We start from the raw sequence: 53967 nt of genomic DNA, 5'->3' as shown, positions 1-53967 counted from the left end.
TTGGTAAGTAGCCATTTTGAACATAGCTTGCTTTCTTAACTCTAAAATTAGGTCAAAGTTAGTCCTCAACTGCTGTTCGTTGGAACCAAAATTTTCAGTAGTTCTGTTAGGCTCTTAGTAGCAGTTGGCTACTTTTTCTTTTACATTCCATAAGTATGAAAAGCTGGAGGACTTTGTATCGGCCATTCTAGTGGTTGAATTTTGTTCGACAGCCCGAGGAATGTTTGCCTTTGTTATGTTATTTCCATTGGTTGAAGTGATTGTTACTACTATGAAGAAACAACGAATCCTAGCTACGGATATATAAGAGCCAAAACTACTAAGGGCATTCCATCCAGCGTAGGCATATGGATAATCTGAAATGTGATGCGGCATACCCGAAAGTCCTAAGAAATGCGTGGGAAAGAGGGTTGGATTCATCCGGAAAAAAGTGATTCAAAAATAGATTTACCTAAAGTTTCAAGATATGTCTGACCAAAGATTTTACCTACCAACAAATAAAGCAAAAATAGCTCCCATAGAAAATACACAATGGAAATGTGCTACCACACAATAAGTATAACGTAGAGTAATGTTTAGTTTAGAATTAGCCGGGACTATTCCCAGGAAGTCCTCCTATGGTGAATAAAAAGATGACCTCTATGGTCAAATAACATGGGTGTTTGATGTTGTATTGAGCCCCCCACCAATGGTAGTGATCCAACTAAAGATTTTTGCGGTGCGGTTTGGTTCGGTTTTTAAGAAAAAAGTCATCCGATCTGATCATTTAATTAAATTGCGGTTCGATTTAGTTCGATTTTTATCAAAACCATCCGGATCAAACCAAACCAATTAAAATCGATTTAGTTTGATTCGGTTTGTTCGATTTTTTTAATCAATTCAAAAAAAATACTACCATACTATTTTACAAAGTCATAACATTGAAATCCACCAACACAAATACACAATAATTAACAAAGTCTTGGTCTAATGAAATTTAACAACAAAAGGAATTCAAATACAATTAAAGAAGTTTAAAAGTTCACAGTTTTCCCTCGGCCTCTACTAGCAAGCTTCCTTGTGTTTCTATGAGGAGCTGGCACAGCAGGCAATGCACTTGGAGATCTGATGCTAGTTGATTCATTTGGCAGAGGAACTGGCGGCAATCCAGTGTCACCCATCTTTTCACTTGAACTGACTCAAACTGCATAAACGAATCAATAACCAGCAATGAATCAATAACCACTTAACCAGCAACAATACCAAGTCAGCAAACAATTTAACAAACAAAACAAAATCAGCCAGTCAGCATCAATAACGTGTGAGGGATGAGGGTCGCGCTCTACTAGGCTGCTACTGCTATGTGCAAGGGTCGTTCAGGTTGTGGCTGGGGCTTCGTGGTGCTCTGTCCGCGAAGAACGTGGTGGCAGACTGGGAGGAACGTGATGCTCTGTGATTCATTTGGAATAGGAACTGGAGGCAATCTGGTGTCGCCCATATTCTCACTTGAACTGACGTCAAATTACATAAACAAATACAATAAATCAAGGACAGAAACCAGCAATAAATTGAACAATAAATCAATAACCAACAATACCAAATTATCAACAATAAACTGAGCAATAAACTGACCAGCAATAAACTGAAGGAATAAGTGTGATTTTGGTCCCTAGCATAAAGGCCAAAAATCAATTTTGTCCCCGGTCTTTTTTTCGCTCCAAAATGGTCCATAAGGTTTTAGTTTGTTTTAAAATCGTCCTTCGAACGAAAATACCCTTTTCCCTTCACCCCAAAATCAACTAAAATTAACCACAAGCCCAAGCTGAACAAGAACCCACCACCACCCCCACCTCAGAAAATCAGAACTAAAAAAATCAGAACCATCAACAAAATTCAAAACTAAAATTTTCGCTCCTTTATTCTTGCTCTGCTTCTTCGTCTTCTTTTAAAGAAATTCAAGCAACATGCACTCTAAACAATAATCAACAAATTCAGCAACAACAATATTCCAAATTCAAGCCAAATCACAAAATTAAATTATAGATATTTCACAACAAATTTCACAAAAAAATTAAGAAATTCTACAAAAAAATATAGTTCACAAAAGAAGAAGAAGAAGCGGCGGGCGATGAGGGCGAAGAGGAGGAGGAGTGGCGGATCACAGGTGGTGGTGTAGCGGTAAGAAGAAGAAGAACAAGAAGCGGCGGGCGAGCAGTGGTGGGATCACAGACGGTAGAGCGACGGTGTGGTGGTGCGGCGGTATGGCGGTCCCCCTTCTCTCCCCCCTCCCCCTCCCCCTTTCTCGCGCCCCCCCGGTTCTTTCTCTCCCTACCCACCCGCTTCTCTTTCTCTGTATCCCTTTCTTTCCTTTTTTTATTTTATATTTATTTTAGTTTATAATTTTCTAATGAGGGATAATTTGGTAATAAAAAAAATTGGTAAAAATGACGGTTTTAAAACAGACTGAAACCTTGGGGACCATTTTGTAGCGAAAAAAAGGCCGAGGACGAAATAAATTTTTGGCCTCTACGTTGGGGACCAAAATTATACTTATCCCTAAACTGAACAATAAATCAATAGTCAGCAATACCAAATTATCAACAATGAACTGAACAAAAACCTGAACAATAAACTGATAACCTTAAACTGAACAATAAACAGCAACCAGCAATAATACCAACAATGCATCAGTAAACAGCAAATAGTAAACAACTAAACATTACCTGAATAGATGGCTCAGACTCCATATTCACTTGAATCGGTGGCTGGGTGGGAGACTGGGAGGTGCTGTGTTGATCGTGGGTGGCCAAAACCCAGAAACGCTGCTGGGTGGAGGTGGCGAGGTGCTGTGTTGATCGTGGGTGCTGTTTGCTGTGCTGCCCTGTTGGGTCAGTCGGTGGTGGTGATGTGCTGTGTTGATCTGGGTCTTCGCGTTCATGGTGCACCGGCGGTGGGGGATCTCTACTCTGTTCGGCGGTAGGATTCAGAGAAAGGCTTCGAGGTGGTGGGACTTGGGAGGAACGTTGGTGCCGCCGGCCTCGAACTCAAGGACGTGGGTGGCTGCTGGCTAGCTCCGTGGCTGGGTGCGCACTGTGCAGAGGACGAGATATGGTGCGTTGCGTGGTTAGGTTTCGATTGGGAATTTGGAGGTTAGGTTTCGATTGGGGATTTGGGGGTTAGGGACGCAGTCGCGCAGCAGTAGCACCACACTAGGTCTCGTTTGGGGGGATGGGGGTCTGGGGGGTGGGGTTGGTAGTTTTTAGGGTTTTTGGTCGAACCGGTTCGGTTCGGTTAGAATTTTCATGATAAGAACCGAAAACCAAACCGAGTCACAAAAAAAAAACAAAACAAGTTTTTTTCAATTTTTGATTTGTTCGGTTCTCAGTTTTTTCGGTTCGGTTTGTCGATTTAGTTCGGTCCGGATCGATTTTGAACACCCTAGATATGATCATGATAGCTGCAATGAAGTAGGCATGTGTATCAAAGTCTAAGCCCACAGTAAATGTATGATGAGCCCAAACAAGAAATCTGAAAACTCCTATACGGATCATGGCATAAACCATGCCTAGATATCCAAAGACCGGTTTTTAAAGAGTAGAAACGACATGACTTATGATACCGGATCCAGGAGAATGGGACCGAAGAACAGAAAGAGATGCTGGTATAATATGGAGTCCCTCCTCCTGCGGAATCAGAAAAGGTTGTATTAAAGTTTCTATCCGTTAATAACATTGTAATATCCCCTGCTAGTACTGAAAGTGGTAACGACAGTGGAAATGTTGTTACTGGAACGGACCACACAAATAAGGCTGATCTATGCATAGTCATTCCAGGTCCACACATGTTATAAAATTTATAGAACCTAAAATGAATGAAACGCCAGATAGATGAAACTTAGAAATTGTTAAATCAAACGCTCCTCTAAAATGGATCAACCGCTCCTCTAAATTGGCTGGTAATACCACTTAAAGGCGGATAGATTGTCCATCCGGTGCTGCTACTCATTTCTACTAAGGCCGACCTTAATAGGAGCAAGAGACTTGGTGGCAACAACTAGAATGAAATATTGTTTAACCTTGAAAATGCCATGTCATGTGCACCTATAAAAATCAAAACAGACCAATTACAGAGTTACTAGATTCATTTATCATTGCCGGCATAACCATAAAAAAAAAATCATTATAAAAGCGTGAGCCGTTATTGAAACACTATAAAGTTGATGATTCCCACCAAGAATTTGATTGCCAGGTTGTGCTAATTGCATAATAATCAATATTGAGAAGCATGTGTCCATCACTTCAGCAATGGCATCGAAGATGAGATATAAAGTCCCTATATCCTTGTGAATGGTGGAGAACAACCATCAGATCGGATTGTCATAAAATAGAGAATTTTTTGTTCCTTATCAGAGAGGGCCCCTTCTTAGGGAGCGGACTTTTTTCTTGAAAAAGGGGGAGTGAGAGGATAAGGATAGAGGAGTGGGATTTGGATTTCCTTTTCCTCTCAACCCCTCCCCCCAGGTTTAGGAGAGGGTTAATGCAACAATCTTACTTTGAAGCAGTCTCTGGAATTTTCCCTTATCCGAACGGGTCTTGCAAGAAAGATGATTTTATATTGACCTCAAAATATACGCTATTGGAATAAGATGGTTGCTACTAGCATTTGAAGAAGAGGCGCAGTGGTGCGAGAAGGAAGGGAGGCAGAGGTTATTGATGGAGCTCGGTGTCGCTTCCGGACGTGGCGGCGGCGTGGATGGAGAGGAGAAGCAGAACGGAGTGTTTCATGTTGAGGGGATTCCGGCGGGGCTGCCGCGACTGCAGACTCTCCGCGAAGGTATGGCTACTACGATGGAACTTCTGAATGGTCATTATTATGTGATGATTTTGGTGAGCTTTATTGACGCTGGTTGTTGATTGAGCAGTGACTCAGTGAGTTGACCTATATTGTGGTAAATTATTTGGTGTTCAATTGATAATGTTGCAGTGTGCCAGTGTGTAGACCAATTTTGAAGGTTCAAAATGGCTTGTGTTTATTATGTATTATTTACAGAAAGTTCACACGATGTCAGGAAAACAATACGAGACAGTATTCTGAAAGCTGGAATAGTTTTAGGTGAATGGATGAAAGTTTCGGTATATTTTCTGTTTGTAGACAGGTCTCCATAAATAAACAGTTCAATTCTACACTTAATAACTGTTCACTGAAATTTAGGAACAATTTTGTTCAGCAGGTTCCAATAAATAAAACTAAGAAATCACATAACTTCAGAAAGGAAAGAAAGAGAAAGGGAAGTAAGATGAAGTATCAGTATCCCACCTTGGAATTCTGGGGACACGCAAAGGTATATCAGTAGGAAATACATTTGCGTTTCCTTAGGGAAACTTTCTACTGATGATCGACTCCAAATTCATTTAACAAAGGAACCATTGGTTGAAGAGTACAGGGTTAAATCCTAAACCCTAAATCATAAACCCTAAACCCTTAAACCATGTACTCTTCAACCAATGGTTCCTTTGTTAAATGAATTTGGAGCGGATCATCAGTAGAAAGTGAAACATTCAAACCTCGTAAGAACATTGGAAAAGGGTTCCTGTGGTAATCTAAGAATAGGGAGTTATTGCTCAGGGGAGACATTGCCAGTCCAATCTGATAAAAAAAATTCCAATAAAATCTAGTCAGTACAAATATCTCAAGTTCACAACTAAGTAACCAGTTGAAGGGCAATACCTGGGCTAAATAATACAAATATTAACAAAAAAAAGATACTCGTTGTAAAAATGGATCTATGCTCTAATAATAAGAGTGCTACCTAAGCACCAAAAATTGATACTAAAACCTACAGACTACAGTTGTGGATAAAAACTATATACCTTGTTTAAGGTGTAAAGATTAGCATAACAGTAATCCGCATAGTATGAAAATACTGGGTTGAATACATTAGTCCATTGGGCAGGTGTGGCCATGTGTTTTGTTGGCTGTCTTTCAGGTTTCCTTTCATCATCCACCAAATCCAACCAACCACCTATACATGTAAATAAATAAATAACCAAATGATTAATATATAGTACCAGAGCAAAGATGACTGAGGTCAACTTGTACAATGCATGGTTCTAAACATCCACATTCCCTTTGATATTTAATTAGCGAACAGGTAACAAAATACAGACCTAAATCAGCAGGAAATAAGTATAATCTTAAGGGAATTGAACAGCCATTGTATGAAAGGCAGAATTAACACCGATTTTGGTCTTCTGAAAATATAAGTAGCATAAAATTGGTCCAATGACAAGTACTGGTCACTCAAAGCAACCAATTTAATGTTTAAAATGACATGAAGAACTATTTTGAAATTAGAGGATCAAATCAAACTAATGACACTTGTGCCCTTGGAGGAGCAATAGATGTTTACTCCAAAAGTCAATTGAAAGTGTAGATGAGAAACAAACCTGTTTTAAGAAAACATGAAGCTGAGATGTGAATCAGGATCAACAGTAACCTCAAAGGAGGAATAAAGATATTGTTAAGCATGTTCTGGAATGAGGTAACAATTCCCATTTCCTTGTACACATTGTACAACCTTGGATGCTGCAAGACAGATTTTATAACAAATATATCAATAGACAAATGACAACATTAAAATCAGTGTGAAAATTAAGCCAGAAAATATTTTACTCAAACTCATAATCTGAATTAGAAAACAGTAAAAAAACATGAAAAAAAATTATGATATGGAGCTGAAAGCTATGATATTGAAAACGAGCAAATCAGACGGTATGAATTAATGCATGAAAACTAAGTGAAACTAAAAACAAATCCTCATTATAAATTGTGATAATAAAACTGATCTGTGATTTAAGCAAATAAAAAAGCTAGAAAATACCTGAATTAACCAAATAACATTCTCACTGTACAGATCATTATTCACTATCCAACTAGCTAATTGGTCCCATTCACTTTGCTTCCTACCATATATTGATATTCTATATGCAGCCATCTGCAAATAAATCAGGTAAGGAAAGACATACGTTAACAAGCATCTAGGAGGGAATAAGCCTAACGAAACAATGATAAAGAAATGGAAAATAAATATCAACAAAAAAAAAACTCATCCCGCTACATGGGAAAATGGGAAATCATCATAAAACCAAAAAATACAAAATTCTATTTTTTAAATAAATAAGAATAAGAAAGGATGCTTCATCCAGCTGCTGCTAGTTCACAAAAATTAAGAGTCTGAATTATAATTTGAAAAGAAAAATGTCATGAATAAAAATGCTAAAGACTTAATTTAAACAGATTGGCCAATAATAATAGAAAAAATAAATTTAAGTAGACCTTTCCTTAATATAAAATAATCAAAGTTGTATTTAAAAAATATTAGGACACTGGACACACATTGGAAAAAAGCAGGAAAAAAAAAAAACCAACTATGCTCAGTTGGTCACCTGCCTTTTCATGGAAAGAATTGAAAAAAACAAACCTACATGCTTATAGCAAAGCCAAGTTTACAAAAACTATATACAAAATAGCATAGTAAGAAACTTGTCCATGTTGAATTTAATACCTGAGGAAAAGCACCTAGGAAACCAATACCTAAAAGAGTTTAAATTAAATTAATTCAAAATTAAATAAATAAATGAAGTGTTCTACTTGAATTTTAGAATTTTATATGTTGTTTTAGGTTGTAACATGACAGGATATGGGAAAGCACCTGATATTTACTGGCAGCGAGATCAAAAAACACTTGCTTTGTCAGCTCTCCAAGGAAACAACCTATTTAATGCAAGACAATAGTTTGGGCGCTTGTAAGTAAAGATAAAACTGAATCAATCAACACAGAGCATAATAATAAACTCCAGCATGAATGCCGAAACATTTTGTCAATAGCCCCATGATTACTTTGCAAGACATTCTTATTTCCTTCTTGAACTAATTCTTAATCCATAGGTAGGAGTTGCTTTTGACAACAATCTAAAACTGCAAGTAGATATAGCTCTTATAAAACCAACATAATAGGTTCAACAACCAAAATAAAGCAAATTAATATAGATCAAGTAGGCTTGAAAATATATTCTTGAAACTCATTCAACTAGCACCTAACCAACTTTTTTTACCCAATTTTGTATGGATATGGCTTGGTGAAATTAGACAGCTACTAACAAGTTTCAATGTTTCGCAGCACATGAGGGTTTTTTTCCTTTTCTGTACAGCAACTGTTGTCAGATGAACTTTATTGAATTTTAGCATGTTATATAAAATCCTTATTTGAAGTAGAATGTAACAAGCAAAGAGACTCCAAAAAGCCAATAGGTTTTCTGCCATTGTGACTAGTTATAAGTAAATAAATAAGTGAATTACACATGACTTCAAAATGTATAATACTGAACCCTAAACACTAAAATAAATGTATAATTCTGAAAGGATGTTACCTTGAATGAGATTATCCTGCTTTAGGAATATCTCGTTGAGCGTACTTTGACCACAAGGATTCTATTTAAGATTGAACTTGTCAAAACGATGAAATGTACTGTTGTCTGCGTGAACGTCCAAAAGGTCAACATTGAGGTCATATCTGTAAAACATATGTTCAAAAATCAGATTAACTTACTGAAGCTTAATGCTACCAACTTCAGTAATAAATTATGATAATAATAGAAACTACAGAATAAGATCTTACCCAGTCTAATCCAAACTCTCAAAAACTTCTTTTAAGGTCAGATATGTCCCATCTCTAAATATTACAACCTGGACAAGTTAAGATTATTCACAGTCATAATCTTTCTAAAAAACAATTCACAAGATATTAATAATCAAAATGGTGTAATAAAAGGCATTTGGTATTGCACAACCTCCGACACATGGTTTAAGCAATGAGGGATGCGAAGAAGTTGGTGGGCAAGGAATTGAAATTGAAGATGCTTGTCAAGAGGTGGAGGAATTTAAAGAAGAGCACAAGGGAGAAGACCTTGGATTGTCCAAGTGTGGGGATGTCCTCCTTCCTCAATCACCATCATCCTTTACACCATTCAAGTGGGTCAATCTTTTATCTTTAAGCTTTGTCACTCCACTTGAATATGGGTTGCATGAAACAGATGGTCAACTTAGAGCTCTTTGTGGATTGAGGAGTAAAAGAAGGTTGGGTAGTGGTTGGCAAAATGATGTTAAGCTCATTAAGGTCGAACCTTCAAGGCTTAGGCCCCAAGGGTGGAGGAGGAGTAATAGATAGAATGGGTCTAGGAAGATGTTTTGGTATTCACTTGAGAATTCAGATCACTTGCCACCTGTATGGAATTGTCTTCATCAACTTGAAGATGGGTGTAGAAACAAGATATGGGATCCAGGTATATATGAAGATCAATTTTGGGAGCCCTTAGCTTATATGGAACTTCATCAAAGTTTGGTGCCATGGATTTTGAATTTTGGAGCTTACTTGAAGTCCAAGCATTGGTGGAAGTTTCAAAATGAGTTCAAGCATAAACCGCCATGACAAGGAGCCTCCCAAATGTCCAACTTAAGGACTTAAAATAAAAGTGCTAGGTAGGAGACACCACACCATGGTAATCTCTTCCCATTCTCTTGTAAATATAATCAATGAATGATTTGAGTTGCCATTGTAGGTAGTTTCTCTTCTTTGAATATTCTTGTTTTAATGCCCAAGTTGTTAGTTTGTTTAAATTGCACCTTTTTCTTGAATTATATGTTGCTTGTGTTACAAGTTTGGTTAGATTTGTATTTGGAAAATATTTGGAAAAACCAAAAGATTTGTTGTTAATTTTCATTTTGGTTGGTTTTGAGTTGTAGAGTGTTCGGAGAGTTTTAAGCTCTGTCTTGGTGTTGTTGAAAAAAAAAAAAAAAAGGGGCAGGCACGCGTACGCGTCGATGCGCTGACATGCCCCCATACATTTTCTAGAGACTTGTGCTAGATTGGTGCCAAAACTGTGCCTTTGGCACAACTCCTCCCACGTGTGTACGCGTACCTTGCGCGTACGTGTCGACTTGCACTGCCTCCTTTCACGCGTTTGCGCCAAAGACGCTTCCGCGTCGATGCCTACCTGGTCCACCCACGCGCACGCGTTCTAAACGCGTACGCGTGGATTCAAAATCGATGACACCCCTACGCGCAAGCCCTAATCCAGTCGCGTCCCTTTACCCCTTCAACTTCAACGTTCCATTTTCTCCTTCTTCTCCCTCCAATTACCTAGAACCTCCATCGCCACCCTCTCAACCTCTGCAACACCATCCCGGCGACACCCACCGCCGCCGACTAACCTCACTTCTCCCTTCTCTCTTTCCTCTTCGCCCCTTTTCGCCCTTCTTCTTTCCCCCTTTCTCCTCCTCTCAGTTAGTCTCCTTCTCTGTCACCACCAGAACCGCCGCGGCTACGCCCATTGCCGCCAGCGAACTCCCTTTCACCATCACCAAATCCTTCCTTCTCTCTCGGCCGTTTCCTTTCCCGTCGCTGCACCCAGGGCAGAATCGGGTGCCCTACTCTGGACTGCTACCCTACTCTGCGCTGCGCCACCACTGGGCCAGTGGCGCCTCAGTCCCCTTCAGTAGCTATGCATTCCAATTTAACTTTCTGCTTCGTCCATGTTTTCCCATGTCTTCCCCTGTCAATAACTGCTTTGTTTTTAATTTTTCTTTTAGTTCATTTTCAAGTTTTATCAGTAGATTGATTAATCTCCGTTTGATTAGGTTAGATAGAATCGCATATGGTTAGGTAGCTAAGATGTGGTTAGAGGATTTAGGTCTGACTTTTTGTTGTTGTTGTTGCTATCTGAATGGTTATTTGCAAACTGCTTGTTGAGTGATGATGATTTTGGTGCTCCATGCTTTCACATGCTGCTATTTGATACTGTTATTGATCAATGCTGATGCTTTAATGTTATATGTTCACAATTTGTTGCTCATTGCAACTCTGTGTACTGGCCATGCATTGATTCTCAATACACTGTTGATTATGCCTGATGCTGTTTAATTCCAATTTCCACTCAATCACTTGATTCAGGATGTTTAATTGTCTGAATTCATGTTGAATACTTGTGATTGGTTGTCAAATTCAAAGAAATGGGTGCTGCCATGCTGATTTAAACTGTTTTGTTTTGCTTAATGCTGCCAGATCATATGAAATCACTGTTTGTATACATGTTTGATATTTTGGATTCATGAGACTGTTTTGCTGCTATTTTCCATCTGGAAACATCCAATTTACTGCCAGAATGCTGCCAAAATTTTTGGAAATTTCCTTATTGCTAACTTGCAACTTAGGGATTGAACTTGGCACCCTGTGAATTAAGACTCATTTGGCTTATACCAAGTTCAACTCATGAGTTAATTTGGTCAGCATTTCCGTTTTGTATCTTGGTTCCCTCTTTCATGTGCACTGATGGAATCATGGGACTAGTTGTTAGAATTCTGTGACAATTAGGACCTTGATTGACCAAATCATTTCTGAACCTCTTGAGTGTTTTAAATCATGCAAGATAGGTCCAATTTCCATTCTTCATGGTCGTTTTCATTCGTACCTTTCTCATTGACCATTGAAGTGCTTTCTAAACTCTCAAGTGGCCTAGTCTTGTACTTTTTGAATGAGGTTCTGTTGAGTTGTGATCATTGGTGTAATTTCACTCATGTAGCCATCTTCATTACCCAATTTACCTTAGGTACATGAGTACACTCTTAAACTTTCAACACCAATTTTTACAAGCTTAGTGACCATAAACATTGATGATGATGTGCATTCCTTTTTCTATGCTTTTATGCATTCCATATTTCATCATCAATGTCTTACATCATCCTCATGAATGTGAGTATGCTTGTTCTCTATACTTTTTGAACTTATCTTGGTTAAGTTCCATAATTGTCGTGCCACTGATTTCTAACCTAGTTTTCTAACCTTGACCTAGTTGACTCTCTAACTCTTCTTTTTAGTTTTCACATTAACTCTTTTATATTCTTTTGGGCATGATGATTATTGTTGCTTAACGAACAAGCATTTTCCTATTATTGCATGAATTCTTGGATTGTATTTTGATTGATGTATGAATTATGTTTGCTTGCATTCGAAGAGTTCATTCCTATGACTCACTTCATGAGAGTTCTCAGTTTCTTTCTGTTGTCTATTTTCTGTCCGTGCTTATTTCCTTGTCTTTCCTTTCCTCTGCTTTGCTTAATATGTTGTATCCTGTGATTTCTATTTTCCAGGATGTCTGACAGAGGCAAGGGGAAAGCAAAGGTTACCTCCAGGAAGAGGAAGAAGTCTCAGTCTTCCACTGATTCTGCGACCTCCAGTTATGCTAAAATATCCCTCTCTGACAAGGATAAGGAGGATCAGCTCCTACCTTCTACCAACGCAGAGAAATTTCCCAATCTGTACTATGAGCTTCGGTTTCTGACTTTCCAGAAGCGGAAGCTCAACCTGGAGAAAAAGCTAGATATCCCTTCAGATTTGAGACAGTCCATTGAGCTTCGGATTGAGGGGTTGGACCTGTCCTTCGTGGATAGGGAGCGAGCTAAGGGTTGGGCCTGTCTTTCGGGCATGATGATTATTGTTGCTTAACGAACAAGCATTTTCCTATTATTGCATGAATTCTTGGATTGTATTTTGATTGATGTATGAATTATGTTTGCTTGCATTCCAAGAGTTCATTCCTATGACTCACTTCATGAGAGTTCTCAATTTCTTTCTGTTGTCTATTTTCTGTCCGTGCTTATTTCCTTGTCTTTCCTTTCCTCTGCTTTGCTTAATATGTTGTATCCTGTGATTTCTATTTTCCAGGATGTCTGACAGAGGCAAGGGAAAAGCAAAGGTTACCTCCAGGAAGAGGAAGAAGTCTCAGTCTTCCACTGATTCTGCGACCTCCAGTTATGCTAAAATATCCCTCTCTGACAAGGATAAGGAGGATCAGCTCCTACCTTCTACCAACGCAGAGAAATTTCCCAATCTGTACTGTGAGCTCCGGTTTCTGACTTTCCAGAAGCGGAAGCTCAACCTGGAGAAGAAGCTAGATATCCCTTCAGATTTGAGACAGTCCATTGAGCTTCGGATTGAGGGGTTGGGCCTGTCCTTCGTGGATAGGGAGCTAGCTAGGGTGAACGAGTCATGGGTGCGTGAATTTTATTGCAACTTCTATACACCGACCCTTAACTCGATTCACCTGAGAGGCGGGCAGATCCTGGTTACAGAAGCTGACATTGAGGTTCCACTCGATGCTTTTATGCAGGCTGAGGTGGAGATGCACTGTCTGACCTATGACTATGATGCACTGAGGAGTATAGTTGTCGAACCGGACTCCCCTTGGCAGCTGGATGCCAATAAAACGAAACCCAAGGGGATGATGTTCGATTATCTGACTCGGGAGGCGAAGGTATGTCAGTAGATTCTTGCCCATTATGTTATGCTTACCACGCACTTCACGGAGATTCCGGTAGACATGCTCGTTCTGATCAGGTGCATTATGGAGGGGAAGGAGTTGTACTTTCTCCGCCTGATCAGAAAGTACATGTGGCGAGCACATGTCAGAGGCACACTCCCATTTCCTGCTTTAGTCACCGAGATGGCCCAGCGGGCTGGCGTACCTTGGTTGCCAGATGATGAGTCGCCACCCCCGATCCACAGGAAGGAGAGACTTATCCCGTGGGGGATCTGGGTGGACGACAGACCAGCCTCGCGTAGATCCAGAGCCCGCTCAGCAGCAGCAGCATCTGGGCCACCATCTTCTTCAGTAGCAGCAGCATCTAGGCCATCATCTTCTTCAGCTGCAGCCGGACTCGCTGCACCATCCACAGCTATCAGTTGCCAGTCAGCCACCACCACCATCAACACCTCAGCCGACCTACAGACTAGTTCAACATCTTATCGAGCGCATGGATCGGAGCGAACGTCGCAACGAGCGATGCTTTCGGCGCGTGATTCAGATGTTGGCATCGCTGGGAGCCGTCATACCCCCTGATTCTAACATTTCCGATCATTCTGAGGAGGAGGCTAGGCAGGCAGAGGCACCTCCAGAGATTCAGGCTTCTACACAGCCACAGCCGCAGCCACAGCTGGATGCAGATGTCGACCCTTCCACCTAGTCTCACTTGTAGCATCGGGGACGATGCTTCATTCTAAGTGTGGGGAGGTCCACGTCGTCGGCGGGAATGTTATTTTGGGTGACAATTTCATACTTCAGCTTAGTTGCTTTATTTTGTCTTATTTTAGTATTCGCACTTTCATTTACTGCACTTTGGATTACTTTTGGATTACTGTATATATCAGCTATCTTGGATACTTTGTTTTACATTGGTCATTTTGCATTTTTGGTTTGTACGTATATTTTGAAATTTTTAGTTTGATTTACCTCTTTAGTTAATAGCATATATATGTAGTATCTTAGTTTATCAGTTTAGTTGTGATTGGAAAAAATATGGAACATTGAGCTTAGTTTACCCTTTTTGCATATGAGATTTGTTTTGACTAAAAAAAGGATTAAACTAAGCTCAATGTTCCATATTTTTTCCAATCACAACTAAACTGATAAACTAAGATACTACATATATATGCTATCAACTAAAGAGGTAAATCAAACTAAAAATATCAAAATATACTTACAAACCAAAGATGCAAAATGCACAATGTAAAACAAAGTATCCAAGATGGCTGATATATATAGTAATACAAAGTGCGGATACTAAAATAAGACAAAATAAAGCAACTAAGCTGAAGTCTGAAATTGTCACCCAAAATAACATTCCCACCAACGACGTCGACCTCTCCACACTTAGAATGAAGCATTGTTCCCGATGCTACAAGTGAGTCTGGCTGTGGCTGTGTAGAAGCCTGAATCTCTGGAGGTGCCTCTGCCTGCCTAGCCTCCTCCCCATGATCCGCCTCCTCCTCGGAATGATCGGAAGTGTCGGAATCAGGGGGTATGACGGCTCCCAGCGATGCCAACATCTGAATCACGCGCCGAAAGCATCGCTCGTTGCGACGTTCGCTCCGATCCATGCGCTCGATAAGATGCTGAACTAGTCTGTAGGTCGGCTGAGGTGCTGATGATGGTGGTAGTGGTGGCTGACTGGCAGCTGTGGATGGTGCAGTGGGTCCAGCTGCAGCTGAAGAAGATGATGGCCCAGATGCTGTTGCTGAAGAAGATGGTGGCCCAGATGCTGCTGCTGCTGAGCGGGCTCTGGATCTACGCAGGGCTAGTCTATCGTACACCCAGGTCCCCCACGGGAGAAGTCTCTCCTTCCCGTGGATCGGGGGTGGCAACTCATCATCTGGCAACCAAGGTACGCTAGCCCGCTGAGCCATCTCGATGATCAAAGCAGGAAATGGGAGTGTGCCTTTGACATGTGCTCGCCACATGTACTTTCTAATCAGGCAGGGAAAGTACAACTCCTTCCCCTCCATAATGCACCTGAGCAGAACGAGCATGTCCACCGAAATCTCCGTGAAGTGCGTGGTAGGCATAACATAATGGGCAAGAATCTGCTGCCATACCCTCGCCTCCCGAGTCAGATATTCAAACATCATCCCCTTGGGTTTCGTTTTATTAGCATCCAGCTCCCAAGGAGAGTCCGGTTCGGCAACTATACTCCTCAGTGCATCATAGTCATAGGTCAGACAGTGCATCTCCACCTCAGTCTGCATAAAAGCATCTGTATCACTGGCCTTGGGCTGACAGTGGAGTGCATCCTCAATGTCAGCTTCTGTAACCAGGATCTGCCCGCCTCTCAGGTGAATCGAGTTAAGGGTCGGTGTGTAGAAGTTGCAATAAAATTCACGCACCCATGACTCGTTCACCTTAGCTAGCTCCCTATCCACGAAGGACAGGCCCAACCCCTCAATTCGAAGCTCAATGGACTGTCTCAAATCTGAAGGGATATCTAGCTTCTTCTCCTGGTTGAGCTTCCGCTTTAGGAAAGTCGGAAAGCGGAACTCACAGTACAGATTGGGAAATTTCTCTACGTTGGTAGAAGGTAGGAGCTGATCCTCCTTATCCTTGTCAGAGAGGGATATTTTAGCATAACTGGAGGTCGCAGAATCAGTGGAAGACTGAGACTTCTTCCTCTTCCTGGAGGTAACCTTTGCTTTTCCCTTGCCTCTGTCAGACATCCTGGAAAATAGAAATCACAGGATACAACATATTAAGCAAAGCAGAGGAAAGGAAAGACAAGGAAATAAGCACGGACAGAAAATAGACAACAGAAAGAAATTGAGAACTCTCATGAAGTGAGTCATAGGAATGAACTCTTGGAATGCAAGCAAACACAATTCATACATCAATCAAAATACAATCCAAGAATTCATGCAATAATAGGAAAATGCTTGTTCGTTAAGCAACAATAATCATCATGCCCGAAAGAATATAAAAGAGTTAATGTGAAAACTAAAAAGAAGAGTTAGAGAGTCAACTAGGTCAAGGTTAGAAAACTAGGTTAGAAATCAGTGGCACGACAATTATGGAACTTAACCAAGATAAGTTCAAAAAGTATAGAGAACAAGCATACTCACATTCATGAGGATGATGCAAGACATTGATGATGAAATATGGAATGCATAAAAGCATAGAAAAAGGAATGCACATCATCATCAATGTTTATGGTCACTAAGCTTGTAAAAATTGGTGTTGAAAGTTTAAGAGTGTACTCATGTACCTAAAGTAAATTGGGTAATGAAGATGGCTACATGAGTGAAATTACACCAATGATCACAACTCAACAGAACCTCATTCAAAAAGTACAAGACTAGGCCACTTGAGAGTTTAGAAAGCACTTCAATGGTCAATGAGAAAGGTACGAATGAAAACGACCATGAAGAATGGAAATTGGACCTATCTTGCATGATTTAAAACACTCAAGAGGTTCAGAAATGATTTGGTCAATCAAGGTCCTAATTGTCACAGAATTCCAACAATTAGTCCCGTGATTCCGTCAGTGCACATGAAAGAGGGAACCAAGATACAAAACGGAAATGCTGACCAAATTAACTCATGAATTGAACTTGGTATAAGCCAAATGAGTCTTAATTCACAGGGTGCCAAGTTCAATCCCTAAGTTGCAAGTTAGCAATAGGGAAATTTCCAAAAATTTTGGCAGCATTCTGGCAGTAAATTGGATGTTTCCAGATGGAAAATAGCAGCAAAACAGTCTCATATGAATCCAAAATATCAAACATGTTTACAAACAGTGATTTCATATGATCTGGCAGCATTAAGCAAAACAAAACAGTTTAAATCAGCATGGCAGCACCCATTTCTTTGAATTTGACAACCAATCACAAGTATTCAACATGAATTCAGACAATTAAACATCCTGAATCAAGTGATTGAGTGGAAATTGGAATTAAACAGCATCAGGCATAATCAACAGTGTATTGAGAATCAATGCATGGCCAGTACACAGAGTTGCAATGAGCAACAAATTGTGAACATATAACATTAAAGCATCAGCATTGATCAATAACAGTATCAAATAGCAGCATGTGAAAGCATGGAGCACCAAAATCATCATCACTCAACAAGCAGTTTGCAAATAACCATTCAGATAGCAACAACAACAAAAAGTCAGAGCTAAATCCTCTAACCACATCCTAGCTACCTAACCACATGCAATTCTATCTAACCTAATCAAAGAGAGATTAATCAATCTACTGATAAAACTTGAAAAATGAACTAAAAGAAAAATTAAAAACAAAGCAGTAATTGACAGGGGAAGACATGGGAAAACCTGGACGAAGCAGAAAGCTGAAATGGAATGCATAGCTACTGAAGGGGACTGAGGCGCCACTGGCCCAGTGGTGGCGCAGCGCAGAGTAGGGTAGCAGTGCAGAGTAGGGCACCCGATTCTGCCCTGGGTGCAGCGACGGGAAAGGAAACGGCCGAGAGAGAAGGAAGGGTTTGGTGATGGTGAAAGGGAGTTCGCCGGCGGCAATGGGCGTAGCCGCGGCGGTTCTGGTGGTGACAGAGAAGGAGACTGACTGAGAGGAGGAGAAAGGGGGAAAGAAGAAGGGCGAAAAGGGGCGAAGAGGAAAGAGAGAAGGGTGAAGTGAGGTTAGTCGGCGGTGGTGGGTGTCGCCGGGATGGTGTTGCAGAGGTTGAGAGGGTGGCGATGGAGGTTCTGGGTAATTCGAGGGAGAAGAAGGAGAAAATGGAACGTTGAAGTTGAAGGGGTAAAGGGACGCGACTGGATTAGGGCTTGCGCGTAGGGGTGTCATCGATTTTGAATCCACGCGTACACGTTCAGAACGCGTGCGCGTGGGTGGACCAGGTAGGCATCGACGCGGAAGCGTCTTTGGCGCAAACGCGTGAAAGGAGGCAGTGCAAGTCGACACGTACGCGCAAGGTACGCGTACGCGTGGCATGGAGTTGTGCCAAAGGCACATTTTTGGCACCAATCTGGCACAAGTCTCTGGTAAAATCATTTTTTTTTAAAAAAAAATTACATAAAAGAAAGTTACTCTCCTTAGCTACTTACCGTCTCTATCAGGATATACATGAATAACCCCATCTTGCATTTCAAAGTAATGCTATAGGACAAGAGATAATGCTCATTTAATCAGAGGATATAAACTAGGATATCAAGTTTCACATGTGGAAATCTAGAAAATAATAAAAATGGAAAGAACTCACGTCAGACTTTCCTTCAGGGGTGTAAAAGAATGGATCTGGGTTAGATATAACTTCTTTCTCCCATGGAGCAATAGCTTCCTTAAAAACATATCTTTTTCTCATTTCAAGGCATTCTTGAAGAACCACATAGGCTGATGGAGACTCTAAACAGCAATAAAAAATCATTATAATTTGCTATATGGTTATATACATTCCATAAGAAAACCCACTTAAAGTAATTTATCACACTCAAGATAATAAGCAATATTTCATACCAAGAGGAGTGATTTCAGTCGAGCAAAAACTTCTTGCTCTGATTCCTTCCTCAGGATGTCAGCTGCTATTGGATTAGGCTGCACACCATGCAGATCACCAGAAACGCTATGTGATCTGATCATACTTGAAGCTGCAATTGCCATTTGCTCTCCATTGGCATTAACATGATCAGGTAAAGACTCATGGGTTTTTACCTTCTGGCCCCTGCATACATTTTAACATCCAAACGCTTTACTTTAGCAGACATTGAACATTACATCATCTGAGAATTGAAGTCTAGTTAAAGAGTAACACGAAAAAAAAAAAAGGCAATTCCAACCCAAGGGAGAAGCAAAAATATGTAGTAATTGTCCTACATCACGTGGGGTAATATGGGACAAGAGTTCTTATCCTATAAACAGAAAACTTTCTTCTTATAAAAATCATCATCATCTGATCCGTCTCTGCTTTCAAAAGTGCTAGCACTTAGAACAGGAGATTTGGAAGAAGTTGGTCTTAAAAGACTTCTCTTAAAGGAACCAGACTGTGCTGATTTTCCTGTAAGGAAATATCTTAGTCAGTAAAAAGAAAAAAGAACAAAAAAATGAAAAAAAAAAGGGGGGGACAACCCTTTTCTGTGACAGGTGGTATAGAGCATCAGAAGTACAGTATACAGTATAAAGCCAACACACTGGCAACAAAAGATGAATGCTCCTCACTCCAGACCTCTACACCTTCAACACCATATATTGATGCTAAAGGTTTATCCTACAAAATTTGCAGGGCAAAACACAACAAACAATTATAAGTAAATCTCAATTCTGGGGACACGCAAAGGTATATCAGTAGGAAATACATTTGCGTTTCCTTAGGGAAACAGTGATCTTTGAAAAACTGTCTAGCTGACAAAGCTCTGCCATTCTCTGTTGTGGACGCATATCAACAATCGAATGTTGCACCTGAAGTGAAGTAACGCTGAGAATCGCGCACCATCAAACTATTAGAATAAACGAGAAAAATAAACAAAAATGCACTTGGATTTACCTGATTGCTTACAACAGGAATTTCATTTTCTAGAATAATTTGTAATCTCTCTGTATTAAAATTTGTCAAAGCCACTGTCTTGATCTTACCTTTACAGAGCTAACTGAAGTAGTTTGATCAAATCATGTGATATGAACTTACTAAAGGACCATTAACCGCGGCTCAGAAACAAAACTAACCTTCATCTTTCAAATCTGTGAGGTGTTTTAGTGCATCAAGGTAGCCAGGATTTGAATAGTCCCACCTAAAGACAATAGAGATAGAATAATACATTTAGATAATAAGAATGAATTACTCATTTCAACAACAGAATATAGAGATAGATAGATGACCCTTCATGTCAGAAAATGTTGATGGCTGAGTCTGCCTCAATTTAAGAATTGTAAAATGAACAATCTAGCACACTGAGTGGTAGTCAGAACTCAGAAAGTCAAATAATGACACTTGAGAAAAGATTAAATACCAATGAAACTGAAGCATGTCCAAGGAATCCACATCCATTCTCTTCCTAGAAACATTAATGCTGTCACTGACAAAGCTTCTTGTCATCTTAACTGGTGGCGGTACCCATTTGGTGAGACTGCAATAAGTGATAAAATGACTAAGACGATGATACCTTCGCTTATTAAATCGCCAATATACCATTGTATAGTAGGATGCATATAATGAAACATAATACACTAGCCAAATACAAAACTCAACTTGTGCTTTCTTCAAGCCAAAAAGGACTTGAGAGTAGAATATCAAGTCACATAGCAAACTTACCCTCTGACCTTCTCCAAGAATTCTGGTGGACGCTCATGACGAACTCGGTTAATGAAAATGCCGTATAGATCTTCAGCAGGTTCATCTGCAAAATCCAAAGAACACCAACATGAGAAAAAAAAAAGAGTCCTCATCAGAAAAAGCACCAGATGTTTGGAGAATTCACATCCATATCATCTATAATGATCGATTGAACAAAACCCAAATTAACATGATCAACCAATCAACAGCACCGAGTTGCATACATATATCAGCCATATCAAAAGTGGTTAACCCAGAATCAGCATATCTAAGCATAGCATCAACAGCACCATCCCTCTCAATTCTTCCCCACCCGCCACTCGTCTGCCACATCCCATTAACAACGCGACATATATCCAACGCATCCTTCCCATTCTTGACAACAATCCTTTGCTTATCCTCTGTTAGCACACACTGGCATGAACTCACATGCTTGTATCTCCTAGCCGTTGCTGTTCCATTCCCAGTGAAAGTAAATTTGCTCAAAGAAAGCCGCATCAATAACTCGGACATTTCCAGATTGCTTCAGTGACTATAGCAGTATCCTTAGGCTTCAGCACTCAGCAGGAATATGAAATAGGTAAGTTCCTTTTAAGTAACTTGACTTCTAACAACTAAGCACAAATATAGCCACAGGATATAGAACAGTTTCAAAGCGTTACCATATCAGCATGCATATCACTTATTTTATGTGGCTCCAAATTTTTTATGACTATCACCTTTTCTTTTTTAATAATATTAATATATTCATAGTTTCATACTATGATTTATTTTAAACTATCCAATACATTAATCACATATATTTTTAAAAATTCTGCTATGCATTGCATAGATCAAAATTCAGCCATAACTAAAGTACATATTTTATCCATTGATTAATTAATTAATTGTAATTCATAATCAGATTCAGATGGAAATCTACACGTCAGAGAGAGAGAGAGAGAGAGAGAGAGTATAACTTACAGTGATCGGCCATGTCGAAGGTGGAGAGACCGGCGTCGGCGTAGCGGAGCATGGCGTGGACGGCGTGGTCTCGGTCGATACGGCCCCAGCCTCCGCTGGTCCGCCACAGTCCATTGAGGACTCTGCATATGTCGAGGGAATCGTGGCCGTTGCTCAATTTACGCGCTGATTCTCGGTCGGGTATAATTAAAATTTAACAAAAAAAAAATTAAAACCTAAAATAACACTTTTCTTTTTCATTAACTAAAAGCCCGGATTTGGGTCGGGTATATGTATCCATTTTATAGGGGAACAGAAAAAAAGGATAAGACGCTTATCGGCTATGCTTCCGTAACCCAACCAGGCGTCTGAGTGTCTCTCGTAAAGCGAAGTGAAGTTCAGATGTCAATAATGTCGATTTGTTCAGCGATATCAGGGTGTTACTGGCGGAGCCCAGATTTGTTCAGCAATCGGGAGTCGAAGTCGTTTCTGAAACTGAAAGCGGGGAGCAGCAGGAGGCCGAGAAGAGCGGTGGTGACGATGAGCATGGAGGCTGGAGTTGGAGTGATGGGCACGAAGCTGGGCATGATGAGCTACTTCCAGGCCGACGGAGAGGTGGTCCCTGTGACGGTGGTGGGCTTCAAGGAAGGCAATATCGTGACGCAGGTGAAGACGGAAGCAACTGACGGATACAGTGCAGTCCAGGTCGGGTACCAAAGGGTGAGGGACAGAAAATTGACTAAACCCGAAATGGGTCATCTCCAGAAGGCTGGTGCCATCGCCATGCGCCATCTTCAGGAGTTTCGCCTTCTCTCCATCGACGCTTTTCAGCCCAACCAGCGTCTCGTCTTCGACCAAATCTTCCAGGAGGGCGATCTTGTTGACGTCTCCGGCACCACCATCGGCAAGGGTTTCCAAGGTTCATTTCACTTCTTTACTTTTCTTGCTATTTGCTTTTGCTCATTCTCTTAGAGAATCATGCTTTCAAATTCTCATACTTAATCCGAATCACAGGCAAAACACTGAATGAAATGCAAGTAAACATAAATGTATATTCTTTTATCCAACGTCTTTAGAAGACTCATAAAATTAATGCAAATTCATATTATCACTCGAGCAGATCATCATTATTCAAATTACAAATAATGTGAGTCTGCAATTTGAGCCCAATTAGTTTTGATATTATGTCAATTTTGAACTTGAAATCTAGAAAATCCAAACCATATTATATCTCATAAGACATTGGCTCTCTGCATAAGAATTAATCGCAAGTAAGATTGGTTCTTTAATAATTTACATGTAGTTTTCCATTGAATTTTGCATTATATTTGCTTGGATTTGACTTGAATTTGGAACTCTCATTTTTCCTTATTAAGATGTTGGCCCTTAACATTCTCCTCTTGAAAAACTTTATGCAAGAGAAATTCAATATTTCTCAAAGCATTACTTTATTCCCACCAAATCCTCAAATTTAAAATCTATCTTTTGCACTCATCTATTCTGTCTCTATCAATATCTTTGGTGAGTCCTCTCTTTTTTGAATATCGACATTGAGCTGAGAGGAATGGACAGGGAAAAGGGAAAGGCTACTTTGACCTAAATGGTTTATCCAGAATTAGGCCATATAGCAGCATCATTCACATGAACATTCAATTATTGTTGATGTGAGTGCTTATTGTCGTCTGTGAATAGTGAGAGGTGCGACGGGAGAGTTCTGGGGTGGCAGTGAAGGGGTCCAGGAGGGGTGGGGGGTTGGCAGTGAGTTTGCGGAGCAAATTCGTCTAAAGGTTAATTATTTTTAATGGAACGACCATTTGAAAATTTTAATGGATGTTATGAATTTTTTAAAAATGTTGGAGATGATTTTGATTTTTGGCAAACACTTTGAGAACCAAAACAATACTTCACTCATTTGAAAATTTTTAGCGTCAAGTGTTTATTTAAAACCATTAGAACACAATCCTTTTTATTTTATTGAGTGTTAGACAATAGAGAATTCTTCCCTTGATTTTAACAACTTTTGCCATGACCATTCACATTTCACTCTTTTCTTTCAACCATCCATGAGAATTCGATGGGTATTGTGCGAGTTTCATAAAGGAAATATCATTTTTGTATTGCTTTCTTATTTTAAATTCTCGTCAACAAAACAGTGAAAATTAGAAAATAGGAAGCCTTGAGAATAAAAAATCCAGTGACAACAATGCGACATCTTTTAATATCATACACATTAAGATATTTTCTCTATTAAACTCTAATCAATAACCACTTAGACTTCCTGCTCATAACATATTTTAGTTGATAGCCTGATAGATGGGTATGCATGATAGTAGCATTCAACACTCAGCCAGAGGTGAACATTACTTAAGTATTTTGCAGGTGGAATCAAGCGTCACAACTTCAAGAGGGGTCTAATGACCCATGGTTCTAAGAGTCACAGACAACTAGGCTCAATCGGTGCTGGAACTACACCTGGCCGTGTATACAAGGGAAAGAAGATGCCTGGTAGGATGGGAGGAACCAAGAGGAAGATTAGAAAGCTTAAGATTGTCAAAATTGATAAGGATCTTAATGTGGTTATGATCAAAGGTGCTGTCCCTGGTAAGCCAGGGAATCTTCTGCGAATAACTCCAGCCAAGATTGTTGGGAAGAACATTCCAAAAAATTAATGTGTGTCGTGGTTTTTTTGTTTTTTATCGTTTTTCTTACATTCCTGTTTATTATCTTCTTAGCGTTAGTGTTGGCCTTGATTAATTGTCTGTTACCCTGTGCCCTTATTGTTTATTACTCCTGCATCATAAAGTTGATACTCGCCCTTATCATCCCATTATATTGATCTAACTACTCCAGATCACCCTAAGAGTATAAAATATCTTGATGAGAAATTCTTAGCAAATTTCGCAGATAATTAATCTGCACCAAAATTCGCAGATAATCGTTGCAGCAAACTCAGCAATAAAATCCACAACAAAAATCGCAGCTAACTTGCATAGCAAATTTTACAAATAATTCGTAGCAAAGTTCGCAATAAATATAAATAATTCGTGACAAATACAAATTGTAAAAATTTAAAAGTATCAATGATTAATAGTCAACTAAATAAATGACAAACAATGTAAGAATCATTTTGACAATAAACTCAAACTAACCTATGTAATTCCAAATTTCTAATGGTAAGTATCAAAATCTCAAGCATCATTTAAAGCTTGTTTGGGTAAACTTCTAAGAAAAAAATCTTTTTTTGAGTTATCTTTTTTTAAAAGATCTTATAGAGAAGTAAAAGTAATTTTATGTTTGGATATCTCATACAAAAAGATCTTTTTATCTATCAATTATGTTTGGGTATAACAATATAAAAGTACTTTTTTGTTTATTTATTACATGAAAAATATCTTTTTTTTATTTTACTAGTGCTTTTACTTTTACTACTAGAAATTTGCCAAACACGCTAAAAAATAAAAAAAAAGATCTTTTTTCATTTAACAAAATAATGGCGTCCAAACATGCACTTAATTAGATGGACACTATACTAAATAGACAATATACTATTCAACAAAACATTATATAGTTCAATTTACTCTGTCTCATCCAATTCTTTCTTCATTTCTTCTTTCTCCTTTCTCTCTTCTTCCAGTTGAGCTTGTAAAGAACTCGTTATTACGTGATGGATCTTCAATCTGTTTGGAGCTACTGCCACCTTGACTTTTGCGGGGAGATTTCCTTGATAAATCTTTCCATTTTGATTCAAACGCACAAGCTACAATGATGAAAGAACACAGTACAAAATATATTAACTGGAAAGTCATGAGAAAAACTAATGCTGCAAATCTTTAGCAGCTTAAACATAACAAGATGAGACAATTATAGATGCTGGATGATAACAATCTGCATAGAATGTCCAAGGAAAAGAGAGACACTAGTCACAGAATAACACTAAAGTGCAAATGAGAAATGCAAAATATAACATTTGCATCTTATTTGCCAGCACTTAGCTAGAACAAATCACTTCAACAACAATGAAAACAACAAAGCACGATCCTACTAAGTAGGGTATGTTGGCTATATGGATCAAACGATGACATTGCACCTTGTCTTGGATCATGTTTGTGCTCATCCCATTTATACTCAAATCTCCTTTTAAATTTCTTTATAATCTAGGACAGATTACTACATCTGGGAAAACATTCCCTTTAGCAATAAAAACACATTATTTGTATTTGCCAAAATCAATACATCAAACCACCATATCAAATCGAATCACATTACACCATTGTAACTTGTAAGAACAGATGAGCAAAAATAGACCAATTTGCTCCCTCTTTACAGTTTCTACTCTCTAGAATTCCTACTGGAAGTAATATTGAATAGTGGCAGAAACTTGTAACATCTTTCAACAATTTATTAATTAGCTTAATCCAGAAATATGTTGAGCTTAAAGTTATGGCCATTAAAAAACAATCATGCAGTGTCTTGGCAACTGGTATAAACAAAAGCACACAAAAAGTCATATGTATACCTTCACTCCGGTCTGCGAAACCACAAATGAGACATGCACAAATCCATGGCCTTCCAGCACGGGATGCTTTTGCACCAGCCTTAAGGTCACCGTTATGCTGCTTCAAGCTACACCAATTAAGATAAGCACAAATTAAATATCTACTCCCTCAACTCCATGGCAAGTTGCAGACAAAAGCATTACAAAATTAAGGGCAATAACAGAAACAACTTCATGGAAAGAACAAAATTTGAAAAAGGAGCACAAAGTCCCTTTGAATTTTAGGTCCTTTAATGTCATCAACATTAAGATAGAATATTCCAAAGATGAATGATGCTATTGAATTTTCTGTTTACAGTCAGAGAGATCAAGTCAAGGTCACAGTTTATCAGACTATCAGAATTTCAAGCACATTAAAGCATCATTCCAAATGCAAGTTACCTATCCAAATCAAACAGGAACCAGTGCAGAACCAACAACACTAATTTGCATACCAACATTACAATACATTGAAACAGAAATCAATCAAAACTAAAAGTAGTACCAAAAACTAAATAAATAGATCTTCATAACAGCAGAGTATGTTTTTTAAATATCCAGAAGATCATCATAAAAATTTTGAACCATAAAATATAAAATGAAGAATAGTTGCTCATTCCATTATTTAATCACTTGTGTCTTGACTCACACTCTCTTTCTCTCTACTTTCTCTGATGCTTCTCTTAGAACCAAAAGTAAGATGCTGGTGAACAGCAATGACCCTTTGAAGCTGGTGTTTTTCTATTGGTGCTAGGGATGAACCTTCTAGGATAATTAAAAGATTGGTTATGAGCTTCTTGGGTTCTGCCCTCGAGTTGAATTAAGGTCTTTCTTTGAAAGTCTGCATTCTATTTCTTAACCTTTTGTATGGATGGTTATTAATTTAGTGCTGGAATTTTTTTTTGTATTCCCTCTTCGAGGCTTGTTTGGTTATTCAGACTTAGAAAGCTCTCTCGTCTATTGTATTATGCTTTTAAAAACTGAATCAGTAAAATAGACATTTTTGAATTAAGTTATTCAATAGTGTGTGCTTAATCTTACATCAATACCAACATTTTTCACTGACACAAACAATGAAATGATAATTGCAACTTCAGTTTCAGGAAGACACAATGCAAAAACATGGTAACTTGAGACAATATGAACATCTAATTGGAAGTTAGTATATATACTAGGGCTATAAAAGAATGAACCTTGTCTGGTGGACAGCTTCAAGAAACTGCATGGCCAAATGTAGAAACTCGCACTTTGGCATGCATGTAGAGCAAGCAAGTCCTCATTACTTTTCTGAATGGCAGAGAGATATGAGAAATTATTCAGGAATAAATGCAGTAATGACCAAAACTTAGTTAATAATATTGGAAGACTAACCTTAAACCTTCACCTTCTCCTCCTACCGAGTTTTGTCATGGACTCGCACTGTTATGGTTTCGCTACTGCAAATCAAGGTGATAAACTGTTTTACACTTTAGATACTGGCCTCATTAAGAATATGTAATTCAAATAGAAACAAAACAATATAACGAATTACTCAAAATCCTATGAATGATAAAGAGGGATTAAACTTCAATTACCCGAACAAATTCAAATTTATACAAAAGATACAACGATAAAGAGGGATTGAACTTCAATTACCCGAACAAATTCCAATTCATACAAAAGATACAAAGAAGGGAATCACCTTAAACCAAAGTAATAGCAGCAATTAGTATCAACTCACCATGAAGATTCAAAAATGACATCTCGATCTTAGTAAATAGTATAGTTATCAGATCGAACCGGTAATCAACCCGGTCATATAACCGGGTCAATGGTTCAACCGGTGGATCACTGATTCACCCGATTGACCCGGTCATAATTAAAAAAATATAAAATTATATAAATAAAATTAAATCATGTGTTATAACTTAAAATGCAAGTCTTTACAAACATATTAATAATAATCAAATATCAATTCTTAGACATAACTAATGATGCAAAAAGAGATAATAAACTAGTCTCTAGTACAAAATACTTTTTTCAATTTAAATGAACAAGAGCAATGATAATCAGCAACAAATTCAAGGTTCAGTGATGATAATCAGCAACAAATTATATTTTACTCATACTGAACACATTTTCTCGCTACCAAAACAAAACTCAACAATAATGGCAGCATATGAGTTCCTCACTACGAAATCTAGTACTTCTTCACAATGGCAGAGTTGATGATGTCAATGAATTCCGGCTAATGACATACAAGTTTAAAACAAAGTTAGTTGCCTAAATACAAAGCAAGAAATGAATAAACCAACCACAACCAAAATAATGTGGTGAAAAATTACCTTCAAAGAAGCACCACCAAACAAAAATCCATCAACATCAGGCTGTGCTGCCAATTCTTTGTGGTTTACACCAGAACCTGCAGTTAACAAGTGGCATTTAAATAAGACTCACAACATGCAAAATAAAACATTCAAGGTGCATTAGGGAGTACCTCCATAGATGATTCATACGGATGAAGCAACTTCAGCACTGACACATTGCTATATGAAGTCATTTCCGCAAATTAGCAACTATTAGTACTGTATTCAAAGCAAAGACATCATAAATAGATTTACATATGGGTAAACAAATTAAAAAAATAGCAGCAGTGAACACAGAACAAAAAATTAAAATCAAGAACAAATCCCTAGTATTCAGCTTCGACAATTCAAAAAAATCACATACAAGTTACAACAACAACAACCACCACCATAAAATTCTAATTTCACTATGAAACCCTAAGATACACCGAAATTGACACTGAAAGTCTGAAATAACAGGGTCGAAGGGAGCTCACCTGGGACCGACGGTGAAGGAAGCTGACCAACTGAACTAACGGCCGAAATAAGACGACGACCACCACCATCACCCGAGGCATCAGATGCCGGTTCCGTCTGCTTCAGCCGCCGCGAAGCGAGCGCAGGGCAGGGAGAGCTTGAGCTGACGAGACTTGACAGACCGGAGACGAGAGGTGAGAGACCGGAGATGAGACGAGCTGACGAGAGCTTCAGCTCGTGGGAGAGAGTGACCAGAAACTGAGAAAGAGAGTCGAGAGAGTTAAGGGCTTCAGAGCGGAAAAGTGGGAAAGAGAGAAAAAAGGGGGGGGGGGGCGGCGGCGGGACGGGAAATATGGAACGACGCCGTTCCTTTTTAAAAAAAAAATTACATGACCCATAACCTGGTCCGGTCATATAAATGGTCGGGTCAGCAGTTTTGCTGAAAACCGGTCGGACCAACCCGGATTTTAGCAGATCTGATACATGACCGGTTTAACGAATGACTCGGTCTATTTAGATAATCGATTGATCGAGTTTACAGCCGGGTCAACAATGGTAACTAGTTCAAGCAGCATAAAATAGGGTTTCAGGCGTGAATGCGTGATAGAGAGGTTTCACATTACTGGATTCGATGGTTTTAGAACGTTTAGACCATTAAATGATTCTATAATGAAATATATTTTTTAAATTTTTTAATAATTACTAAATAGTCTTTATTTAATTTTAATTATAAATTAATTTTTTATATATTATTTAATTATAAAATTTATTTTTTATTTTATAAATTATTATTTTATCATTCATCTATCATGTTTATTAATAATAAAAAATAAAAACAATAACGAATTAGATCTTTCATTAATCATAATAAATGTTATTTCAGTTTATTAACTATTTTAAACCTCATTTTACTATAATTAATATTTTGTTAATTAGGATTTAAAAATTAAAAAAATCGACTGAATCAAACCGTTTTTAATTTGATTCAGTTCAATTCGGTTGTTGCAAAAATAACAAACTGATTGATTGATGCTGTAAGAGAATCAAACATATCGGTTTTGTTGATTTTTAATTTGGTCTAAAATCGATAACACCCTTATTGCAGGGCTGCACACGGATCGGATCAGATTGGGTATAGTCTAAAATTCTATCCGATCCGCACTGCACTCATCGGATCGGATCGGATATGATATCCGCAATTTTCAGGCCGGATCCGATCCGATCCGCAATAATTAAAAAAAATGTTTTCAAATTCCATTTGGCTGTTTTTACAAAAAAAATTTATTTTTCACCTATTTAAGCATATTTAATTCTAAAATATTATCAATTAAAGTTCTCTTGAATAATTAAAAAAAAAACACAAGATTTAAGTTTAATTATTCTAAGTCGGAGTACAATATAAAAAATAAAAAATAAGATATCATAAAATTCATAAAACAACACACTAAAATTCATATCACATTGGGGTTTATTTTCTTAAACTATACTATTCATATGTGATGTGCGGATATGTGGATTTGTGGATCGGATCTGCGGATATCACTGCCAAATCCGCAATTCGATCCTACCATAGTATGGATCGGATAATATCCGCAAAATTCGAATCGGATGCGAATAATTATCGCGGATATGCAGATATTATCTAATTCATGTGCAGCCCTACCTTATTGTCTTTTATATCACATGGAGGGTGGCTATATCTTAAGTGCATCTCAGAAGACTCCATAATAGTTCTTAAATGGTGTTAAATTAACTAATAAAATTTAATAAATTTTTTAAAATTGCTAATTATTTTGTTTTAAATTCATAAATTTGATAAAATACAACTTTTATTGAATTTAAATTAAAGCACAAAATTTAGATTCTTATTCTTATTAATTTATTTTTTATATTGTATTTAAATCTAAATAAAAGTATTTTTTATTGATATTTATATTTTAAAGTTTATGAAAATAAAATAAATAAATAATTTAAACTAACAAATTTCAATATGATTAAAAACTTTTTTATACTGATGTTGCATGCATAGCCAGTAAAAAAGAAGTTGATTTCTTAATTTTGTAGTTAGTGTTTGTAAAATATATATTTTTTATTTTGTAGCATATATTTAAGGTTATTTGCGAAAATAATACTATTAACAAAGTTAACAAATAATACATCTAAAAGTGAATTAGTTGTTTCTAACACCAATTAGAAATTAACATTTTTATTTAGATAAAAAATTTTAATTTAAATAATATTATGAAAGAATAAAAATATAACACCCTAATATTCAAATCCTTATACTTGAGTCATAAGTCAATGAACGAAAGTATTAACGAGAAGCCTGAAAAGAATAAAATAAAATCGCGAATCGGAATGCTCACGTATCGCTAAAACATAAAATAAAACGTATTCAGATAGCAAATCAAGATAAGGTATAATGATAAGGAAGAATAGAGTAAGGACAAAATACATACATACATATATATATATATATATATATATATATATATATATATATATATATATATATATATATATATATATATATATATATATATATATATATATATATATAGACATAAGTATAATAGCCACTAGTCACGACCTGCGAAGTTTAGTCTGACTAGGATACAGAAATAAAATCAGTTGACAATAGTAGTTTTTTAACTCTCCCAAAATATACATCAAGACCTCTATAGGCAAGTTTTCAAAAAGATTAAATAGATACATAGCATAAGTTTTTCAAAATGAGTATGGAGAGAAATCTAAACAAAATAAGCAGAGAATCCAATGATCATTGCTATCTTTCAGATAAACCACAGCTTACTGCTAAGCACCTGGACTTAAATCTGGAAAAAAATATATATACGAAATAAGAACTCCCAACCCATAAGTTTTCAGTGCCAAATAAATACAATGCACTATAATAAAAACTCACTAAGCATCCTAATCTCCCTTTCATCAATTATTCACCCTAGATTCTCAATAATCCATAACTTAGGCAACTGTCCTGGGAGATACTAAGTCTACTTTAATTTCACATCTTTTCCAACTATCCAAACTTTCCAGCTTCCACTTTAGAATAGAATCATAACCAGAACCAACACCAGCTAGTCGTTTCAGTAATTATATATCAATACCTCAAATCTTTACCTGAAGCAAGTGAACTTACTTCACTGCGTCTACCTAGGGAGCTCAAATCATTTCATCTCATTTCAACAAGGACAACTCTCAGCGTCAACCAACACCAACATGAGGGACCTCTCAGTTGTACAAACACAAACAATGCAAACAAGTAATAGACAAGTAAGGCATGTAATGCAAGTAGCATTTAGTCATATAAGGTATACAATTAGGTAAACGATACAATTAAGCAAACCCAATCAAATCAAACATATGCAAATGATGTATGCCTGCCACATGGCCAATGAGTTCATCTGTCAGTTATACAGCCAATCCGACACACCCGGTAGCTAACTCGGATATCGTCTCTCAACACGAAGGAATCTTCAACCTTCAAGGTGGGAATCCTCAACCTCCTATTCAGAGAGAGACTGTGATGTAATGATAGGAAATTCTCAACCTAACTCATTCATACCACACCAGGAATCGAATCAAATGGAATCCTCAACATTTTTCATTTAATTTCCCGATGTAATAAGAGAGGAAAGCCCCAATCTCGCTTGCCCACCGCCAACAAGAGAGGAAATCCTCAACCTTATCTTATCCATTACAGCAAGAGAGAAAATCATCTATCTCAGCTTGCCTATTAGTGAGTGGAATCCAACCACCGTCCTCACCATTTCAATTCGAACTCATTTTCAATTCAACACAAGCAAACATACCCGCAATTCGAATTAATCATTACAGAATTAATCTGAAAGGAATCCTCAACCTTCTATTCAACTCTCTAGTGCGACAAGTGAGAAAATTCTCAACCTCAAGCTCGTCTACCACAACAAGAGAGAGAATCCTCGACCTCAACTTGTGTATCATAGCAAGTGAGAGAATCCTCAATCTCAACTTACCTACTGAGAATCCTCAATCTCAACTTGTCCATTCATGAGCGGGACAAAGCCATTGTCCTCACCACATCAATCCAAAACTCATTTCAATTCAAATCATCAAACATAACCAGAATTCAAATTAATAATCACAAGATTTAATCTGAAGGGAATCCTCGACCTTCTGTCCAACCCTCTGGTGCAACAAGTGAGGGAGTCCTCAACCTCAAGTTTGTCCACCACAACAAGAGACGGAATCCTCGACCTCAACTTGTTTATTATAGCAAGTGAGAGAATTTTCAATCTCAAATTGCCTTTACGTGATCGGGATAACACCACCGTCCTCACTATACAATTTTTATTGTCTCTTTAATCATAATCACAACACGAGAGAGGAAATCGTCTACCTCAACTCGACTATTCACTCCAGGTAATAGTGCCCGTCACACTTCTCAATCACAATCTCATCAAGATCTTCACTCACGTATATAATGTATAACTCATAGGGAATCCTAAACCTCCCAAATCCATCATCATTCCCCAATTATCAATAACTTAGACTCATCATTCATTTCGCTCATTTTCATCATCATTCTCATTATACTCAATCGTAATCCATATCTGTCATTTTTCTTTGTCATAACCCTTCTCGTCATACTTAATCTCAACCAATTCATCGTCCTTTCTCATTATCAACATCATTCTCATTATTTAATATCAAATCAATCCTCATAACTTATCTCTCATTATCATACTCATTCACCGTATTAATGTCATCTTGCATTATCTCACATTTTACTCATTTTCCTTTGATTCACTAACTCAACTCATCAAGTATCATTCTTTAACTTCTCTATCCTCGAATACATCGGCTCTAGACTCTTATCGGGCTTTATAAAGGTTTAAAAGGCTAAAGGAATGGTTAAAAAGCTTAATTAAACTTTTACAAAATCTGGAGGTCACGCGTACACATGCATGGTCTCGCGTACGCATGAGGTGAAAATTTAGTAAGTCATGTACGCATGCAGTGTTCGCATACGTAGAGGCCAATGCCCGCGTACGCATGTCAAAGGCCACGTACGCATCCATATCAAAAAACAGAAAATCTGATATGTTGCAGAAATCGGTTTTTTAATTCAATTTTCAAAATCTCATAACTTTTTTCACAAATTCCTTTTTCAACTATTCTTGAATCGTTGGAAAGATCGATGGTGCACGAATTTGGCTCCGCACGTTTCGCACAGATAGACCAGCAAGTATACCGGGTCGTCCAAGTAATACTTCAGGTGAGTGAGGGTCGATTCCATGAAAATTATTGGTTTGAGCAAGCAAGCAATGGTTGCCTTGCAAATCTTAGTTAGGCAGATAGAAATTATAGTTTGTCACGAAAAATGTATAAAACAGAATAAATAAATAAAACGTTACTAAATATGTGGAAAATAAATGGTATGAGAACGGTTGAGACTTCGGAGATGCTTTGTCTTTCCGGATTAACTTTTCTTACTGTCTACTTTAATAACTTTCTGATTCATTCAATGGCAGCCATAAGTGACTAACTCATATCCTCTCATCAAGTTAACCTCCTCCACTGCAGCAATCCACCATGTTGCAAGTGACTCATGTCCTCTTATCAAGCCACCTCTAGGTTTCTCACTGTAGCAGAAGATGAAGCTCTAAGCAATCCACTTCCCTTCATGATCCTACTAAAGGTGCCACAGACAAGGCAGATCTTCCGAATCAGGGAACGCTGCTTCTCAGACTCTAGCCTTAGCACCACAGAGACCTCACTTACCCACGGTCAACAAAATTTCATGTCACGTATCCAAAGTTACCCAGGTACTCTATTGGAATTCGCAATGCAATCTCTAGCTTTGGTTCAATGCTATCCGGGTCAGGACTTGCACGAAACCCATGTAGAACAAGGGTGATTGTCACGGGTCACCCTCAATTCATAAGATGAAGAACGAAAATGAATAAGAGAATAGAATCAGAAATAGTGAATTAGAATAGTAATATTATTAATCCATGAAACTCAACAGAGCTCCTAACCTTAACCTTAGGAGGTTAGTGATTCATGCTTACAGAAAAGTAATGAAAAACGTGTAAAGCAGGCAAGAGTCCTTAACAAGGGTGAACTTGTAACACCCAACCACACTAAGCTTTACGCTTAAGCCGTAAAACAGAGGTGGTGTAGTATTACGACCTCTAAAATAAAATGAGTACATATAATAGCAGAAGAATTATAATATGCTAGGAGCCTTGAAGAAAGAGGAAACAAAAATCACAAAATAAAAGTGTAACGCTCAAGGTACGAGTTAACTTACGTGCTAAGAAAATCATAATTATTAAACATAAGATAACAGAAGTAGGAATAGAGTGCCAAAGAAACAAAATAACAAGCTCCTAACTCAGCCTGCGAAGTCAAGATTGGCCAGAGAATATTTACACATATATACACACATCCCAAAACCCAAAAGTACATATACACAATCCTGCCTCTCCATAAACCTCTAGGAGGATCAAAAGAACAAGTTATGCGGAGAGAAAACTAAGTACATATATACACATCATAGCATAACAAAATAACCCTGTAACCACTCCGCTTCAAGGGTCTAGACGCCTAACGAGATGCCTCCCGACCTGCATCTGAAAAACAACAACATAGTATGGAATGAGAACCGGAGGTTCTCAGTATGGTAAAGGTGCCACACACATAATATATAAGGTCCTGGGAATGCCAGAGGTAAATCCTAGAATGCTGACACTCAGATTATAGAGCTTAAAGTATTAAACAGAAGCCATAAAAGGTGGTTTACTAAGGATATTTAAACCTAACTTAACTTAACCTTAAATCTAAATCCCATTCTGCCATTCCTCCATACCTCCAACTCCATCATGCATTTTCACAGACAACTAAACAGACAAAGGCAAGCACAAGAAGGTTACAAGTACTGCAGGTAACAAATATACATTTAACCAGTTAATACACAAGCAAGTAATTCAAGTAATATGCACATGATGCATGCCTGTCCTATGGCTGATGAGGCTCAACTGTCGGTTATCCAGCCAACCCGACAAGTCTGAATTGTCCTTAGACTGTCCCCCGATGTGCATCCCCAAGAGTTTATGCATAGCTTTTTCTCAAATAATCAATATTGCTCAATGGGGGTAACATTCCCGGGAATTTATATAGTGCCCGGTCACACTTACGTCGTAGGGTCAACAGAGTATCGAGTTTTCAACCTGGTACACGTGGTGGCAAGCCATGGCACTTGATCCAGGGAATCTCGTATATCAGATTATTCAAATTCATAAGCCATATAAATAATTCAATTATAATTCATCAACCATGTTCATAAACTATAACATTCAACCATAATTCTCTCCAAATTAACATAACAACATTCACCATCCAAAATTAATAACTAATTATCCAATAAACTGCAACCAAATATATTCATCGACAAATTACTAAACATTAAATATACACCTGCATTCCAACTTATCCTATGGTCATCTAGCCTAAGTTTTCACAGAACATTCTATATTAAATGCAAGAAACCTAAACTATACCTTGGCCGATTTTCACGTAACAACCAAAGCTATTTATTCAAAACCAAGGCAGCCCCTCAAAACTCAACTAATCCGCTTCCTCCAAGTTCCAGTATTCACAATTTCAAGCTCCAATTATTTATTCACAACCTAATACACATTCATAACACATATATATCCAATTTAATAATCAAAGCTCAAATTCAATAAAAATAAAATAGAATTATCGTATCCTCACCTTACCCAAGCTTCACATAAGTAAGAGTAAGCGTTTTCCTCAAGCTAATTGGATCCTAAAACATCAAAAAGCAAAAAAATTCAATATCTCCACTTAATTTAGTAAAAATTGGGAGAAAGGAGTGTCTGGGGGTGTTTAGTAGCTTACCAATGAAATTGTTCTAGTAGAAATGTAGAGCTCGAACGGAGGAGTTACGGGATTTTGAAATTCACCGTAAAGGTTCGGGAAACTTTCGTCGCTCTTCTCCCCTGGAAGCCTTCTGCTTCGTTTTCTGCTGAAATGACGGAGAGAAGGGCTTGGGTTTATTTAATATATTGGTCCGGTTGGACCCACGGCCCGGTTTGGTCCCGGTTCAACTGGTTCGGCCCGTTTGGTCCAATCTTGAACTGTTTTCTTCGAAATTGGTGTCAAAATTCTCGTTTCGATGAGTTCTATCCTAATTTGATATAATATTTGCATTTCTAATCCTCTTTATTAAAAACTAATTTATTGACTAATTATCTACTAATTTAACCGGGGTTTACATCCTACCCACCTAATAAAAAATTTTGCCCTCAAAATTCAAATTCAGTTACCTGAAAAGAGATGTGGGTAGTCCTTTCGCATATCTGATTCGAGTTCCCAAGTATGTTTCTCGATACTAACTCGACTCCAAGCTACTTTTACTAATGATACTTCCCTTTCATGTATTCGTTTAACACTGGTGTCATCAATTCTTGCCGGAATTACTGAAAGTGTTAGATATTCTTTCACTTGGATTGGTTCTGGTTCTAGAACATGACTTGCATCAGGAGTATACTTTCGAAGCTGTGATACATGAAATACATCGTGCAAATTCGAAAGGTATGGCGGTAAGACACTTCTATAAGCCACTAGTCCAATTCTCTTCAGAATCTCAAACGGTCCAATATAACGAGGATTCAGTTTCTTAGTCTTAATAGCTCTTCCCACTCCAGTGGTTGGTGTAACTTTCAAAAAAACATGCTCTCCTTCCTCAAATTCTAAAGGCTTTCGCCTCTGGTCAGCATAACTTTTTTGGCGACTCTGGACTATAAGCATTTGACTACGAATCTTTTTTATCTGTTCAGTAGTTTCAGCTTTCATCTCAGGCCCTAACAAACTCCTTTCTCCAGTTTCATGCCAACATAGTGGAGACTGACATTTTCTGCCATACAGAGCTTCATATGGAGCCATTTCAATACTCGCATGATAACTATTATTATAAGCAAACTGTATTAATGGCATATACCGATCCCAGCTCGCCAGCTGGTCCAAAACATAGGCCCTTAGCATATCTTCCAAGGTCTGAATAGTTCTCTCTGACTGGCCATCTGTCTGAGGGTGATATGCAGTACTCAAACTCAACTGAGTCCCAAATGCACGCTGAAAAGCTCCCCAGAACCTTAATGTGAAACGAGGATCTCTGTCAGATATAATGGTAGAAGGCACACCATGCAACCTGACAATCTCTTTGATATACATTCGAGCCAATTCTTCCATTGTGCAACTTATTCGGATAGGAAGAAAATGAGCTGATTTTGTCAGTCGATCCACAACCACCCAAATAGCGTCACAACCAGACTGGGTTCTAGGCAAACCTATCACAAAATTTGTTGCAATACTCTCCCATTTCCATTGTGGAATCTCCAAAGACTGAAGGGTCCCTGATGGTCTCTGATGCTCAATCTTAACCTTCTGACACGTTAAACATTTAGATACATACAATGCCACATCATTCTTCATGCCTGGCCACCAAAACATCGCTTTCAGATCCTGATACATTTTAGTGCTCCCTGGGTGAATTGAAAACCCGCTCTTATGAGCTTCCTTCAAGATTCTCTGTCGCAGGTCTCCAATATCTGGCACAACAATCCGGTTCTTGAACCTCCACAAACCATCCTGTCCTTCTGACACTCTCCACTGTTTTCCCTGTTCAATTGCTGGTAATACCTTACATAACGCTTCACTGGCTCGATGAGCCTTCAGAAGTTTTGATTTAAAATCACTTGAAATCTGCAACTGACTCAAACATAAAATTCTAGATTCTTCTCTAATTCCCAAATTCAAACCTTGAAATGCCTTCAGTAATTCTTCTTCCTGTAGCATCATCCAAGCTGCATATAAAGATTTCCGACTCAAAGCATCCGCCACAACGTTTGCTTTTCCTGGATGATAATTCAATTCAAAATCATAATCTTTCAGAAGCTTCATCCACCTCCTCTGACGCATATTCAACTCTTTCTGCTCAAAAAGATACTTCAAACTCTTATGGTCTGAGAAAACAAGAAACTTAACGCCATAGAGGTAGTGCCTCCAAATCTTTAAAGCAAACACAACAGCAGCAAGTTCCAAATCATGTGTCGGGTAGTTCATATCATGCGGCCTTAACTACCGTGAGGCGTATGTGATGAGCGGATAATTTATACGCTTTTTGGCATTGTTTTTAGTATGTTTTAGTTAGTTTTTATTATGTTTTTATTAGTTTTTATTTAAAAATCATATTTCTGGACTTTACTATGAGTTTGTGTATTTTTCTGTGATTTCAGGTATTTTCTGGCTGAAATTGAGAGACCTGAGCAAAAATCTGATTCAGAGGCTGAAAAAGGACTACAGATGCTGTTGGATTCTGACCTCCCTGCACTCGAAGTAGATTTTCTGGAGCTACAGAAGCCCAATTGGCATGCTCTCAATTGAGTTGGAAAGTAGACATCTTGGACTTTCAAGAAATATATAATAGTTCATACTTTGCCTAAGATTTGATGGCCGAAACCGGCGTTCCAAATCAGCTTAAGAATTCTGGCATCAAGACGCCAGAACTGGCATAAAAGCTGGAGTTAAACGCCCAAACTGGCACAAAAGCTGGCGTTTAACTCCAAGAAAAGTCTCTACATGTGAAAGCTTCAATGCTCAGCCCAAGCACATACCAAGTGGGCCCGGAAGAATATTTCTGCATTAATTACTTATTTCTGTAAACCCTAGGCTACTAGTTTTCTATAAATAGGACCTTTTACTATTGTATTTTCATCTTGGTTCTTCGGATTCCCTCTCTGGGACCGAAGCCAATGACCACCATTATCACTTTTGTATTTTCAACGGTGGAGTTTCTACACACCATAGATTAAGGTGTGGAGCTCTACTGTTCTTCATGAATTAATGCAAAGTACTACTGTTTTTCTATTCAATTCACGCCTACTTCTTCTCTAAGATATTCATTCGGACACAAGAACATGATGAATGTGATGATTATGTGACACTCATCACCATTCTCACCTATGAATGTGTGCCTGACAACCACTTCCGTTCTACAAGCAAACAAGCTTGAATGTGTATCGCTTGGGTTTCTGATCTAAGATTAGAACCTTCGTGGTATAGGCTAGAATTATTGGCGGCCATTCCTGAGATCCGAAATGTCTAAACCTTGTCTGTGGTATTCTGAGTAGGATCTGGGAAGGGATGACTGTGACGAGCTTCAAACTTGCGAGTGTTGGGCGTGTGATAAATGCAAAAGGATCAATGGATCCTATTCCAACATGATTGAGAATCGACAGATGATTAGTCGTGCGGTGACAGCGTGCGTAGAACATTTTCACTGAGAGGACAGAAAGTAGCCATTGACAACGGTGATGCCCAACATAAAGCTTGCCATGGAAAGGAGTATGAATGATTGGAAGAAGGCAATAGGAAAGCAGAGGTTCAGGAGGAACAAAGCATCTTCATACGCTTATCTGAAATTCCTACCAATGAATTACATAAGTATCTCTATCTCTATCTTTATTTTATGTTTTATTCATCTTTTAATTATCAATCCTCCATAACCATTTGAATTCGCCTGACTGAGATTTACAAGATGACCATAGCTTGCTTCAAGCCGACAGTCTCCGTGGGATCGACCCTTACTCACGTAAGGTATTACTTGGATGACCCAGTGCACTTGCTGGTTAGTTGTGCAGAATTGTGACAAAGTGTGATTCACGTTGAGAGCTCCAAGTCTTTGGCGCCATTGTTGATGATCACAATTTCGTGCACCAAGTTTTTGGCGCCGTTGCCGGGGATTGTTCGAGTTTGGACAACTGACGGTTTATCTTGTTGCTTAGATTAGGTAATTTTACTTTTTATTTTTGAAAATTTATTTTAATACAATTTTTTTTATTTTGTTCCTCAGAGTTTTTAAGAATAAATTCTAGAGTTTCATGATGATCTGTTGAAGTCTGGCTGGCTGTAAAGCCATGTCTAATCTTATTAGACCGAGGTTTCAACTTATCATCACAAGAGTTTGTTGATTTCTAACAATTTTGCTATTGTTAGCAATGATCTGCTAAAGCTTGGCTGGCCATTGGCCATGTCTAGTATTTTGGACCGGAGCTTTCATTGAAAGCTTGGCTGGCTAGTAAGCCATGTCTAATTCCTGGACCGGAGTCTTAGACTAGCATTGCAATGATTCCTGGAACTCTTATTAAAAATTTTGAACCCCTTTATTTTCTTTTCCACTCAATTTTCGAAAAATCACAAAAAAATTTATAAAACCATAAAAATAAAAAATATTTTATGTTTCTTGTTTGAGTCTAATATCAATTTTTAAGTTTGGTGTCAATTGCATGTCTTTATTCTTCTTGCATTTTTTGAATATATGCATTATGTTCTTGATTGATCTCCAAGTTGTTCTTGATGATTTCAGTGCTCTGATCTTTAATTTCTCTTATTCTGTGTCTTTTGTTGTTTCTTACATGCATTTTCAAATTGTTATAGTCATTAGTATACAAACTTCTAAGTTTAGTGTCTTGCATGCATTGTTTATTTGATCTTAGTTGCATTTCTATTGTTTCTCATCATTAAAAATTCAAAAAAAAATTTCAAAATTGTGTCTTTTCAAGTCAATAACACAGAAAATTGAAGATTCAGAACATTCAGCAGAGGAATTACACAGAAAAAGCTGGGCTTTCAAAACGCCCAGTGAAGAAGGAAAACTGGCGTTTAAACACCAGCCAGGGTACCTGGCTGGGCGTTTAACGCCCAAAAAGGTAGCATTTTGGGCGTTAAACGCCAGAATGGATGCCATTCTGGGCGTTTAACGCCAGCATGACATAAGAGGGAAGATTTTGTTTTTAATTCAAATTTTTTTTTTAAGTTTTCATAATTCTTCAAAATCAAATCTTTTTCAAATCATATCTTTTCAATCATATCTTTTCAAAATCAAATTCTTTTCAATTTTTTTTATTTATTACTATTTTCGAAAATCCTTGCTACAATTAATAACTCAATTCAAAATTTTCTAGTTGTTACTTGCCTATTAAGAAAGGATCAAAAATTTTAATTCTAGAATCATATCTTCTAATTTCTTGTTAGTCAAGTAATCAACTTTAATTTTAAAACTTTCTCTTTTTAATTTGATTTTCAATCATATCTTCTCAATCATATCTTTTCAATCACATCTTTTTCAAAATTTATTTTCAATCATATCTTTTTTATTTCTAATTTTAAAATCTTTTTCAAAAATCACTTAATTTCTTTTCCAATCTTAATTTTCGAAAATCTTTTACCAAATTTTCAAAATTTCTTTTAATTATTTCAAAATCTTTTACTTTAATTTCAAAAATTCTTCCCCTCTTCTCACATCCTTCTATTTAAGGACTAACACTCCTCCACTATCAACAATTCGAACTCTATCCCTCTTGATAAGTTCGAATTCTTCTCTTTCTACCTCCTCCGTCTATTTTTCTTTTCCTCTGACACCTCAAGGAATCTCTATACTGTGACATAGAGGATTCCATACTTTCTTCTTCTCTCTTTCATATGAGCAGGAGTAAGGACAAAGACATTCTGGTTGAGGCTGATCCTGAACCCGAAAGGACCTTGAAGAGAAAGCTGAGAGAAGCTAAAGTACAACTCTCTGTAGAGGATCTAACAGAGCTTTTCAAACAAGAAGAAGCCATGGCAGCCGAAAACACCAACAATGCAAGGAAGGTGCTTGGTGACTTTACTGCACCTACTCCTGACTTCTATGGGAGAAGCATCTCTATCCCTGCCATTGGAGCAAACAATTTTGAGCTTAAGCCTCAATTAGTTTCTCTAATGCAACAGAATTGCAAGTTTCATGGACTTCCATTGGAAGATCCTCATCAGTTCTTAGCTGAATTCTTGCAAATCTGTGACACTGCCAAGACCAATAGGGTTGATCCTGAGGTCTACAGACTTATGCTCTTCCCTTTTGCTGTAAGAGACAGAGCTAGGATATGGTTGGACTCACAACCTAAAGAAAGTCTGAACTCTTGGGAAAAGCTAGTTAATGCCTTCTAGGCAAAGTTCTTTCCACCTCAAAAATTGAGCAAGCTTAGAGTGAAAGTCCAAACCTTCAGACAAAAGGAAGGTGAATCCCTCTATGAAGCTTGGGAAAGATACAAGCAATTGATCAGAAGTTGTCCTTCTGACATGCTTTCAGAATGAAGCATCATAGGTATCTTCTATGATGGTCTGTCTGAACTATCCAAAATGTTATTGGATAGTTCTGCTGGAGGATCTCTTCATTTGAAGAAGACGCCTGCAGAAGCTTAGAAACTCATTGAAATGGTTGCAAATAACCAATTCATGTACACCTCTGAAAAGAATCCTGTGAATAATAGGACAAATCAGAAGAAAGGAGTTTTTAAGTTTGATACTCTGAATGCCATATTGGCTCAGAACAAAATATTGACTAAGCAAGTCAATATGATTTCTCAGAGTCTGTCTGGAATACAAGCTGCATCAGTCAGTACTAAGGAAGCTTCCTCTGAAGAAGAAGCTTATGACCCTGAGAACCCTGCAATGGAAGAGGTGAATTACATGGGAGAATCCTATGGAAACACCTATAATCCTTCATGGAGAAATCATCCAAATCTTTCATGGAAGGATCAACAGAGACCTCAACAAGGCTTCAACAACAGTAATGGTGGAAGAAACAAGTTTAGCAATAGCAAGTCTTTTCCATCATCTTCTCAGCAACAGACAGAGGATTCTAAGCAGAGCCACTCTGACTTAGCAACTGTAGTCTCTGATCTAATTAAAACCACTCAAAGTTTTATGATTGAAACAAGGTCCTCCATTAGAAATTTGGAGGCATAAGTAGGTCAGCTGAGTAAGAAAGTTACTGAACTCCCTCCTAGTACTCTTCCAAGCAATACAGAAGAGAATCCAAAAGGAGAGTGCAAGGCCATCAACATGACCCACACGGCCGAACTTGGAGAGGAGGAAGAGGCAGTGATCTCCACTAAGGAAGACCTCACTGGACGTCCACTGGCCTCTAAGGAGTTCCCTCATGAGGAACCATGGAAATTTGAGGCTCACACTGAGAGAATGAAGATGATGTATTCTTCTGCCATTCATGAGCTCTGATGAGTATTCTTCCTCTGAAGAGGATGAAGATCTTACTGAAGAGCAAGTTGCTAAGTACCTTGGAGCAATCATGAAACTAAATGCCAAGTTATTCGGTAATGAGACTTGGGAGGATGAACCCCCCTTGCTCACCAAAGAACTGGATGACTTGACTAGGCAGAAATTACCTCTGAAGAGACAAGATCTTGGAAAGTTCTCAATACCTTGTACCATAGGCACCATGACCTTTGAGAAGGCTCTGTGTGACCTAGGGTCAAGCATAAACCTCATGCCTCTCTCTGTAATGGAGAAGCTAGGGATCATTGAGGTACAAGCTGCAAGAATCTCACTAGAGATGGCAGACAATTCAAGAAAACAGGCTTATGGATTTGTAGAGGATGTCTTGGTAAAGGTTGAAGGCCACTACATCGCTGCTGATTTCATAATCCTAGAGACTGGAAAGTGTATGGATGAATCCATCATCCTTGGCAGACCCTTCCTAGCCACAGCAAAAGCTGTAATTGATGTTGACAGAAGAGAATTGATCATTCAAGTGAATGAAGACTCCCTTGTGTTTAAAGCTCAAGGATATCCCTCTGTAACCATGGAGAGGAAGCATGAAGAGCTTCTCTCAATACAGAGTCAAACAGAGCCCCCACAGTCAAACTCTAAAGTTTGGTGTTGGGAGGTTCCAACATTACTCTAAACATCTGTGAGGCTCCATGAGAGCCCACTGTCAAGCTATTGACATTAAAGAAGCGCTTGTTGGGAGGCAACCCAATCTTTAATTATCTATGTTAAATTTCTATTTTCTTTTGTTATTTTACGTTTTCTGTAGGTTGATGATCATGTGAAGTAAAAAAAAAACAATTGAAAAAAGCAAAAATAGAAGAAAAAACAGTATTAAAAATAGAACACCCTGGAGGAGAAACTTACTGGCATTTAAACGCCAGTAAGGGTAGCAGAATGGGCGTTAAACGCCCAGTCTGGCACCATTCTGGGCGTTTAACGCCAGAAATGGGCACCAGACTGGCGTTTAACGCCAGAAATGGGTAAGAAGCTGGCGTTAAACGCCAGAAATGGGCAGCAGCCTGGCGTTTAACGCCAGGATTGGCAGAAAGGGGCATTTTTGCATGCCACTTGGTGCAGGGATGAGATATCCTTGACACCTCAGGATCTGTGGACTCCACAGGATCCCCACCTACCCTATCTCTCTCTCTCTTCTTCACCCATTCACCAATCACCTCAATACCTCTTCCCCAAAACCCCCTCACCTATCAAATCCCACTATTCTCTTCACCACTCACATCCATCCTTCATAAAACCCCACCTACCTCACCATTCAAATTCAAACCACTTTCCCACCCAAACCCACCTATAATGGCCGAACCATACCCCCCTCTCCACTCCAATATAAACCAATCTTCACTCCTTCATTTTCATACAACATACACACTACTTCTCCCCCTTGGCCGAAACACTAAGCCCCATTCATCTCCTCTATTTCTTCTTCTTCTACTCTCTTCCTTCTTCTTTTACTCGAGGACGAGCAAACCTTCTAAGTTTGGTGTGGTAAAAGCATTGCTTTTTATTTTTCCATAACCATTTATGGCACCTAAGGCCAGAGAAACCTCTAGAAAGAGGAAAGGGAAGGCAAAAGCTTCCACCTCCGAGTCATGAGAGATGGAGAGATTCATCTCAAGGGTGCATCAAGACCACTTCTATAAAGTTGTGGCCAAGAAGAAGGTGATCCCCGAGGTCCCTTTTAAGCTAAAAAAGAATGAATATCCGGAGATCCGACATGAGATTCGAAGAAGAAGTTGGGAAGTTCTCACCAACCCCATTCAACAAGTCGGAATCTTAATGGTTCAAGAGTTCTATGCCAATGCATGGATCACCAAGAACCATAATCAAAGTGTGAACCCGGACCCAAAGAATTGGCTTACAATGGCTCGGGGGAAATGCTTAGATTTTAGTCCGGAGAATGTAAGGTTGGCATTCAACTTGCCCATGATGCAAGGAGATGCACACCCCTACACTAGAAGGGTCAACTTTGATCAAAGGTTGGACCAAGTCCTCATAGACATTTGTGAAGAGGGTGCTCAATGGAAGAGAGATTTGATGACAAGTCTTCTTAGCCTAGTTTCACTAGTCTTTTTCCTTTGTTCTCATTTAGTTTTATGCACTTTCTTGGGTCACAAGTAAGCCAATTAGGTGGAATATCATGTTTCCTTAGATTCAATCAACTATGGATGAATTGATGCATTTTCATGAGTTTTATGCCATAATTGCTTATATGACAAGAAAAAGAATAACTCTCATGATTAGAGCATAGCTTTGATGCAATTGTTGGTTGATGATAGGTGGAATAAAGCTTGGAAGAAGGTTGCAAGAATGGGCTTGAAAAGAGGGATTCACGTTTGAGCTAACGTTTGCCTCAAACGTTAACTCAAACGTGAGAAGCAGATGAAGAACACCCTGGAGAAGAGCCAATGTTTGCGCCAACGTTTGCCTCAAACGTTGAGGCAAACGTTGGCTGAAGAAGGAGCAAGGGAAGGCAACGTTTGCGCCAACGTTTGCTTCAAACGTGAGGTCAAACGTTGGCGCCAAAAAGAAGAGAAAGAGCACTCCTGGGCATGGCAACATTTGAGCCAACGTTTGCCTTAAACGTGAGGTCAAACGTTGGCCACATATTAGCAAGGAGAAGCACCCCTGGAGCAAACCAACGTTTGCGCCAACGTTTGCCTCAAACGTGAGGTCAAATGTTGGCGCCATAAAAGCAAAGAAGAGCACCTCTGTTTGATGCATTGAGTGAGCCACGTTTGCGCCAACGTTTGCCTCAAACGTTGGGCCAAACGTTGGCCAAAGGAGTAGCATGGGGGAACCACGTTTGAGCTCACGTTTGACCTCAAACGTTGGCTCAAACGTGGAAGACAGCAACTTGGCCGAGCTGCATAATGTCACACAAGGGACGTTTGAGTCAACGTTTGCCTCAAACGTTGACTCAAACGTGAATGGTTCATGGCCCGGTTCACTATTGGATTTCTTCCCAACACCAAGAGCAATCAACGGAGGCTACTATCAACCCAATTCCATCAAGGCTAAAGGCCCAATTCAAGGCTTAATGATCATTTGAAGAAAGTGTATAAATAGCTTAGGATTTGAAGTTTTAGGGAGATTTTCTTTTTAGAGTTTTCTTTAAGAATTTTCATAGTATTCACAGTAGAGAGCTTTTGGGTTTTGAGCTATTTGGAGATTTTGAGTCTTGGGTGTTGAAGAATTGAGGAAATTCTGTCTCAATCTCACCTTGAGATCTCTCTGTTTTCTTTACTACACTTTTTGAGAAATCAATATTTGAGTTCCTTTCTTCTACTGCTGGATCTTTACTTTTCTTACAATTGAATTCTAAATTTGGATCTAAGAAGGTATTGAGATCTAGACTTGGTTATCTAGTCTCTTGGGTCCTGAGATCTATTGGTTTTCATTTCAATTTCCTTGTTTCGTTGCTACACCAAGTTTATTTTCATTTTCATTTGAGATCCGGTTTAGTTGAATCCATCTGTTACATTTCTGTTTGTTGAATTTTACTTTTCCTTGTTTAATTTTTGCAAATCCACTTCCCAATTCCCTTTATAATTCAAGCAATTTACATTTCTTGCACTTTAAGATTCTGCAATTTATATTTCTTGCGTTATAAGTTTCTGCCATTTTAATTTCTTGTTCTTTAAGATTCCGCTCTTTTTCTTTTTGTTCCCTTTAATTTCCTGCAAATCACCCACTCCCCTTTACATTCTATGCAATTTAATTCTTGTTGAACACAAATTCACTCAAATCAACTTCTGTTTGCTTGACTAAATCAACCACTAAACTAAAATTGCTCAATCCTTCAATCCTTGTGGGATCGACCTCACTCACGTGAGTTATTATTACTTGATGCGACCCGGTACACTTGCCGGTTAGTTTTGTGTCGGATCGTTTTCCGCACATCAAGTTTTTGGCGCCGTTGCCGGGGATTGAATAGATTGACAATGATTAAGTGAGGTGGTAGTTTAGATCAAGCACTTTTTCTTTAATTTTGACTAACCTACTAACTGTTTGAATTTTTGCTTAAGCTAACTAAAACTTCATTCTAGCAATAGATTGAAGTATCACTGGTTGTGTGTTTCATTTTTTGTTTGTATGTCAGGTACAGGGAGAGCTACTCCTATCTTATCCGAAGCTGACCAGAGAACTCTCAGGAGATTAAGAAGAGCTGAGAGAGGGAAAGGTATTGTTGGAGAGGAAGAATCTGAGGAAGAATATCACGAGATGGAAGGAGATCCATCTAATCCCAATCCACCACAGAGGAGAGTGTTGGCCTCCTACACTTTTGCAAATCCCAGACACTGTGGAAGCAGCATCTTAACTCCCAATGTCAATACAAACAATTTCGAGCTAAAACCACAACTCATTACACTTGTCCAGAACAATTGTTCCTATGGAGGCAGCCCATTGGAAGATCCCAACCAGTATCTATCTACATTCTTAAGGATTTGTGACACTGTCAAATCCAATGGAGTGAATCCTGAAACTTACAAGCTTCTGCTGTTTCTGTTCTCACTAAGGGACAAGGCCGTACAATGGCTTGAAACTTTTCCCCAAGGAAGTATCACTAGTTGGGATGATTTGGTGACTAAATTTCTAGCCAAATTCTATCCACCTCAAAGGGTCATCAGGCTGAAAACCGAGGTGCATACATTCATACAATTAGATGCCGAATCCTTGTATGAAGCATGGGAGAGGTACAAAGCCTTAATCAGAAAGTGTCCTCCAGAGATGTTCAATGAATGGGACGTGCTGCAAAATTTCTATGAAGGCCTGACATTGAAATCTCAAGAGGCATTAGACCATTCTGCTGGAGGTTCACTACAACTGATGAAAACTGCTGAGGAAGCCCAGAATCTTGTGGACATGGTGGCCAACAATCAATATTTCTTTGCTCATCAAAGAAACCGCCAACCATCACAGAGAAAGGGGGTATTAGAACTGGAGGGAGTAGACTCCATTTTGGCTCAAAATAAGATGATGCAACAACAAATTCAACAACAGTTTGAACAAATGGCAAAAAGGATTGACAGCCTTCAAGTAGCAGCTGTGAACTAAGCCACCCATCAACTGTATGTGTGCAGAATGAAGAAAGCTAAGAAGAGCAACAACAGGAGCAAGTGCAGTACATGTATAACCAAAACTCTGGACAGAATGAAGTTTATGGTGATACCTACAATCCATCCTGGAAGAACCACCCAAACCTCAGATGGGGAGACAATCACAACCAGAACCAACAACCATGGCAGAGGAACTCAAACCAAAACACTTCAAGAAACAACCAAAACCACAACCAGCAGCAAACTAACTAAAACCCTTACAGAAAACCTCAAAACAACTACCCCAACCCCAACCATTATCAATCCAATAACCAACCCACCAACCAAAATGCCTACCATCCACTATCCACACCTCACAACCCACCACAAGCATCACCAGAATCTCAAAGAATCACTAACTTGGAAACCTTGATAGACAAAATGTGGAAATACCAAAAAATGACAACCAAGAACCATGAAGCCTCCATGAAGAGCCTAGAGAGGCAGATTGGGCAAATCTCCAAGCAGATTTCTGTTGAGAGATCACCAAGTTCCCTACCAAGTGACACAATCCCAAATCCTAAGGAAGAGTGCAAGGCAATACAGTTAAGAAGTGGGAGAACATTGATGAACAACAATAACACTACAAGGAAACAAGTGGAGAGCAGCAAAAAACCAACAGATACAGAGGAAGCCAATGATCAAGATATGGTGCCAAACAAGAGCACAGAGAACCCCAAAAGAAAAGAAGACCAGCCAATCAAAATACATGAGAGAGAGGAAGAAGCACAGAAAAAGGAGAAAGCCTTCATTCCTCCGCTGCCATACCCACAGAGGTTCAACAAAGAGACCAAGGATCAACACTTCCGCAAATTCCTGGAGACTTTCAAGAAGCTGGAAATCAACATTCCCATGGCCGAAGCATTGGAACAGATGCCCTTATATGCCAAGTTCTTGAAAGAACTCATTAACAAGAAAAGAAGCTGGCTGGAGAAGGAGACTATACTTCTCACTGAAGAATGCAGTGCACTCATCAGAAAAGGACTCCCTCCTAAGTTGGAAGATCCAGGAAGTTTTTTCCTACCTTGCACCATTGAAAGTCTATTTATCAACAAGGGGATGTACGATTTAGGAGCAAGCATAAATCTAATTCCATCCTCTTTAGTGAAAAAGCTTGGCATAGAGAAGGTGAAACCAATACAGATGTCATTGGAATTGGTGGACCAGTCAGTAGTACATCCCAAAGGAGTGATCGAAAACCTTTTAGTTAAGGTTGACAAGTTCATTTATCCTACAGATTTTGTAATCTTGGAAACAAAAGAAGAAGAAAACAATTCGATTATCTTGGGAAGGCCATTTTTAGCTACCGCCAGAGCCATCATAGATGTAGAGCAAGGAGAACTAACTCTCAGGATGCATGAGGAAAGCATTACTCTGAAGTGTTTCCAGAACAACAAAATTCTGAAGAAAGAAGCCAAGTAATCAATGACTGTTTTCCAAGGCAAGCAATCAACAATTCAGTAAAGCAGAAGAATGAACATATGCAAGGAAAAGAAGGTACTCAAAAAGAAATTTGGAAGATAAACAAGAAGGAAAGTACCACAACTAAAGCTACTGTCAAGGAAGAAAGGTTAACAAGAAAAAGGAAGAAAAACAAGAAGAATGCTCACAAAGGGTGGAAGAATAAAAAAATCCCAACTGAAGGATTCTCCAAAGGCGACAAGGTGCAATTAGTATATCAACAGCTGGGAACTGAGGATCACTACACTGTTAACCAAGTACTCTCTCTCGAGCACATTGAAATTAAGCATCAAGGCACACAAAGAAGGCTTACAGTGAGGGGGGACAAGTTGAGGCACTACAATCATCAACCACCATAAAAGAAAAGCTCCAATGTCAAGCTAGTGACAATAAAAGAGCGCTCCATGGGAGGCAACCCATGATTTAAGATTTCTGTCGTTTTTAATTCAATAAGCTATGATCACCCTAGCATGATTTTTTTTTATGAACGTACTTAATGAATGCATGCACTATTTTGAAACATATGCCAAGAATTCTAAGTTTGGTGTACCTTCAAGTACACCAAATCAGTTTTTCAAACACTCTTAGACTATATACTTAGTCATCCTGATGAAGTATATGACCAAACATTAAGTTTGGTGTCTGCATATGTAGATGTTTTCGGAAGATCATTTCTTATTCATAAAATTAAAAATCATGCACCGATGATCATACTTTGTTACCTTCTAGGGCCTTATAATTAAAAAGGAATTATATTCTGTGATGAAGGCATCAATTGTGATCAACTGTTGGCATTTTGCATTTACCCCTTAACAAGAGATAAGTTTGGTGTTCATCAAACCTTGATGCACCAATTAAGGGACACAATTGATTCCTCATGAAAAAAAAAAATTTTAAGCATTTCTTATAAATATTTAACCAAGAGTGACATTGAGATTTCAAGAACACTAGTTGGAGGGAGAAACACTTTAGACGATATGACCAAACATTAAGTTTGGTGTCCTCCAAGAAAAAAGAGAGAAGAGTCATGGTTAAAATAGATATAAGAAATGAGGGTTCACATAGTTGTTTAATAAGCCTTCTTGCCACAATCTGATAATGTTTAACTTTGTTGTCTTGTTGTGATGGTTAGGTGGTCAAAGAATAATCAATGAAAGAGACAAGACAAGGGGGAGCTTAGCATGAGGACAAAATCCCATCACATGTGAATCTGCACACTCTTTGGAATAAGCACGTTGAAGACCATTGAAGAAGCAAGTTTTGTCCTCATCCAACCTTACATGCACACCTTTGATTTGCAAAGTATCCAATTGCATCCCAACCCTCCATTGTTCAATTAAATGATTATAAAACACCACCTTCAAGCCATGCACATAAACGAAAAAGTTGCACACTCCCTGCACTCCAACCATTCAAACTCCAATTCCTCCATCATTCTTCATCATATAAGCTCAGCCTCAAATATTTCTTTGTCGAAAACACATCAAAATCTCCAACTTTTTTCACACTCCCTCTAACCTCAAAAAGATCAGCCAATCAAGCAATCATGGCCTCTTCCTCAAGAACCAAACGAAGGAGAGGAAAGGAGCCCATGGTTGAAGAAAGCACCCCTGAATTTGACCAGTGGAAATTTAGATCTTGGTACCATCAACTACAACTTGAATGGATGAGTCAGAAGAAGATATATCCAGAGGTTCCACTTCTATTGTCGGACGATGAGTGCCAAGAAATGAAAGCCAAGATTAGGAAGAGGAGGTGGGAGGAGCTCATTTCACCAATTACCAGGATCAATGCGAACATTATATGGGAATTTTATGCTAATACCCCAAGGACCAAAATGAATCAAGCTCCAACTTATAAGAGTTATGTGCGGGGAACTGAAGTATATTTTAGCCCAAATACTATCATGAAAGTATTGAAACTGAGGGCAGCCCATTTTGATAAGCCAGGATACCATCAAAGGTTAAATGAAGAGCAAGACTATGATGAGATTGCCAGTGAGATTAGTGTAGTCAACACGGAGTGGGTAGAAACTACTAAAAACAAGTACAAGTACTTGAGAAGAGGAGATCTCACTCCTGAAGCAAAATGTTGGTATGAGCTAATGAAGAGATCAATCTTAGGCACAGTAAACAACTCGGAGGTCAATAAGAAGAGAGCTATCATGTTATATTGCATAATAACAGGAGGAGAAGTGAAAGTCCATGAGATCATTACAAATGACATTCAAAGGATAGCAGAGAAAAATTCGGCCGAAGGGTGGCTACACTACCCGAGCACTATTATGTGTTTATGCATGAAAGCCAAGGTGCCAATGGAGGAGGCAAATCCAACATGGTTGAACCCGGGCATGCCTATAACCATTGAAAGAATGATGATTGTTACTGAAGCACAGCAGAGCCGAAGACTACTGGTGCACGAAATTGTGATCACATTAATGTAGTACTCTTTGTTATTGTATGGAATCATTATTATGGCTCTTTACTATGTGTGGACACAACTCCGTTCAACTAACCAGCAAGTGTACTGGGTCGTCCAAGTAATAAACCTTACGTGAGTAAGGGTCGATCCCACAGAGATTGTTGGCTTGAAGCAAGCTATGGTCACCTTGCAAATCTCAGTCAGGCGGATTTAAACATGATACTTTATTAGATTAAAATAAACAATAAAAGGGATAGAGATACTTATGTAGATTCATTGGCAGGAATTTCAGATAAGCGAATGGAGATGCTTTTCGTTCCTCTGAACCTCTGCTTTCCTGCTATCTTCATCCAATCAGTCTTACTCCTTTCCATAGCTGGCTTTATGTGATACATCACCACCGTCAATGGCTACTTTCGGTCATCTCTCGGGAAAATGATCCAATGCCCTGTCACGGCACGGCTAATCGTCTGGAGGCATCACCCTTGTCAATGGCTTCATCTTATCCTCTCAGTGAATAATATGCTCACGCACCCTGTCACGGCACGGCTATTCATCTGTCGGTTCTCGATCATGCTGGAATAGGATTTACTATCCTTTTGCATCTGTCACTAACGCCCTGCAATCGCGAGTTCGGAGCTCGTCACAGTCATTCAGTCATTGAATCCTACTCGGAATACCACAGACAAGGTTTAGACCTTCCGGATTCTCTTGAATGCCGCCATCATTCTAGCTTACGCCACGAAGATTCTGGTTAGGAGATCTAAGAGATACTCATTCTAGCTTAATTCATGTAGAACGGAAGTGTTTGTCAGGCACGCGTTCATAAGGGAGAAGGATGATGA

General features: G+C 38.6%; 4 protein-coding genes and 1 non-coding gene across 18 annotated transcripts; 1 reads left to right on the top strand and 4 right to left on the bottom strand.

The window, feature by feature from the left end:
• Positions 1-5141: 5141 nt before the first annotated feature.
• LOC107623832 (AMP deaminase-like) lies at positions 5142-18988 on the bottom strand. 8 transcript variants are annotated; one of them, XM_088508900.1, is made up of 9 exons: positions 18594-18731; positions 8657-8724; positions 8409-8551; positions 7691-7752; positions 7544-7572; positions 6860-6973; positions 6426-6564; positions 5850-6001; positions 5142-5625 (listed from the first exon to the last, which is right to left on the bottom strand). In XM_088508900.1, the coding sequence occupies exons 6-9, from the start codon at positions 6971-6973 to the stop codon at positions 5461-5463; spliced, it is 570 nt and encodes a 189-aa protein (XP_088365026.1). In that variant the 5' UTR covers positions 7544-7572; positions 7691-7752; positions 8409-8551; positions 8657-8724; positions 18594-18731; the 3' UTR covers positions 5142-5460. The 8 variants fall into 8 exon arrangements, with proteins under 8 accessions (XP_088365026.1, XP_088365033.1, XP_088365030.1 ...); XM_088508907.1 differs by lacking the exon at positions 7544-7572 and adding an exon at positions 18439-18490 and having other exon boundaries at positions 18594-18719; XM_088508904.1 differs by lacking the exon at positions 7544-7572 and adding an exon at positions 12642-12713 and having other exon boundaries at positions 18594-18693.
• Positions 18989-19766: 778 nt separating this feature from the next.
• On the bottom strand, positions 19767-21318 carry LOC148581043 (putative oxidoreductase At1g06690, chloroplastic). The gene is made up of 5 exons (XM_088508940.1): positions 20882-21318; positions 20637-20721; positions 20335-20451; positions 20051-20115; positions 19767-19960 (listed from the first exon to the last, which is right to left on the bottom strand). Exons 1-5 carry the CDS (start codon positions 21168-21170, stop codon positions 19767-19769), a joined length of 750 nt encoding a protein of 249 aa, XP_088365066.1. The 5' UTR covers positions 21171-21318.
• A 221-nt stretch (positions 21319-21539) lies between these two features.
• Positions 21540-24484, top strand: LOC107623718 (large ribosomal subunit protein uL3c). Of its 2 annotated transcripts, XM_088508925.1 has the most exons (3): positions 21540-21800; positions 21908-22518; positions 23979-24484. In XM_088508925.1, the coding sequence occupies exons 2-3, from the start codon at positions 22002-22004 to the stop codon at positions 24266-24268; spliced, it is 807 nt and encodes a 268-aa protein (XP_088365051.1). In that variant the 5' UTR covers positions 21540-21800; positions 21908-22001; the 3' UTR covers positions 24269-24484. The 2 variants fall into 2 exon arrangements, with proteins under 2 accessions (XP_088365051.1, XP_016181552.2); XM_016326066.3 differs by lacking the exon at positions 21540-21800 and having other exon boundaries at positions 21902-22518.
• A 571-nt stretch (positions 24485-25055) lies between these two features.
• LOC107624309 (uncharacterized) lies at positions 25056-29279 on the bottom strand. Of its 6 annotated transcripts, XM_088508871.1 has the most exons (8): positions 28955-29256; positions 28610-28697; positions 28458-28534; positions 27769-27814; positions 27505-27569; positions 27327-27420; positions 26116-26222; positions 25056-25356 (listed from the first exon to the last, which is right to left on the bottom strand). In XM_088508871.1, exons 6-8 carry the CDS (start codon positions 27386-27388, stop codon positions 25184-25186), a joined length of 342 nt encoding a protein of 113 aa, XP_088364997.1. In that variant the 5' UTR covers positions 27389-27420; positions 27505-27569; positions 27769-27814; positions 28458-28534; positions 28610-28697; positions 28955-29256; the 3' UTR covers positions 25056-25183. The 6 variants fall into 6 exon arrangements, with proteins under 6 accessions (XP_088364997.1, XP_088365003.1, XP_088364988.1 ...); XM_088508877.1 differs by lacking the exon at positions 27769-27814 and having other exon boundaries at positions 27505-27589; positions 28955-29279; XM_088508862.1 differs by having other exon boundaries at positions 27769-28534.
• Positions 29280-43037: 13758 nt separating this feature from the next.
• On the bottom strand, positions 43038-43145 carry LOC148581042 (small nucleolar RNA R71). The gene has a single exon (XR_015899077.1). It is a non-coding gene; the product is annotated as a small nucleolar RNA R71 (small nucleolar RNA).
• Between the last annotated feature and the right edge of the window lie 10822 nt (positions 43146-53967).

This window comes from Arachis ipaensis, chromosome B10, assembly GCF_059453495.1.
Source record: "Arachis ipaensis isolate K30076 ecotype BB chromosome B10, ASM5945349v1, whole genome shotgun sequence".
In the NCBI taxonomy this organism is placed as follows: domain Eukaryota; kingdom Viridiplantae; phylum Streptophyta; class Magnoliopsida; order Fabales; family Fabaceae; genus Arachis; species Arachis ipaensis.
Note: the sequence above shows the minus strand (reverse complement) of the source record. Positions and strands in the feature narration are given on the sequence as shown.

Excerpts from the sequence above, each read along its gene's own strand:
- LOC148581043 (XM_088508940.1), bottom strand. The coding sequence starts at position 21,170 with ATGTCCGAGTTATTGATGCGGCTTTCTTTGAGCAAATTTACTTTCACT. Across the intron at positions 20,452-20,636 it reads TTCTTGGAGAAGGTCAGAGG|TCTCACCAAATGGGTACCGC; the intron begins GTAAGTTTGCTA and ends CACTTATTGCAG. Across the intron at positions 20,116-20,334 it reads GACATGCTTCAGTTTCATTG|GTGGGACTATTCAAATCCTG; the intron begins GTATTTAATCTT and ends TATTGTCTTTAG.
- LOC107624309 (XM_088508877.1), bottom strand. The coding sequence starts at position 27,388 with ATGCCAAAGTGCGAGTTTCTACATTTGGCCATGCAGTTTCTTGAAGCT. Across the intron at positions 26,223-27,326 it reads GAAGCTGTCCACCAGACAAG|CTTGAAGCAGCATAACGGTG; the intron begins GTTCATTCTTTT and ends TAATTGGTGTAG. Across the intron at positions 25,357-26,115 it reads TTTCGCAGACCGGAGTGAAG|CTTGTGCGTTTGAATCAAAA; the intron begins GTATACATATGA and ends TCATCATTGTAG.
- LOC107623832 (XM_088508889.1), bottom strand. The coding sequence starts at position 18,682 with ATGTTTTTAAGGAAGCTATTGCTCCATGGGAGAAAGAAGTTATATCTA. Across the intron at positions 16,080-18,593 it reads CCCCTGAAGGAAAGTCTGAC|GATGTCTGACAGAGGCAAGG; the intron begins GTGAGTTCTTTC and ends TCTATTTTCCAG.
- LOC107623718 (XM_088508925.1), top strand. The coding sequence starts at position 22,002 with ATGTCAATAATGTCGATTTGTTCAGCGATATCAGGGTGTTACTGGCGG. Across the intron at positions 22,519-23,978 it reads CATCGGCAAGGGTTTCCAAG|GTGGAATCAAGCGTCACAAC; the intron begins GTTCATTTCACT and ends AGTATTTTGCAG.